The sequence below is a fragment of the Argiope bruennichi genome, chromosome 8 (genome assembly GCF_947563725.1).
Source record: "Argiope bruennichi chromosome 8, qqArgBrue1.1, whole genome shotgun sequence".
Lineage (NCBI taxonomy): Eukaryota > Metazoa > Arthropoda > Arachnida > Araneae > Araneidae > Argiope > Argiope bruennichi.
The window spans coordinates 94,985,941-95,058,029 of record NC_079158.1 but is presented as its reverse complement, the minus strand read 5'-3'; the positions used below and the strand labels follow the sequence as shown (position 1 = coordinate 95,058,029).

The window sequence follows — 72,089 nt, the reverse complement described above, 5'->3', positions numbered from 1 at the left end:
TTTGGATGCATCCGTAGTGATAATAAAATAATCTTGAAATTGTTTGCATACAGTTTCTTCAAGGAGATTTTTGATCATTTAACTAGGAAGAGCTTTATTTTGAAAACTTGTGCCTAGAAAATGAATTTCGCAGAAATTTTTTTAGGAGGCAATGGGGTCTGGCAAAGCAATGATATGATTTGTAGTAGCATTCAGGTTTGCAAATAAATTTTCAATTATAATTTCGTCTTTTTTAATTAATTTGATTCCAGGATTGGAATTATGATGATAAATATATGGGTGAGTTGTACAACTAATCTTTTAATTTTTTCTGATAGCATTTCCTGACCCGCAATTTTCATTAGGACAATATTTGGGGTCCATTTAGGCAGCCCAAGTGCTATTTTAAGAGCTATAGTTTGTATTGAGTTTCGGAGAATTTATTGGTAACTAGCCGCCTTTGGCGACCAGCCGGTTCGCCAGTATTACCGCTCGCTACAATTTTCAATTAAATATTTTAAGTAACTGGTCTCTTAATAGATTCTCAAACAAAACATTTTTAATCTTCAAATTTTGATAGTCATACCAAACTTATACTGTTGTTTAGATCTTTTCGTTCAATTTACTATATATATTTTCCTAATGTGTTGTCATTTCCGATAAAACTTCAACTTTAATTTAAAGTGGAAATGCTGAAATTGCAATTAGTATAAAGATATTTTTTAATGAAACCAAGCTTTTTATTTTATTTATCATTTTTATTGTTATTTTATTATTATTATTATTATTGAATATGAGTATTGCAAACAGAATCGCTCGGTATTTAAGTCTTATGTGAACTACAAAATATTTTTCATAATTTATGTAATATCTCAAACAATAATTCAACAAAAATTTCTCAGATTCAGCATAAAATTCAGTTTTTAGTTTTGCTTTCAAAAGGATTGAAATGAAATCAATAAAAATATTTTGTTCCGGCCTATAAATATATTTCAAAAATTATGAAGTCTAAATTTAATGCAATAAGGTATCAGATTCTGAGAAATATTCTGGACACACCAAATTTTAAATAAATGAATGAATGTTTCTATTTTCAACGATCAACTAAGACTTATTTATGAAGTTTTGAATGTTAAAAATTTAGAAAAACTCAACATTTTCATATTGTTAGGCCAATTAATCTTGAGAAACCTACGCGCTGATTGGCATATTTTCTTTGAAACGATCGATGGAAAATCTAAAATTATCCTTTTTTTATTGAATAGTGGTATTCCAATTTTCATAAATCAGTCAGTTTAAGTGATTGATTTAGTTGATTGGAAATGAACTCTTTTTATTTAAAATATTAGTGTTTCAAGAACATTTTGTTATTCGTGATTTCCACAGCAAAAGCTTTATGTAAAATCAAAAATTCGTTATTTATTAAAGAATTTATTGAATCAAGTTACATAAAATATAATCATTTTCCATTTAGACCATTTTAGCAGATCTGTGTCTTACTAAAGGTTTACAAATTAGCTGTGTGGCCCTGATTTGAATGGATTCCTGTTCATATTAAACAAAACTTACCTTAAAATAAAACTGATTTATTGGATTAATAATATAGAGAGTGTAAAAGATCATAAAATAATTTTTCTTGAAATTATTTTTTTTTAAAAATATTTCATATTTGTTTTATTTCCTACAGACACGTGCCGAAAATTATATTTTTGCAGATTTCATTTCCAAAAAGATTTAATTTATTTTTAGTTGGAGCTTTAATCAATGTGATGGCAACACTTTGAAAAAAGCTAATTTTTTCCCATGAATGCGAAACGTGCTCGTTCAGCTTAAATTTTATTTTTATTTTGTACGAAAAAAATTGTTGAAAAATATAGTTAAAATATTTATTTAAAAATTCATTAAAAATAGAAATTTAATTTTAAGGTTAAAACATTGGTATCATTTAAAAGATAAATTTTTGATCTTTAACTTCATGTAAAAATCTTTTTTGTGCGGTAATATTTTTGGAAGTTATAGCAGAAACACGCCAAAATTTCGCTTATTTTTTTAAATAAATAAAATTTTAATTAAAAATTCGAAAAAATAACCCCCAGGTGCACATTCCCGGCCTCCAAGGTATACACGTGCCAAATTTGGTAGCTGTAGGTTGAATGGTCTGGCCTGTAGAGCGCCAACACACACACACACATTGAACTTTATTATAAGTACTAGCCGCCTTTGGCGACCAGCTGGTTCGCCAATCTTAATGCTCGTTAAAATTTTAATAATTAAATATTTTATGTAATTCCTACTTTAATAGCTTCTTCATCAAATATTTTAAAGCTTCAAATTTTGATAGTCATGTAATTCACTCATAATAATATAAAGCCATAACATTTTTTTGGTTGATAAAACTCGAAAGTAATAACAAAAGGATAGCATGTGTGTTCTGCGAGTCAAAGGTGGAAAATTTTGAGCCATCTTTGACTCGCAGAACACACATGCTATCCTTTTGTTATTACTTTCGAGTTTTATCAACCGAAAATAACCCTTTGAGGAAAATATTTTTGGATCACAGCACAGACAGGCTATTCAATAACCGGTCTTCATGTATACCTCCTTTGGGACTACGAATTCGAGAATTACTTCCAGATGAATTTCAGACTCTTGATGTCAGCAATAGTGATTCATTTGTAAACCCCCCTTGGATCTGCAATAACATCACCAACCTGAATCCTTTTAAGAATCTATACAAAGCAGAGATATGTAGCTCTATTTTCAAATCTATTTTCTTTTCCCACAGACAATTATTTCATGATTATCTACCCATTTATACAGATGGCTCTAAATCTGATACAAATACTGGTTGTGCTTTTGTTTGTGAGAATGACATTATAAGTTATAAACTTCACGATTTCACCTCTGTTTTTACCTCTGAATTGACAGCATTGTATATATCACTAAAATATCTTTCTGAAAAAAGTCCAGTAAAAGCCATTATTTACTCTGACTCTTTGAGTGCTTTGGAATCCTTGAATGGTGGTAAGAGTCTTACATGGGAAATCAAGCGTTTGCAATCCCATCTGCATAGGAGAGGTTTTACAATTTTATTTTCATGGATACCAGCGCATGTCGGCATAACAGGTAATGAACAGGCAGATACTGCAGCTAAATTTGCTACTACATATCGCCCTCAACCTCTTCATTACACTGATATAAAGAGCACAATACGTAAGTGGATGCTGAAGACTTGGCAAAATGACTGGAATCAAGAAGTAAATAACAAACTCCACGAAGTGAAACCGTATATTACGACATGGACTTCAACTTTCAACAGAAAATTTGATGTAATTTTAACTAGATTGCGTATTAGTCATTCACGTATCACACACAGACATTTACTATTCGGTGAATCTCCACCTGTGTGCGGTTCGTGCAATGTTCCACTGACTACACGTCATATTTTAATTGAATGTTCGGATTTTTATAGAGAGCGCATTAACTTTTTTTCCTCTGATTTTAACTTGTCTTTCCTTATAGGAGAAAGACCCCATAAAAATTTATTTCCGTTCTTAAAGAAAATTGGAATTTTTAATGAAATTTAAATTTACTATTATAGTACTTTTACCTGCTGTTTTACCAGTTTTTTACGTTGGATCTTAAGGAACTAAATGGAAACTCGACAAATGAACTGTGTTTTCGGTGCAGCATATCCTAGAAAAGGATCTTGCGCCAGAGAATTATCACATCCATCCATCCATCAGCCATAACATAATATGTATCTCTCTAATTTTCTGTTAGTTCCGGTAGAATTTATGCTTAAAATTAAAATGGAAATGATTAAACTGCAATTAATATAATAATATTTTTTACTGAAACAAAGCATTTTTTTTAATAATATGATTACTGATAATAGAGTCACTGAGCGTTTAAACTTTATGGGCACTAAAGAATATCTTTCTTAAGTTATGTAATATCTCAAGAATTTGTCAACAAAATTTTCTCAGATTCATCATGAACAGATCGATTCATGAAAATTGTTTAATTTTAAATGCATCAAACTTTAAGAAAATAAAATGAATCGTTTAAAATAATCGGTCGAAAACAGGTTTAAAAAACGATGTACTTTAAACTATAAACATATACAAAAAATATATAACTAACATAAATACAATTTACTTACAAAAGCATGCAACTAACCTAAAAATAATTTAAATCATCCGTTGATAACGGTTGTCATGGCAACAATCAGAATGCGCATGCGTGAATTTTCTTCGCCAGCTCCGGTAACGCAAATGCTTTAATTTTTCTACGCCAGTTGGGGTAACGCTATGCAGATTATACATTTTTAATTTCCTTTATTCTGTGTTATTTTAATTCAAAAATACTTCAGAATGAATCTGAAACATGGATTAATTAACAATGTTTAATTTTAAATGCATAAAACATTAAGGGAATAAACAGAATCGTTTGAGATAATCCGCCGAAAAAAGTTAACCCTAGCCTCATTTCTGTTGGAAGAAAAAAAAAAAATGAAGCCTTACTCTTTTGGCGGTGAGGGAAAATGGAAGATTTTTTGGCGGGAAAGTTAGTTTTTAATTAATAATTAAAATTTCAAAAAAGGGACCCCAGGTGCACATTCCCGACCTCTAAGGTATACATGTACCAAATTTGATAGCTGTATGTCAAATGACCTTGCCTGTAGACATCCAACACACACACACACACATTGAGCTTTATTATAAGTATATAGATAGATAGAGCTGCTATAATAAAATAGACTTTACATATACCAAATTCCGTCCGTTTAGTTCAGATCGTTTTTGAGTTATTTTTGCCATAGACAAACAGACAGACAGACATTTTCCAAAAATGCATTTTTCGAACTCAAGGAGGTCTAAAACGTCAAAATCTGGAGTTCGAATTTTTTTTTTTTACGATTACAATACTTTGTCTATACGAGAAAGTAAAAAGAGATATTAGGATAACAGCTTGTTACTTTATCTCCTTTAATAATTATACTTTTTTGCATTCTGTTCCTTTTGGTTTGCCCCTCAGGGGCTCACCTACTATAGGTGAGTACGGGTGTCCCAATCCCGAGGTACCCAGGGATCTTTACTCCCTTTCAGTTCGCTCTCCTCTCCGCCTTCTGCTGTCTGCTATGTCTTTCCTTCCCTCGACGGCAAGTGAGGGAGCTCTCCATGAGAAGCTGTCGCCGCTCTGTTTGCTTCTTGCTTCTCATGGACAGCCAATGTCCCACGTGTTGGCCGTGCGTGGCGACCCATTTGAAAGACGGGTGGTGCACTGTGGTCCCCGGTGTATCAATCGGCTGGTACCTAGTCACCTGAGTGGCTAGGGTGCTAGGGATCAAGCAAAGGGGTTACTCCTTGGGCTTGGCGTTAAGGGTGGTCACTGTCCCCGGGGGTAACTCCGAGCGTATAGGTAACCGATTAGCACTAAGGTAAGCGCCGAGGCTGGAAATGACCGGAGCCGGTGGCTGCCTTCCCTTGTTGGGCTCCGTGGTGGGTGGTGCCGTCGGGCCCGAATCTCCCTTAATATCGCATGGCTCCTCCTAAAAAATCTCCCTTCAGTGGGCATCAAAAAACAATGAAATTAATTCCAAATGAACAAAAATTTGACATCTTCTTTATCATTAAACGAATATCAGATAAAAACGAATCATTTAACTCTGTATCTCCTTTCCTTGTACAGAAAGCTATCACAGCAACAGTTGGTGAGGTCTCCTCAATCCGCAAAATGCGTTCAGGGGACTTACTAGTAGAAGTTTGTTCTAAAAAGCAATCGCATCAAATTTTAAAATTAAAAGCATTAGCCACAATACCTGTTTCTGTTCAGCCTCATTTATCACTAAATTATTCAAAGGGTGTGATCACTTGTGGTCAATTATTTAATGTACCTCTCGAGGAAATATTGAAGGAATTGCAGGGTCAAGGAGTGACACATGTACGCCGCATAACCATTCGGCGGGATGGACAAATCCTTGACACTAAACATCTCATACTAACCTTCCATTCCCCGAAATTGCCAGAATTTATATATGCCGGGTATATGAAATTGCCAGTGAGGCACTATATACCAAATCCTCTGAGATGCTTCCAGTGTCAGAGATTCGGCCACTCAAACGCTAATTGCCGCGGGACTGTTACTTGCGCCCGCTGCGCTGAGAAAGGCCATGAGAGTCAACAATGCACCGCACAAGAAAAATGCGTGAACTGCGATGGAAATCATTCATCCTTTTCTCGGTCTTGTAAACGGTGGACTCTAGAGGAACAGGTTATAGCTTTGAAAATAAAAGAGAGCCTCTCTTATCCCGAAGCTAGACGGAGGATTTTAGCTGAAACTCCTACGCCAGGTTTGAGTTATGCCTCTGCGGTACAAAAAACATTCTACGCAAATTGTTCATGCCAAAACTGCATTAAGAATAAGCCTAAAACCAAACCACCCGAGAAAACATCCGATTCTGACACTGAAAGATCAACGGCTAGTGCTCCTGAAACTTGCAAGCCTGGAAAAAATAAACAAAAACCCAAATCTAGCAAGTCTTTGAAGCTAAAGCTTGCGAAGCGTGGTCTTAAGCAAAACGACCTGCCAATAAAATTGAAAAAATCGGTATTAAAAAATTCGGCTGCCTTGGGGTTAGCGGCACAAAGTAAAGTCCACAAGGACTTGACGTCGATTTTTGGTGGCATTACTAATAGCCCAGATATCAAATTACATCCGTCCGAGGATGAATCTGAGCTTGAAATGAGTTGCGAAGATTTAGCAACTCCAACTACTGCCTCTTCTCGCCCCTCTTCTAAACCAGTATTATAATGGGTACCTTCCTCTCTTGGAATTGTCGCGGCATTCGGTCCAAACTTAATGACATTAAATCCATTTTAAACAAATTTCATCCTATCTGTTTTGGTGTCCAAGAGACTTTTCTGACACCTAGCATTCCTCTAAAATTACGCGGCTATAACTGTGCTCGGAAAGATGCAGACATATCATCTCGTCCTTCGGGTGGTGTCTGTATTTTTACTTCAAATTCATATCCGAGCACACTTTTGCCTTTGCATACACCTTTACAGGCTGTGGCTGTACGAGTCCATGTACGGACATTGGTCACAGTTTGCTACATTTACATACCACCTCATGATGTCATTCAGTTACAAGATCTTGACAACCTCGTGGACCAGCTTCCTTCACCTTTTATTTTACTAGGTGACTTAAATGGACATAGTACTTTGTGGGGTTCGGATAGTACAAATTCTCGTGGGCAACAGATAGAACAGTTTATTTCTAATAACTGTCTCTGTTTGCTCAATAATGATGAGAAGACGTATTTCCACGAACCCACACGTAGCTTCCATACTCTTGATCTGGCCATATGTACACCTGAACTCCTGCCATTCCTCACTCTAACAGTTAGCGATAATCTTTACGGCAGTGACCACTTCCCAGTTATTGTCTCTCATGCTGATGGTGGCGGTGCGACTCCTTTTCCACCAAGGTTCTTATTCAGTCGGGCAGACTGGGATGCATTCGCACAATTGGCAGATATCACAGAGAATATGGTCAGTACTTGTGACATCACGGAAGCAATGCAACATGTCATTAACTGCATAATAAGCGCCGCGAATGCTACTATCCCTAAAACTTCCCCACGTCTAAGAAATTTTCGTAGACCGTGGTGGAATGAAGCTTGTTGCGACAGCCATAAGAAGCAAAAACGACTTTGGAATATTTTTCGAAGGTACCCGACAACGGCAAATCTTGTTGCTTTTAAGCGTGCCAAAGCCCTTGCTCGTCGAATACGCCGTCGTAGTCAGAGGGAATCTTGGATTAAATTTATATCATCGATCACATCTTCGGTTTCCAGTAAACATTTGTGGAAGAAAGTAAAGGCTGCTAATGGGATATACAGTGAAAACTCCATTCCTGTCTTAAATACGGGAAATGAGATGCATTCCTCCCCATTAGACGTAGCCAATATTCTTGGTCATACGTTCGCTGAAGTTTCTGCCATAGATTCTTATAGTCTTAAATTTCTGGCAATAAAGAATCGCGCGGAACGGTTGCCTTTACGCTTTAATGAACGAAGTACTTTCCTATATAATTGTGAATTTAGAATATTCGAACTGAAAACTGCCTTAACTCAAGCCCATGATACAAGCCCTGGACCAGATGGGATAACATATAATATGATCCGCCATTTGAATGGAACTTCTCTTTCGAATCTGTTACTATTATACAACAGAATATGGGTTGAGCAGAAGTATCCTTCACAATGGCGTGAAGCTATAGTGATCCCAATATTAAAACCTGGTAAGGCAGCATCCAACCCTCTGAACTACCGACCAATTGCTCTGACGAATTGTCTGTGCAAAACCTTTGAAAGAATGGTCAATGCACGTCTCATACACGAATTGGAGAAAAGAGAATGCATCTCCTCGTTGCAGAGTGGTTTCCGTAGAGGTCGGTCTACCTTTGACAACCTCGTATTATTGGAAACACAAATACGCAACGCATTCGTCAGGAGGAACCACCTGGTCTCCATATTCTTTGATATTGAGAAGGCTTATGACCGTGCTTGGCGCTTTGGCATACTCTCAACACTTTTTAACTTTGGTTTTAGGGGAAACCTTCCCATATTTTTACAGAACTTCTTATTAAATCGGACTTTTAGAGTTCGTGTTGGAAACGTTTATTCAACTCATTTTAATCAAGCTGAGGGAGTTCCACAAGGAAGTGTCCTCAGTGTCACACTTTTTATCGTCCATCTTAGTCAAATTTTAACTCATTTACCTTCATCTGTACATTCCAGTCTTTACGTTGACGATTTACAAATATCCTGCCACGGAAGTAGTATGAATATAATTGAACGACAGTTACAAACTGCTGTAAACAAATTAGTATCGTGGTGCGATAACAATGGGCACACTATTTCGCCGGAGAAGAGCCGATGCGTTCATTTCTGCAGAAAAAGAAATCTTCACCCTGATCCGAATATTCATATTCGGAATATTCCAATTCCAGTTGTTAATGAAATACGGTTTTTGGGAGTGATTCTTGATCGGAAGCTCACCTTCCTTCCGCATGTCTTATATTTGCGGAAAAAGTGTGAGAGGTTATTGAATATTTTAAAAGTGCTGTCTAGAACAACTTGGGGTGCCGATCAGACCTCCCTGCTCCGTATTTACCAAGCAGTCATCCTTTCCCGCATTGATTACGGTTGCATGGTGTATGGTTCTGCACGTACAACAGTTTTGCGGCGATTAGATACCATACACCATACTGCTCTAAGAATATGTTCCGGAGCCTTTCGCACTTCTCCGGTTAATAGCCTGTATGTCATTTGCCATCAACTCCCTCTTCAATTAAGGCGTCAGAATTTATCTATTTTATATTATTACCGTATAAAGTCCGTTCACAATCACCCCATTTGTCATATGTATCTTCCGGTTGGTCTTCGTAAACTATATGATGCCCGTCCCTCTCACATCCTTCCATTCAGTGAGAGAACTAAATTAATACTATGCGATTCGAATCTTAACGATGTTCATGTTAAAGTTCATGACTCTTTTAGCTTCCCACCTTGGGATATCCCTCAATTTTCTTTTTTAAATCCCTTCACTGGAACCGATAAATCATCAACTCCTCCGATAATTTTCCAACAACTCTTTCTGTATCATCACCATCAGTATTCTTCTTTTATACCAGTTTTCACGGATGGCTCAAGATCAGATGGACATGTTGGTTGTGCCATTGTAACTCCATCTGAGACAGTGAGCTATCGTCTTCACAACTACTGCTCTGTGTTTACGGCTGAGTTAGTGGCCATTTTTTATGCTCTGCAAAAAATCTCGCCTTCTACTCAGCGTAATTTTATCATTTATTCCGATAGCATGAGCGCCTTGAAAACACTTTCTAATTATCATTATCGGATGCATCCGATTGCTGTTCGTATTTTGTTTACATTTCGTTTATTACAAAACGATGGTTTTAATATAATTTTTTGTTGGGTTCCGGGTCATGTGGGCATTTTTGGTAATGAAAAGGCCGACTTGGCTGCAAAATCTGCGACGGAGTTTTTAAGAATCGGACTTCCATTTTCTGATGTTAAGACGGCTGTTTTTAATCACACATATTCTTCTTGGCAGGAGACATGGAACATTCAAGTTCAAAATAAGCTACGTTCTATCAAACCTACCATTAGTTTGTGGCCTGTTCTCCCTATACGTGAGATGGATGTCAAACTGACTCGTCTCCGTGTAGGACACACCCGCCTCACTCATAGGCATCTGATTCTAGGCGAAAAAGCAGCAACATGTCCTACTTGTCAACTGGATTTTACAGTATATCACATTTTGGTCCAGTGCCCTGCTTTTAATTCTCATCGTATTCGTTTCTTCCATTCACCGTCTTTAACTTTAGCTGACTTGGTGGGTGAGAATTACCACCCGAATATTTTTAACTTTTTAAAAGCTATTCAACTCTATATCCACATATAAATTAATTTTTGTTTAATTTTTTTATTTGTACATTTGAAATCATTGTTATGTTTGAAAATGATACATCCATTGTTGTTTTTAAAGATGTCTGGTTTTTACTGGAATCGTCTGCTTTTGAAATTTTAACCACATAATTTTTAGGATGGAATTAAACCATACGTTTGGCGCAGTATAGCCAAGATTGGCTCTTGCGCCAATAAACCCAACAACCAACAACCAACCAACAACAACCTTTTGGTTTGATTGAATTTCCTCTTTTCTCATTTTGAACATTCCACTCTGATACTAAAGAAGGGAATTATTTATTCAATTATATTTGGCAATATATGTGTATGAAATATTTGGTTTTTCTTTGGCAAAATATTTGTGAAATTCGTCATTAATTTGCCTCCCATTTACGTTCAAATTGTTATATCTCATTTTTTTTTCCAGGAAAAAATGTTTTCTACTTCTTAAAGTAGCTGAAAAAACAGTCTGAAAAGCCATTATATTTATTTTGATATCTCCATTTTTCAAGGTTTAATTTTAGACCTTAATCTTATCACATTACCGCAGAATGTAGCGGTGTGACAAAGTTGTTTGGCTCTATTGTTTGTTATCTGAAGCATATCAAATTTCTCCTTTTTATGTAACTTGGAATTGAGAAACTGAATGTGTAGTTTGTATTTATAGAGAAATCCCTTTCCTTTCTGAATTTATTACCTTGTTTAAATTATATGTAAGTTAAATCATATATTGAACAAAAGCACCATTTTTATTAATATCTTCTTAAAAATTAATTTGTCATAATGTGTGAAAGGTCGAAATCCTTCACGTAAAGCATTAACGATAAGTTATTACATAACCCTCTGGAGTCTTTCCCCTGCAATTTTTTGTGTAATTAGACAATTTAGTAATTCCTTTTCTGTTTTCTCTACATCTTCATCTACATCTCCTAAACATGCAGAAGTGCGGTGTAGTGTAGGAAGGTTATGGCAGTCCGCTAGTATGAATGACCCCCCCCCCACCTGGATTTCCGCCTGTAGTGACACAGTATAGTGCTTTTTGTGCTCAATAATTTAATAAAGAAAACTATGACTGAAATTTGGATTTTTTTTTCCTAGCGATTGATTTAAAATGCAACATAGTTCTACAATTTTGACCACAAGACAACATACCAAATTTTATTTATACTAAGCCGTTGCGTTTTCGAGATACGGCGTTCGCTTACAAGCGAATATGCATACCAACAAATGATATTCCCCTTTGACAAATCCGATTCAAAATTTAATATACATCTAAATATTTTGGCTACGAGATCGCACACCAAATGTTATTTATCTAAATCGGCGTATTTTTGAGTTATTTTGTTCACGTACACGTTCACATGTATATGGGCAGATAGAATTCTTAGTACTTAATAATTAATGGTGAACGATTTAAAACTCGCCAAATGTAGCACCAAAACATTACTCTTTTTCGCCAACGAATCGCCAATCCATCACCGTTAATTAATAAGAAAAGGGATTCTCTTTAGCAGATTTCGCCTGAATTCTGATAGAAGTTGAAAAATTTGGTATTAAGTTCAATATTCTTTTGAGTTTTCATGTTCGAACAAAGACAAATATAATTCAAAAATGAGTTTTTTCAGATTCAGGAAGATCTGAAATATAGTGATTCGTTATAATCTCTAAGTCGAATTTTTTTGGCGAATACATTTTAGTATACATCGTATATGAGAAAGGTGAGGGAAAACAAACATTACTGCTGTTCATAAATATATTCTGCAGTGTTCTCTTTTATTAAATAAAATTTATTAAATGTATAGTTTTTATTATCTGCATATGACTTAGGAATGCTATAATTACAATAAAGAAATTTTGATTCATTGACTTAAAAAAATCTCATAAACGTTTATAGCTTACCACCAACTGCTGGGCCGTAGAAATAATTTCTTTTCATTTAATCAATAACTATTAATTTTATAATAATAAATTTCCCATATGCATCAATTCAAAACCTTTTTTTCATTTATAACTGAAGATATTTTTAAAACATATTCGAAAAGACGTATGCTTGAACACAGAAGTACCAATAAAGTTGTTTTCATTGAAAGAGGGTTTGATGGTCAGTTATATTCTGCAGATTCTTCCAGTATTTCTTCTAGTTCTTTTTCCCAATCACTATTTTCAATTTTTTCTCCAGTATCATCCGAATAAATAAAAGAATTCAATTCTTCAATTTCTGTCTCTAATATATTCTCGAAGCTGTCGTCTTTTTGCGGTTTTTCTTCATTTCCTTCGAAACTGTTTTCGATTTTCATATTCATTTGTTCCATATTATCTTTATCCGAGTAGTCATGAATTTCGTCATTAGCATTTTTTACTAATTTTTTTGGATTTTCCTGTGCAAGACATCCTTTTGAGTTTGCGCTTTCAGTTTTAAGTTTAGAGTGACTCATGCTGAAAGACTTCTTAATCAAATTGATTCGATAAAAATAATTTCTCCAGAATTCATCTTCTTTAATGCATTTCGGAACGAGTTCAAATCTCAGTTTTTGAAGACGAATATCTTCTTCCAAAAGCATCTTTGCAATTGGTAAATTTTCATCTAAATTGAATTCAAACACACCTTCTGGTGGCTTTCTCAAGAACAGTTTCCGATTTTCTGACAATGATAAAATTAATTTCTTTGCCTCTTCTTCGTTAGTTGTCCCGACCCAAGGAGCTTTTACTTCTTTCTCCAGATTCACTATATTGCTGTTTTTCTTGCTGTTGATTATATAATCTAGGAAGTTATTTTTCGCAATCATTGATTTTAAAGTTTGCGCAGTTTTCGTAACAGAACGATTCGTATTGTGAACTGTAGTACTGACGTAACTGCGAATATTCTTAAGAGATTCTAGTGCTTGCATAGAGAAGTCATTCACATTTTTAGGATAATCAACAGCAACAAACTTACATCTATGCCCTGTATCTTCACCTTCATTTTTATATCTTCTAGGAGAACTTCGTATATTTTCAGAGTTTTTTAAGGTGATATTCCCAATATCTTCTACAATAGGATGGGATTCAGTTATTCCAAAGTTTTTTTCGTGTTTTTCAGAAAGCGATTCATTTTCGTCTAAATTCATTTTCTGTTTCACTTTATAAGGAAACGAAAGTCCCAGGAAATCATAAAATATTTATTGACGTTGAGAAAAATAAAATTAATAACATTAAATGCATTGAGTTGTGCCGCAGTTAAACTTATGAGCTTCTATCTAATATCACCATATTTATTCCAGAGTTTTTAAGAACTCGCACGTGGTTTAAAAGATCTTAAACCACTTTAGATCCTTTTCTTTTATCTAATTTATGGGTTTGATTATGAAATTTAAGATTGGCATCCTTATAATTTTATTACTATTATTTACTAAGCTGTCATTTTAACTGTCATGAGCGTCGCTGGCTCCAAGCAAAAAAAAAAAAAATAACTTATCTATTGCTTACAAAATGATTTTTTCTTGAGAATGGCAACATCTTTGTTGTTGAATCATTGTATCGACAAAATAACTTCTCTAATTACCAAAATTACGTGGAACATCGGAACATTCTTTTAATCCGTAAAATTGATATAGAAGTAGGTAAATTTGCTTTAGTGACAAAATAGCACTCACACTTGTAAGAAAAAAAATTAAAAAAAAAAAAAAACTAATATTTGCAAAAAAAAAAAAAAAAAAAAAAGAGTTCGGAAAAAAAATTTCTTAAAATAATCGTTTGCGTTTTTTCCAGAAACCATTAAGTTGAGTTGTTGAAATCAAATCGTGTACGTGATTTCTTAAATAGAGTTGCACGTATTAGTTTTTTTAATAAAAATAGATGGATTTGATAAATTTGCTTTTTATTTTGTGTTTTGAAATCACATCTTAAAAGTATTTTAAGTGGAGAAGCTACGGAATGAAATAAAATTCAGTCAGAGTCTCAACATTAATTATTATAAGTACAAACATGGCATCTTTACTTGTATTACAACAAACGAGTTTCTTTCAATCTGCAGCTATCACTATTATGGCGTAATTATTCATTTTCGGTAAGTAATTATTCTGGAATGCTTCGTTAAATATATGCGCTGCTTAGAATCTTTTTTTATTTAAAAGTGGTAACGTTAATATTAATTTAAAATTTTATCGAACTATCAAATGGCGATATATTAATAATTTTTTCTTTATAAATATTAACTGTAATGAATATACATATTAAATCCAATAAATAAAACTGAAACTTCTAAGTTTTTGTACGCTATAGAAATTTAAACTATCAAAAATATTTTCTTAAAAATTGTAATCACAAATGTTGTAAAGCGTACGGAAAATTTTTGGATTCTATTGTAAATTTGGCTGCCCCTTCGATTGGTGACAAATTTCTGCGATGAAGCACTACTTTTGGTTTCCATAATGTTTTATTTCCATTGACGTTACTGTTGGGTTACCGACCGAAAATCTCCTTGGCGCCGATCTTGGTGTAAAATAAAAATCACCAAAAAATCAAGGGGCACCCAATTGTTAACTTTTACCAAATTTTAATATTACGATTTTTTTTTCACTGTGCATACACAATGTTTCGCAAGTATTTCTCATTTACTAAATGTTTAAAGAGAAAGTATTTAAAAAAATTGTTTAAGAGATTTTGATCTCCCTGAATCAAAAACGAATAAATAAATTTAATTATTTATATGTCTCTGAAAAGGAGAATTCTAAAACGGATCTAGCTAGAGGAATGAAATTTACTATGTGCTTTTTACATCAAATATTGTTCAAAATGTTGATCATTCTCTGTCTATATGCATTTGAACATGATGACTCAAAATGAGAAAAAAATTCTATGTTTGAAATATGGCGTATGATTTTTAATATCTAAACTGCAGATATGTGTTAAAATTTGAAAAAAAAATATATCAATAGAATGACACGACTTTCTATTCACTTGTATATGAACACGATAACTTAAAAGTGCAGCTAGATATATGAATTTTAGTATGTGGTCTTTATACCATAATTGGAGTTTTATTTTTACAACATAGGTTAAGATGGAAAGACATTGTTTCAAAACCCCAAAACGATTTTTTTTTTTTTATACAGTATAGCTAGTATAAAAAGTCCCATGTATTGTTTGCCAACAGATTCTAAAATTCTCCACGCTTTTGCGTAAGAATTAGGATGAGTTTAATTCGGCAAAATAGGGGGAAGGGGAGAGGAAAGTTGAAAGGAGGAACATTTAACAATAAATAAATTCCAGAAATGCGCACATCCTTCTGCGTCTCACCCCTTAGAGAAAGAAGAATCGTCGTCAAAATGTGATCGTCTCAAGATATTGAACCATATAGTAATATTGTTTAGAATTTGTAGTATTGCTTCTTTGCGTAGTATGGACGATAGATTTACAGATATAGTAATGGCTGCTGAATAAATGACGAGTCAGTAACCCCGGACTTTTTTTTTGTTGTTGTCATTTGTCAATTTGATCACACTTATTTTCGAATTTAGTTCTGATCTAGTCACCTTTGGCAACAGCTGAATCACCGTGATTTCGTGTGAACAATTTCAAAAAAATCTTCTACGCATAGTTCTGTTATCTAATTTATTAAAAATTTAAAAAAAAATTAATAATTAAAACATTTTTAAATTTCAAATTTTCATAGACTTATAATTTATATTATTTAAGAAGTCTTATTTTTGTTCTATTCGTTGTGCTATGCATTGTCGATTCTTTCTATCTATCATCCCATCTAAAATTTGGCTTTAATGGAAAATGGCTCATCTTCGACTAACCCAATAATAAATATACCTTACTTTGCTAATTCAAAGTATGCTTATTAAATATGTATAGATATAAGTAAAGTAATTTAGTATCAGAAGTTTTTGTGTAGTATCGAATATATATATTTTTTAATTTTTATAACATCTTAGAATATTTTTGTTTGCTAATCCAGCTAAAAATTTAAAGCATTACAATAACAAAGCAAACTTTCAAGCTGAAAGAATAATAATATATTTTTACATATCCAATTATATTATAGAAAAAAAATTTATTGATTTGAAAATTTTGAAAATTTTTTTTTGTGCTTCCTTTCGAAGTTCAATTTCATCCATGATTAATACAAAACTTAAAAAAAAAAAAAAAAAAAAAAAAAAAAAGCAACTTTACTTTAACAAGAAACTTATTTGATAAGCAAAAGAGAAAAAGTCAAATTTTCATACTTTGGTTATCAAAAATGGAATTAAAATACTAGATAAAATCTTATCAATAACAATGGAAAACGATTTGGACTTGCAAATAGAAAATGATTAAATTCATATCATATACTGAAATTTCATCCTCCTTTGCCTGATTTTATTTTTTATTGTTATCAAAGATTGATTTCTACGTATGGCAATTTTAAAGAATAATTCACGTTTCAGTAAGAATTTAAAGGAAAAATACTACACATGCTTCAAAATTTCTTTAGTACTTCTATTTGCCTCAATCATGATGCATTTCTATTCATTAGAATCGTGATAACTGTAAGATTTCTATATTAAATCGCCTGAAATCACAAGAGAAGATAAAATATACAATTAAGTTCATTATGATTTAGATTGAATTCCGAATTAAACTCAAGGCGATAGAAATTAACAGAATCTCTCTTGAAATAAAATAAAAGTATTTTTTTTTCTTTTATTACATAGAAATAGAAATATAGTATATATGTCACATAGAAATATAGTAGGCTTCGTATAGCGTTAAAGTTCGTGCGTTTATAAATATGCATAATTAGAAATCTTGTAGAATGGGGAATTAATTTAGATAAGAGTTTGTTATAAATGCATTTTATAACAAATAGAGTTAAGAGTAATACAAATAGAGATAAAAGTTTGTTATAAATGCATTTTATTAAGAGTTTGTTATAAATGCATTTTATTAAGAGTTTGTTATAAATGCATTTTATTAAAGAGTCTGTTAACTCTATTTGTTATAAATGCATTTTATTAAGAGTTTGTTAACTCTATTTGTTATAAATGCATTTTATAACTAATAGAGTTAAGAGTAATATAAATAGAGATAAGAGTTTGTTATAAATGCATTTTATAAAGAGTTTGTTATAAATGCATTTTACTATACTGAAAGATTTCCTATAATGCTATAATGAATATAAATATTTCCCTTTCTCTCTACTTTTTTATGTGATTAACATTCCTGATGAAATCTTTACATATAGTTACTTAAGAAGGATAATTAGAGTGAAAATATTTATCATTAATTGTTTTTCAAGTTAGTTAAAAAAGTTTAAACTTTAGAAAATTATTAATATTGTTTGAAATTATAGACGTTTTCATCCATTAAAATGATTGCAAAATCACACCAAAACGCAAGCTAACGCCATTAAATTTTATGGCTGAAAAACGGGAAAAAAATCGACAGTGTGTCTCTTTAAATTTTTTTTAGAACGATACATTACAATATTTTACAATCTATTCACTTTCTTAATACGTGTGGCAAAAGCAAAAGCAAAAAAAAAAAAAAAAAAAAAAAAAAAAAAAACATATCTTTTAGTGTCTTATCGCTTCTATGTCACTTGCGCTCGATAAATTTCCCCCTTTCCGCTCAAGTGTCAAGAAAGACTACCACATTATAAACTTTATCTTTGCATGTAAGATTTGGCGATTTTACAATGTACGCCAAACTGTGCGGTCAACTGACCCATCAACCACCCCCAATAAAACGATTCACCAATAAAACTTTCCCTTACTCTCTGAAGAGGTCACTGTCTTTGTACATCACGAGAGGGGTTTGGTGGGGTTAATGAATCACCCAAACTTGTTTGGAAAAAATACTCTTTGAGTTGGATATTTTAGATTTTCTCTGCTTGCACAGAAAATCATACTGAGGCCCGCGTGAATGTTAGAAGGGCTCTTAAAACATAGAACTCATAAATGATTAATTATTGAAGCACTTCGATTTTTTGACATTTACTTGCTCTCTATAATTCTGTTAATTAACATTACCGAATTCTGTAATTTAGAAGGAGTAATTCAATGTTTATAGTATTTCGTTTGACATGATTTTATTTTTATCAATAATTGCTTTTATTAATTTTTCAATCCAGGAGAATCGGCCAACATCTATGTGCCTATGAAATTGGAAGACCTCGGATTCATCCCAAAAGAATGGCTCAATCCTTTCTCTCAATAGTTTTAGTACTAACAGCGAATTTTAATAAAATGTCCCTAATTTTTTTTCGAATTTTATAAGTAAATTATTTATTCAAAAAATATTAAATAGGTTTAATTGAGAAAGAAACGAACAAAATTAAATTGAATTTTTGTATATTTCGTTATTTCGTAATAAAGTTCTGGAATATTTCAGACTGAATATTCATCTAGGAATTGTTATAATTTTTACTTATACATAAAAAAATAATATGAAAATAATAAAAAGGTGAATTTAAAAAAAATGAATATAATTTCTAAATAATTATTTTTTTAATATGCATTCACAATATGCATAATATGGTCACTTACATTTAACAAAAATAAATAAAGAAATAAAAAAATAAACTAACTGCAAACATTTATCTCTCTGACATTCAGCATAGTCAAGACTGTTCCGCATTTCTGAAAGCTTAACAGCATTTTTTGTTCATTTGTATGTAATCAAAATTAAAAAAAAAAGTTTTGAGAGATTCATTGAATAACTTGGTAGTAATGTTGCTTTTTTCAAAATAGAAATTATGATTACTCCTATATAACCATGAATTGAAGAAAAATAGTTGCAAAATATATTGTTACACAAATGCTAATACACATTAAAAAGCATTTTTTAAAAAGTTTTTATGAAAGCAATGGCCAACTTAGTTTTATAATTCAGATTTATGGTTGCTAAAGTTTACTTAAATTGTCATTGATCGCTTACTCACAAGAGCATATTTAACTTCAAATTCTATTGGACATGTAACATTTACTATTGTTCTTAAAACCGTATACTATTCCGCTTTTTGCGCAATGCATCTTTTTTAATTTTCAGTAATCTCAACAAAAAATGGGAACTTGAAAAACGAAAGTGTTTAAATTTCAACTAATACGAAAACTTTCTCAATCAGCATTGTTTATGAGCATTACAGATAATATACTTATCTAATATTAATTCATTTCACTGACATTGACCCTTATACATACAATAATTTGTTACATTAAGGAGTAACAAGATTTAAAAATGGATACACTTTCTAAAAATTACAACGCTATAACTTCCGAAAATATTAAAACACAAAATTGATTTTTGCATCAAGATAAAGCTTTAAAAATTATATTTTTAATGATACCAATGCTTTAATCTACAAATTAAGTTTCGATTTTTAACGTGTTTTTAAAGAAACATTTTAACCATATTTTTGAACTATGTACTTCGCACAAAATAAAAATAAAATTTAATCTGCATGAGCACGTCAATGGGAAAAAAATTAGCTGTTATCCACCTGTTGCCATCACATTGAAAGAAGTTCAAATTAAAAACATAAATCAAATATTATTGTAAATTAAATACATAAAAGTGTAAATTTCAGCTAGTGTCTGTATGAAGCGAACAAATTTGAAATATATTTTCTAAAAAGTAAATGGAGGAAAAGATTTCCATGAACTTTTACAATATCTATATTATTAATTAAATCAAACAATTAAATTTAAGGTAAACAAGGTTTAATATATCTATTGGATAGTCACTGTAATCAGCGCCCATCAGTCAATTTTAATCAGGGGCACGCATCTACTAACAAAATGGTCTAAATGAACTAAACAATTACAATTTATGTTACTGGAGTCAATAAAAGCTCCGATGAATTAAGAATTTTAAATTTTTTCATAGGTCCTTTCAATTACCCTTTGTAATCCGTTTACATGTTTATCCTTTTACATTAACCTTTGAATCTTATTTAACAAATTGTTTTGAGACATGAATATATTTACACTTAGCACTTAGATCTCTCCTCTCAGGAACCATTCAAGGCAGTGCATCATTTTGGCGTTTTATTTAATTATTTTATTAAATTTTGAGTGATAAAAATATGTAGATTAATTTTCTGGGAAAATTCATATATATTAATTTTTCGGAGCAATGAACAAGGCTCTTATTATTAATAATAAGATAAATGTATGTACAAGATCTCATAAATGAAAGATCAAATAAAATTTTTACAAAAATTATCGCCATTCCATTATCACCAATAAGCCCAACCGGAAATGCAGCTATGGAAAACTAAAAACCGTCACCCGCGCCAAGTTTTCTTGCCAAAGGTCCAAATCCCAGTAAACCTATGACAGCAACAGGGGTAGGGAATGATTTACCGAGCGCAAATGTTCGGATTCCGTCTTATCATATCAAGAAAAAAATTCTTATATCGCGCGATATCTTCTCCCACTGCAATCAATTAAACACATTTTTATTCACTTTTTTTAAATCCTATTTATGAAGATGCAATTTTGTAAACTGCCCCCTCCCACTACACTAAAGAGTAAACGATTTGATCTGATATACCAGATCTGATATATATTAAATTAGACAATTATGTATCAGATTTAATATATATTGAATTAGATGAAGTTCTGTTTAACTGCATCCACTTCAATAAATTTTTTAAAATATTTTCTGAACTTAATTATCAGGTAATAAATTAATTTAATTAATTTTTCATTCCATACCAGTGGTGCCATCTGGTTGTGAATTTGAGAAAAGTTTGTTTCAAATATTATATAATAATTATGATAATGGAACTTGAAATATGTTAGAGGGTAAAAATGAAAATAATAAAAATAATAATAATAAATAATAAATGAAAATATTTAAAAAAACAAGGTATTTTTTTAAAAAAAATGAGGAAAATAATTTATTTTTTCAAAAATTTGAGAATCAAACAAAAATCGGAAAAGTATGAGGCACTAAAAAATTAAAATATAAATGTAATTAAAATACAAAATCGTATGATTCATTTCTATCATCACTTCACGGTTTATTCATCATAATTTAATGTTCATGTCCGTTATACTAAATAAAAATTGCTCTACAATATTTTACTGTGCATTAGCACCTTTTCCCTTCTGTATTACTAATTATCTGTAAGGTTTACGTCTTATAAAACAGCGAGTCTTCATCGTTAAATGTAAACATTTCCTCCTTTCATCTTTCCTCTCACCCCTATTTTGTCGAATTAAACCCATCTTAACGCATGCGCAAAAGCGCGGAGAGTTTTACAATCCATTGTCAAATAGTATTTTATCACTTCTCTTGATTGTACGATGCTACTTTGTATTCACACTCTAATCAATTTCGCCCGTTAGGGAGACATATAAACAAAAACGTATACTATTTTGCTATGTTGGCGATTTCTGAACATGTGGAGACAATTAAAAAAAATTCTAATAAATACCGAAAAAACGGTATTTAAACTTGTGAATACCGGTATTACAAAATTGTACAAATGCCTCAAAATACCGGTATTCGGTATCCCGGTATTGCAATCCCTAATTAGAATTATGTTTTCATCTACATTGTTATTATAAAACATTACAAAGTTTTTCAAACATTTTTCTAATTTATGTTTTTTTTAAAGTTTTTGTATAAGCGATTAATTTAAAATACTCTGAAATCTATCTTCTATCTGTGCAATAACAGTGTCCGTTACAGAGTTAAAAAATAAATCTAAATTCCTCAACCAGGTTTTCTACAATTTCATTTTCTGCTGTTTCGAAATATAATTTTTCTCTTTTTCGAATTCGTTCTTCAAGAAAATGTTCTGAAAGATTCAAATTACGTGCTATCGCTTTGCTTCGTCTAAATACGAGTTAAATTTTGTTCTTAAATTTTGGATTTCAGTTTTAATTTTATTGACTAAATTAAAAGCTCGATCGAAAACAATTATTTTTATTTGAAATAGTTTATTGATATCTCATTTTGGACAATATTGTGAACTATTCTATTAAACATAAAATAAATGTCATTTCTTTACTGAATCGAATAGACTTTTAGCTTCGAATACCGCTGTAATATTGTTATTTTTCTAGGGCATTACAAGTTCGTTCAAACTGTGTATACGCTGCTTTAACCGCATCTATTTTGGCTTCCCAACGAGTGTCGCATAATGGTTTCAGAGTAATGTTTAAATGCATTTGTAAATTTTCCCATCTTTTTGTAGATGTAGAAAATAAGCAATACAAACGTTGCGATAACAAACAAACAAAAAAAAAATGCAATATATACTGCTGGAAGCGGCATCACAATAAATTAAAAGAGTTATGATAGGCGAGGCACACACATAAATAGCATGAGGGTTTAGAGTAATTATTCTATATTTTACACTTTTATGTTTCCCTTTCATGTTGCTACCGTTGTCGTAGACCTGTCCGCTACAATTCATAATATCTAAATCAGGCTCACTTAATATTTCCAATTGAGTTCTTGCGAGTCCAATCACATCAATAAACCCTATAAAGGACTCATCTATACTTAATCTTTTCTCTTCAAAATTTACATACCTAATAAAGATCGAAGTTTGTTTTTGTATGGGAAATATCAGAAACAGAATTCATTTGGATACTGTAATACATGGCTGATTTACATCGTCTTTAATCGTTAAGAACTTCATTTCCTAAGGTAGGAATAATTTGTTCTTGTAATGTATGAACTAAATCATTGACAATTCTGTCTTTGGAATTTTTTATTCAGTTTATACGATCCATAGGCACAGAGTCTTATTCACTTAGTAATTCAATTACACTTAAAAAATTTCCATTATTAGGCGTTTCTATTATTTCTTGGGTACCACAAGGTGGAAGATTATTACCCGCTAAAAATAGAATCACATCTACAATTCTTTGAAATATTAATTTCAGTCGTGCGGTTTCCTTACTTATATTTAATTTTGATTTGTTTTTTCAATAGTCGAACATAAATTTAGTTGTTTTAGTAATTCTTTCCAAGCAACAAACTAATTAAAATGGCAACTAGAACGCTTATGATCTTGGATTACAGTTGACAGCTTTCTCCAGTTATTATAACCACCTATAAATCGTGTAGTTTGGTCATTTCCTCTTCCTTTGGAAAACCAGTATACAACAAAAACAAAATACGGAGTCTTGCGTTTTTGAATAAATTAACCAACTGCGAAGCTGGGTTTCACCATTTGGCATTTTCTTAAAGTGTTATGTAATGGAAAATGATCTACCTTCAGCATTTTTAGCAAAAACTATTTTGTGTTGTACAGATCCGATTTTAACACAATACATTCTAAATTTATCAGTAATAATATTTGGCCATAAACCAGGATCATTTATACACTCTTGATCATATTTTTTATAGTCATTTTCATCATTATTTTCTAATTCGGTCATATTTGTATAAACTCACAGTTCTTCAACAAATTTTACCGTTTCAACATTTTTATTACAAAACTGTGTACTTTGCGCGGAACTTTCTTTCCCACTTGAAGTTTGAATACTTCTGAAGTCGAAGCAATTTCATTGCCAGAATTACTTCGTAGCAAAGAAAACAGATCTAGTAGTGACTTCTTGAAGTTTCGGTTTCCTACTTTTTTCTTTTCTGATAATTTTCTTTTTTGACACCTAGAGAGATATTTCTTCGGCATGGATATTGTTATATCTAACAATATTAAGCGGTTTATAGAATAAATTATCAAATTACTATATACTACTATTGCCTAGTAGGTGAGGTAAGTGACTGTAAATCTACTTACCTTATATTAATAATATTTTGCACAGTTGCACGAGACTATAAAATATACTGTAAACTTCGTGTATTTCCAAATCCGGCCGCTGCTTCATTTAAACTTCTTCCTTAATTCTTTTCATTCCAGTCGTGGCCGATGAAGAAGTGATGCAGCGTGCATTACTAGGAGTTGATCGTTTAATTTATCTTTGTTTTACTTTGTTTGAACAACTTAATATTGCCTCATTGAAGAAAGACAGTCGAATCTCCATGGCCGAATGGTCATGGCACTGTTCTCATGATCAAGAGACCTGGATTCGAATCCAGCAAGAGAAAATGCGATTAATAGTATATGTAAATACTTTATTTTATGTTTTCCTTTATTTCATGTTCCAGAAGATACTGGACATTTCTTTAGTTTACCAGACAAGTGTTCTGGAATTTTCTTACTGTCCCCAGAAGAGGATTCTGGAACTTTCTCTGCTTGTATAAAAGCAGGAGATTTGTCAGTTACTGTATTTCTCAGTTCTGTGTTCAGTTAATAAATTGATTTAGCTCTACTTCGTGTGTGTATTATTGAATTCTATACTAAAGTATCTACGTGACATTCTTTGGTGGAGGCGCCGGGTACGATTCCAGTCAGCGTGGAAACGGATTTACGCAGAAGCAATCGCCTTAGAGGCCTTGACTCAAATTTGGACTTTATAACCCACCACCCAGAAAGACAAAGAAAATGCCTGTGAAGCAGGAGACTAAACCGGTCGTCCTGACATCAGCACAGCAACAATACAGGAATCCCTCTGTATTTAAAGGAGACGTGGGACAAGACCCAAACAAATGGCTGAAGGAATACGACAGAGTGTCAAAATTCAACAGATGGGATGACATGACTTGTCTAGCAAATGTGTTCTTTTTCCTGGATAGCACAGAAAAGCAATGGTTCGAAAATAATGAAGAGAAATTGACTTCCTGGGATATTTTCAAATCAATGCTAAAAGAGGCATTTGGAGAAACACAGCACTATGTAAAGAAGGCAGAAGAGGAGCTAAAGAGTAGAGATCAAAAATCTGGCGAAAGCACACAGTCGTACATCCAAAGCGTGTTAGGGTTATGCCATCAAGTCAAGCCAGGTATGTCAGAAGAAGAGAAAGTGTCTCATCTTATGAAAGGAGTCGCCGAAGATGTTTACCAGGTATTACTGAAGAAAGAAATAACTACTACCGAGGACTTTATAAAATGGTGTAGAAAGATCGAAGAGATGCAGCAAAAGAGAATCCGGAGTAGGAAATTTGAAACACTGCCAGATATGGTACCAATGACTGCAATTGACCAACAACTGGATCTGGTATCACTAGTACGTCAAATAGTGCGTGAGGAGGTCCAGCGTCTCGTATCTCCAGTAGTCGATCCCGAACTCCAAGACAAAGGCATTGAAGTCATTGTTCGAGAGGAAGTGGAAAATGCTTTGTCTCCCTTGTCACAAACGATACCAGAATGGACAAAGGTGAAATCAAGACGCCAACCTTCCTATGCTGACGTTGCCAGACGACCTACGCCCGTAACACAGCAACCACAGAGGAAGACAGATGTCTGGTGCACACCTGATAAAAGACCCGTCTGTTTCCATTGCGGCCGCCCTGGCCATGTAGTTCGATACTGCAGAGATCGCAAAGCTATTTTTGACGCATATCGGGCTAATAGGAGAGATTTCAGCCGTCCGCAGTCGAATGAGGGACGCTATGCCGACGAGTACAGCCGACCAGCAGTCCGAAGGTTGTCGCCCAGCCCATCACGAGGGCGATCGCCCGCCGCTATAGATCTCCGTCGCCATGTAGAAGATCCAGTCAATCTCCTAGCCGCAGAAATGAGGAAAACTAAACGGTGCGACCTTCCTTGAGGGTGAGGCCGCAAGTGACAAAAATCCTCCGATTGCCGCAAAGATGTCGGGTAACCACATTGAAGTAATAGTCGACAATAAGCCAGTACCTGCCCTTGTGGACTCTGGAGCCTCATTTTCTGTTATCTCGGAGAAGTATCGTCGCCTACTGAAGAAAGTTATGTTTCCAACAACTAATAATGTTCTTTTAAAAGTCGCCGATGGAAATTACGTGAAACCAGTGGGAAAATGTACGCTTCGTCTTGAAATCAATGGCCGACCTCAAGCTTTTGAATTTATTGTTTTGCCGCAATGCAGTCACGATATCATCCTTGGTTGGGACTTTTTGGGCGCTTCTCAAGCTGTTATAGATTGTGGCCGTTCGGAGCTCTAGTTTCAAGACGTCATTCAAGAATCCCTGACTCCAGCCGTTTATTCACGTTGGAAGACTATAAAGTACCTGCTCGCTCTATAAGAAAGATTACTGTCTAAGGCCGTAAGAACCATCGAGCTATCGACGTAATAGTGGAGGGAAATAGGATGCTCCTTTTAAACAAGGAAGTTGCCCTTCCGTCTACTATAGTTGTGCTCCGAAATGGTGAAGCCGAACTATGGGTTGCCAATGGACAAGGAGAACCTCAGATCATCCCTAAAGGCATGTGCATCGGGTATGCCGAACCCTTACACGAAGACTGCGTAAATACCATAGATGAAGGATCGTTTTATTCTACTACCACTTCAAAGGCAAAGTTGGGTGTCATCGACTATACTACGATGATAGCTCCAGATTTGAGGATCAACCAAAAAGAAAGAATGTTGCATCTACTCCAGAGGTTTTCAGAAATTTTTGATCAAGAAAGGACTTTTAAGAAAGGAAGTCAACTCAATGTAAAACACCGAATAAACACAGGAAACCACTTACCTATCAGTCAGAGAGCTTACAGAGTGTCCCCATCTGAACGCCGCATTATCAGCGTGGAAGTAACCAAAATGTTAGAGAGAGGCATCATTCAACCATCAGAAAGTCCATGGTCATCTCCAGTCGTCTTGGTCAGGAAAAAAGATGGAAGCTGGCGTTTTTGTGTTGATTATTGCCGACTCAACAAAATTACCAAGAAAGACTTGTATCCATTGCCGCGTTTTGACGACACCTTGGATTGCCTGAAGGGAGCAAAATATTTTTCGTCTATGGATCTCTACTCTGGTTACTGGCAAATAGAAGTTGATGAAGCTGATCGTGAGAAAACCGTTTTTATAACACCTGAGGGATTATACGAGTTTAAAGTGATGCCATTTGGCTTATACAACGCTCCTGCAACTTTCGAAAGAATGATGGATAATCTTCTGCGACATTTAAAATGGACAATGTGCCTTTGCTATTTAGATGACATTGTAGTGTTCTCAGAAACATTCGATGAGCATCTTCAGAGATTGAATACCGTCCTTCAGTGTATACAGAGCGCAGGCCTTATCCTTAATCCAAAAAAATGTCACTTTGGAGCAAAAGAGATAAAGATCTTGGGACACCTAGTATCCAGTGATGGCGTACGACCGGACCCAGAAAAAATAAAGGCCGTGAGTGACTTTCCCGTGCCTAGGAATATCCATGACATAAGAAGCTTTCTGAGACTTTGCTCTTACTATCGACGATTATAAAGGACTTTTGCCATAAAGCCGAACCTCTACAGTTGTTACTGAAGGGGGACACAAAATTCTGTTGGGGACCTAAACAATGGGAAGCTTTTAATAATTTAAAGAAAGATCTTACCTCCGATCTTGTCTTAGGCCTTTATGACGAAAATGCACCAATGGAACTTCACACTGACTCGAGTGGATACGGAATCGGCGCAGTATTAGTTCAAATACAAGATGGGAAGGAAAAAGTAATAGCTTATGCCTCGCGTACTTTGACGAAGGCTGAGAGAAACTATTCCACAACTGAAAGAGAATGCCTTGCGGCCATTTGGGCTATAACTAAGTTTCGGCCATATCTCTTTGGAAAGGCTTTCAAGATCGTCACTGACCATCATTCCCTGTGTTGGCTGACAGGACTGAAAGATCCATCTGGAAGACTCGCTAGAGGGGCGCTGCGACTCCAAGAATACGACGTATCAGTGGTGTAAAAAAGTGGAAGGAAACACAAAGATGCTGATGGTCTGTCCAGAAACCCATTAAAAGTCGATGCTTCATGGTCTGGGGACTCCATAGGTGCCTCCTTATTCACTAATCTCTCAGAAGAACAGATGAAAGATCCAGAATTGGCAAGAATAATAAGAGATCAACAAAGTACCGAAGAAAGCAGGCTGGGAAACTTTGAATTAGTCGAAGGAGTCCTCTACAAGAAGAATTTTGATCCGTCTGGAAAGAAATTTCTATCAGTGATCCCGAAGCTTTTACGGCTCAGTATTCTAGAATCTCTGCATGACGACCCTACCGCCGGTCATCTAGGATTCACTAGGACGTATGATAGAATAAGAAAGCGATTTCATTGGCCAGGCTTCTACAGAAATGTTCGAAGATATGTGATGCACTGCCGAGAATGTCAAAGGAGAAAATCTATTCCTCAGAAGCCACCAGGTCATCTCGTGCCAATTCCACCAGCTGTCGCTCCTTTCCATCGCATCGGAATCGACCTGCTAAGACGATTTCCAAAATCGGAATACGGCAACAAATGGATTGTAGTATGCACCGATTATTTGACACGGTACGCAGTCACCAGAGCTTTACCGACGGCGGAAGCTACACATATCGCCAAATTCCTACTAGAGGACATAATCCTGAAGCATGGAGCTCCACAAGTTATCATTACGGACCGTGGACAAGTTTTCCAGTCCAAGCTGGTGTCCGATATTAATCGCCTGTGCAATATCACTCATCGAATGACAACAGCCTATCATGCGCAAACAAATGGATTTACAGAGCGATTCAACAAAACGCTAACAGATATGCTTTCTATGTATGTTGATGTCGAACAAAAGAACTGGGACCAGATATTGCCGTTCGTCACATTTGCCTACAACACTGCCAAGCACGACACGACAGGTTTTACGCCCTTCTACCTACTACATGGGCGAGAAGCTGAAACGCCGTTGGATACGATGTTTCATCTCTGCTCCAACGAGTTCGGCCAGGAAGACGATTACGTGAGCCATCTGATCAATAAGGCAGAAGAATCGAGGCAATTAGCTCGTGCACGAACTCTCGAGGCTCAGCAGAAAGATCGCCGGTATTATGGCTCCAAACATCGGATGGTGACATACGAACCAGGGGATTTGGTGTGGATTTTTATTCCGGTTCGTAAAAAGAGCTTTCCGTGAAGCTCCTCAAGTGGTACTTCGGTCCTTATCAAGTCTTGAGACGGTTGTCCGACGTCACCTATGAAGTAGCCGATCTCGATCCTAATTCTAGAAGGCGGAAACCGAAGGAAGTTGTCCACGTTTTACGCATGAAGCCATACCATGACCCAGAAGAACAAGACGACCAACATTCTAATAAAATAATGGAGGTTCCGGAAAGAGACATTTCGCAAGAGACTACTCACCGTGAAGACACAACAACTTATACTGGCCCTATGACTCGATCGAGAGCTAGAGCCACGCAATGAAATGTCATTAAATTGAAACGCTGTTCTTCTAAGGAGGGAGCAATGCCGCATTGAAAAAATACAATCGAATCTCCATGACCGAATGGTCATGGCACTGTTCTCATGATCAAGAGACCTGGGTTCGAATCACGCTAGGGACAATGCTATTAATAGTATATGTAAATACTTAATTCCTTGATTTTTGTGTTTTCCTTTATTTCATGTTCCAGAAGATAATGGACATTTCTTTAGTTTACCAGACAAGTGTTCTGGACTTTTCTTACTGTCTCCAGAAGAGGATTCTGGAACTTTCTCTGCTTGTATAAAAGCAGAAGATTTGTCAGTTACTGTATTTTTCAGTTCTGTGTTCAGTTAATAAATTGGTTTAGCTATACGCCGTATATGTATTATTGAATTCTATACTAAAGTATCTACGTGACAATATAAACACACATACGCAGATGAACGTATCAAAAATATTACATTAGATATAGAAAAAAGGAGATAGCTGATGATTTACAAGTCCATTTGAACTCAGCCTCGACTTATTGGCCCCGCGCGCCGCTCTATCTTAACATGTCTGAAAGGGATTTCTTTATTCATAAATGAACTCTCCTCTTTTTTTATAGGTATCCTGCGATCGGTGCGTAATAAAGGCGTCAGTCGACGCTAAGCCAGCCACATGGAAGCAAGCTTGTAGACTTTTAGTATGTGTAATATTATTATTGTTCAGAACACTATTTTAATTCTTAATCACGGTGGGGCCCCCCTCAGTCGCGGGGTCCTAGTGCATAGCACCCTCCACATCCTCCAGATGGCCGGCCCTGTGTACAAAGTTACTATTTTATGTAAGATATGAAAAATGGACTACTTAAATATTAGATTTTTCATGTATTTATTTTTCAATGTATATTTAGGATTGAAACCAGTGAAAGTGGTTTTTCCCAAAACTTTTTAGTACACTCTCTAATAAACTTGTCATGCCAGAGAACTCCTTTCATGACATTCGTGTACAATAGTTAAGAAATATTAACATTTTGAGTGAATTTAGCATTTTTACTGAATCTCTCCTGTCCTCCTTGACGAGTTATTTGGCGATTAATCCCTGGCATGTGTTAATAGCATCCAAAAATCGAATTTGTGTTTTAAACTTTTTTTTCTCAACCGATTGAAACAAAAATTTGAAACAAAATTGCACTTGTAGTCACAAAATCACAAAGCAAATTCGATATATTAATTCATTATAATATTTAAGTCATTGTGGTTTTGAATTATCGGGTTTGCATGCTTCTGAAAGTACAGATCGATAGACAATCAATCCATATTTGAATTTGGCTCAAAATTTGACAGGTGTCTAAGCTATAGATGATAAACTTGAGTATCGAATTTCACTAGTCTAGCTCCCTTCATTTGTTAACTTACATTTATAGTGTATAGCATATAAGCCAGTTAACAACTACGCTACCAAGCAATTGCTTTTGTATCATGGTCATGTTACGGAGCTGCGAAACACAAGGTCCCAGGTTCTATCCTCGCACATCACAATCCGTCACATTGGTGACCTCGGACGATGAACCTTCAACCTTCGTACAGCTGTTGTGGCGCCATCTCCCCGTAACCAAAGTTGTCAGACTCACTTGACGCAGCAGCAGCAGCAACCACTCACCCACACACACTCGCCATAACGCTTGGCGCTATTCAAATGGGTACAGGCGCATTAAAATCAACAGCTAATACATCACCACTCAACAGCCATATCGTTCGTCTCACCTCCGACTCACTGGAGGGAGAGTCTGTAGTGACAGTTAACAACTACGCTACCGAGAAATTGCTTTTGTATCATGGTCATGGTACTGAGCTGTGAACCACAAGATCCCAGGTTCTATTCTCGCGCATCTCAATTCGTACACATTCGAACAGCTGAATAGACGAACTTCCCCTGAGCAGATTTTACACAAAATTTGGCAGAAATCAGTAAATTCGATGTAAAGACAGAATAACAAATTTCAGCCGCCTAGCTCAAAGTGTTTTTTTAGTTATCTTTGTCACAGGCGGATATTTTCCAAAAATATGTTTTTCGAACTCAGGTAGGTCAAAAATGTGGAGATTCGTCAAAATTTCGAGTTTGATTTTTTGAGGTTACTATATTTTCATTATACTATGTATACAAGAAAGTAAAAATCAATGCATTTTATTAAAAAAAAACAACAATTAGATCTCAAAAATGAAATTTCATATGTTCATTTTTAGACACTTACTCTTTTTTTTACATACTTTTTTCCTTCGAAGCTATTGCAAGCTAATTTTCTTCCCAAAACATGAATTTTATCCTCTTGGTGGCAGCCATTCGTTTTTCTTAACCCCCTTCGTATACAATGACGAGTCTGAGAATTGCGCATCGAATTATTCAATTTTTTTATTAGAAATTAAGGGAAAATATTAAATAATTTAAAATGTAAAAATCACTTGAAAACGTATCATTATCTCAAATGCCTTTATATTATTCTAGGAATTAAAATAATAATAATTGTCTCAAATGTTGTGTCATCGAATTAGGAAGTAAATTCGTATGTGAATAGGTTAATGTGTTATATATGAATATTCTATGAATTACTATTTTAATTATCATTTTATCAAGACATCTTTATCCAAAGTCTTTTGAAAATTTAGAAGTACCTAGAAATTATATAGATTTTGCTATGAATAGTAATTGAAAGAAAAAAAGAAAAAAAAAAACGACACATTCCGCGATTGCATAGTCATCATTTTAAATGCAGAAACTGAAGAATTTAGGTAGTAATTTATTTAACAAATTTACTTTGCATACTTTGATAAGCAATTTTAGTACAACTAAAAAACTACCATGCCATCCATATTTATTTTTTGACGTCAATTAAAGTCGGTAATATTTCTTTAGTGTAATAATTGCAGCCTGTAAATTAGATTGAAAAAACAGATACTTGAATGTTAAATAAACTTACTTCATAGTTATAGAATTTACTTATTCCACTAATTTATAATGAATGAACATAATTTGGCTGCAGCAAAATAACTCTTCTTAGCATGCATATTGCACAAAAGTGTCCAGAGAAAAGAGTATGTTATTAAATTTAATTTAATCATTAAATAGATTTTAGTCGGAGAAATCTCACAGTGAAATAAATAAAATAAATTTACCAATTCGTTACCGAAAAAGTTACAATTAGTTGAAAAAAATTACGATTAATTTTTGAACTATTATTCATTGAATTCTGAATCGGAAACAACTCTATCGCCCAATAGGAATAGGAAAACAAACCTGTCGTACTATTCATGTCTTCAAATATTTTACTAACTCCACTTGCAGGTAATCGAAATAATCGATGAAAACAATTTTTTTTCTCCTAACCTGTGATAACATAGCCGAAAAACAAAGAGTAGTCGGCAAAAATGCGACGTCTTATTCATTTGTCAGCTTATTTATTATTCTACTAAATATAGCGCACATTATAAGCTGAATGAACGACATTTAAATCACATGTTTAAAAATCTGCGGGCTTAACACCATCTGCATTCATCGCATTTTCTTAATCGACCGATGAAAAATGTTTGGCAAAATGCGATATCTCATTCACCTGTCGCCTTTTCGGTTATGTTACTGTTGGGATTGGAATGTTCATGTTTGGTGTTGGACTCCAATCATGATTCCTTCTTATTACAAAAATAAATTTATTTTTGTAGCATTAAAATGCAACATATTTACATCCTACGAGCTGAGCCTGACCGCGTGTCGACGATTAGTGTCGAGAGTGGAGGGAGAGTCTGTGGTAAAAGTTTATAACCCAGTTAATAGCTACGCTACCCAAGCAATTGCTTTTGTATTGTGGTCATGTTACTGGGCTGCAAACTTTCGTACAGCTGTTGTGGCGCCATCTACCCGAGCAATTGCTTTTGTATCGTGGTCATGTTACTGGGCTGCAAACCACAAGGTCCCGGGTTCTATTCTCGCTCATACCAATCCACTACATTGGCGACCTCGGACGATGAACCTTCAACCTTCATATAGCTGTTGTGGCGCCATCTACTCGCAACCAAAGTCGTCAAATTCACTTGACGCAGCAAACCAAAGTCGTCAGACTCACTTGAGGCAGCAACACAAAGTCGTCAGATTCACTTAACGCAGCAACACACATACACACACACACACACAAAGGCCGCAGCAACCCAAAGTTGTCAGACTCACTAGACGCAGCAACAGCATCGGCAACCACTCACCCACACACGATCGCCATAACGCTTAGCGCTACTCAAATGGGTAGCATTAGAATCAACAGCTAATAAATACATCACCACTCAACAGCCATGTTGTTCGTCTCACCTCCGACTCACTGGATGGAGAGTATATGGTGAAAGCTTATAAGCCAGTTAACAGCTACACTACCCAAGCAATTGCTTTTGTATTGTGGTCATGTTATTCGGCTGCAAACCACAAAGTCCCAGGCTCTATCGTCGCTCATCCCAGTCCGCCACATTACAAAACATAATACAGATTATAAACTGAATGAACGATATTTGAATCAGATGTCTAAAAGTCTGCAGACTTCCATCGCATTTAGTTCACAGTCGACCATCCAGAAATTGTCGGCAGAATGTGATGTCTTAGACAGCTTGTCGGGTATACTGCAAAAGTAATGCAAATTATTATCAGTTTGATGAACGTTATTTCAGTTAAAGGCGTAAAAATCAACGAATTTAACTTATTCGACATACCATCGCATTGCGTTCATAATCGAACTATCAAAAATTGTCCACAAAATTCGGCATCTTATTGATCTGCCACCCTATCGACTGTTTTGCCAAATATAGTCAAACTGCTTTAACTGTTACTTGGATATTCCGACTTTTACAATATATTAACTTTAAGGTAGTTTTTAAATTATTATATTTGAGAATGTGCAACTGAAGTGGTGAAGATTTTTGCCGACGGGGGGGGGGCAACTGTCCCCCTGGTAATGCCACCACTGGTCCAGATGAGTGAATTTTCAGGCTATTAAATGATCTATAGAATGTATTAAAAATCATTTCACATTGTCATTTGAATGGATGAGAAACATGAATTCCGTTGAATCAACTTACTGGAAATTAAATAATGTATATTTTGGGAAATAAAAGTGGAAATTAAAATCCTACTACGGAGTGAATGATTGACAAAAGTGCACAATTGAATGTTTTGATGAGTGAGTTTGAATTCTTGCAAAGCTTTTAAAAACATTGTTACATATAGTGTACCAAACTGAATTTAAAATATTATTAAAATTAAGAGGAAAATTTTACAGAATAGAAATGGATATCATTATAAAGGTAATTATTTTACTATTTTTGTAAGAATTGTTTTGGAAAATATGAACATCAATTTCTGTATTCAAGTTATAACTATTACCCATTTGGTGACTTTTAGCCTATTTTTGCACTTGATTACACTTTCTGTTTGAAAACTATTAATTTGTTGCTTTTATGCCTTTCCTCTGATTGAATGTGATTTTTAGGCGAAAACTCCACTGCATTTCTAATATTTTGTATCTCATTACTTACCTACACAAAACATTGAATTCAATGCTGCTCTAAAAATGTTCTGAAATTCTTATGATGGTTTATTTATATTTAACTGTTGTCATTCGTCAATAAGTAATAAGGATGATTTCTGTGCAATGAAACAATTATTATTATCCAACATAAGCGATTAATCCTTTTTGCTGTGATTGAAATATTTTATAAATATTGAAAAAGAATGAATATTAAGAATTTTGTTAAATTCGAAAAGAAATTATACTTGCCCCTTCCATCGGTAAATTTCAGCCGTCGTCTCTACACAAAAGCGAGAAAGGTTTTCGTACTTGAAAATTATTAATATTAATTATTATCGTTTTATTAATTAAAGTTATTTTACAATAAAATATAAATCTTTACTGCCACTTTTAGTTCAACAAATGGTTTGTTTAGTTTAAATTAACGTCCCGTTTTGAAGCAACACTAGGGCTATTTTGGACCGCACCTCGTAATTTTGAACCGCGGTCAGATGAGGAGGACGACACCTGAGGTGGCACCCCCTCTCGAAACTTCCACATCATACCAACGGGAGGACGTTTGGTCCCGGCGGATTTAATGTAAACCAGACCCACTTACACGGCGATTCTTCGGTGGAATCGGGTCTCGAACACGAAAACTCTCCTGTTTCAAAGCCGCGACTTTACGTCTCCGCGGCGAGTTCAACAATTGTTATTTCATCTTGTTTTTAATTTTAAATCTAGTTTTTATAGATTTTTTTTAGATAAATAGAATTTTTATTGTGACCTTATTAGTTTTAATTAACCAAACTGTAATTAAATTATTCCTTTGCAATGCTGTCGTGGCAACCAGGCCACGACAGCTCTTGAAAAGCATTTCTGTTTAACAATAATAAAAATGTTTTGAATAATTATAATGATACGATTGTCACATAGAATGTTTTTTTTTCTCTTGTTAAAATAAAGACTTCAGAAAAACAATTATAAACCCATCAATAGTTTATTGATGAACAATGTCAAAATCTTTTCCATAAAATCTCAAGGATGACTGAAAACAAATACAACTTTTTTTTTCTCTTCATAATAAGACAATATTCAACAGTGGGTTATCACACACAGACACAATATTTAGTATATACAAGCAAGGATGAGTTTTGCTCTGGAAAAGCTGATTGAATTTTCTGAAATAACAATAGCTGCCTTAAAAAATTCTGACATTTGAAGCTACACTGAATTGGCAAGAATACTGGTTGGTTTAGAATTCCTTAGTCCACAAAATACGGTCTTTCAAGCTCATTCATCATTTTGGTCTTCATATTATATACACATCCACAGCAACAGAACAAAGAAAATACTTTAGTAATTAATCTACAACCTACAAAATAGAAGCTAGTAACATGCAAGATTCCACTCGTGGAGCAGTGATGATCACAACCATAGTAGTTTTATATTTAGTTGGAAAAGGGGGAGAAAAATTGAAATAAAAGCTAATCTTAAACATTATAGAACTATATGCAATGAAGGATTTTATAATAAAAGCTGAGAATAAATGCAATAAACAGCAAAAATAAATTTAAAAAAAAACATTAGACAATGCTGAATTTCCAATTGAAAATACAATAGAGTTTTGTGAATATGAACAAAAATAACTTATTAAACATTATAGAAATGATCAAGAGGAGAAAAATTAGGTCCCTGGGTGTAAATCATTACATAAAGATTAAAAATACAAATAAATAAAAAAAAAAGATTTGCAAATTTAGTTTTTGTTTGTTAAATAATGATGCAAGTAATACCCAAAATTACAGCGACATATTATAATAACGGAACAAGCTATAAATGAAATTAAAAAGAATAATTGGTATTTGATATTTCCTTCTGACATACAATAGAGTTCTAATGATTCAAGAAAATAATAATAATAATTTTATCATTATGCAAATAAAATACATTTAAATCGATTACAACATTTTGACAAGTTTTTGTTGATTATCACACAATATCTATTTTAAGTATGATATTGATCATTGTAGTTTTAAGATTTTGTAGATTAGTTGTTCAACTACTGTTGACACTAAAATGAAATTTAATCATAGACATTCTATTCAGCTTATCAGAAACTCAAACCAAAAACGCATTAAATCATACGTGCAATAGTTTTTAGATTAGATTTATGCACACAGAATATAGGCTGACACAACAAACAATCTTGAGGGATTTATCATAAAAATAAAAAAGGAGATGTTTAAAAACTTAATGATTGGATTCTTTGTCTGCTAATGATAAAGGAATCTGGTTATGTTGAAGTGATGAATAATAAATGGGCTCATTATAAGAAATTTAGTTAGAAACATAAGTATCACAAATTCTTTTTGGTATTGGTTTTTGAACACATGTTTGAGTTTTGGCACTGACAGCTAAAAAATATGCCATTAACTTGTGAACAGCATATTCCAAGTTCCTGAACTTGAACAATGTTCAATCAAAACTCTTTTGCATTATTTTAAGAAATGTATTTTAATGAACATTATATTTTATTATTAATTCCTTTATGAAATTATTTATAATAGTAATTTTTGACAAACAAAGCATAAATTAAAAAAAAATTCATTAAAAATGGGATATTGTACCAATCGAAATTCATAAAACGAAGTATTAATACAATTTATAGATAATAAGTTTGGTATAAAGTTTTGTAAAAACATGATTGATTCAGACTCCTCATTATATATGTGCAAATGATTAATACAAATTTTCCATGTGTTTTCAATTCTTTTCCTCTTTCTTTCTAAAACTGCTTTTTACTTACGAATCACAAAAGTTGACCTTTTACAGCCCCTTAAAGCCTAATTAAGGCAACTTCAACAGTTTGACACTCAATTACCAAATCCTGTGAACATCACAGGCCTCATAGAGTGTCAAGTCAAATCTTTTTTGAAAAGTCCCTTGTTTCAAATGCCTTTAAAAGACTAGAATAACTTTGCCAATTGTCTACTACCATTTTAAACCATCACCAGTGAATTTTGCACATAACATTTTTCTCAAGTACTCATAACTGGATCAACTTTAAGTATCATTCAAGGGATTTAAACTCATTTTTCGTTATTTAAAGAAGTAAACTGAATTTTAGATCATAAATGATTGGCAACCATTTTAAGATGACTCTTGAATATTCACTTTTAGTGCTATATATGCACTGCAAAAACCAATGGAGTCAACTTTAAAACTATGTAAATATGCACAATCCAAATAAATAGGATTTGGCCACATATATATTTCACATTCACAAAACTCTACTGTATGAACCATTTCTGCTGCCTTTAAAAAATACTAGCATTTAGATCACTTAAAATATGCTTTAACAACAACATGGAAACATTTTACACTGAAATCGATCACAACAGGCATTAAAACATCCATGCATATGGAAAAAACGAGGTAGAATATTAAATGTTCTCTTTAAAAACAAAGAATATAACATTTTTAAGCTGATAAAATATTTCATTTAAAACACATATTTTACTTAGTTTATAGATTAAATTAAAAGAAGTTGATTTGCAATTTCTTATAACACTTACACACAAATTAATCCAAAAGCTTTTAAAAAGAAACTGCACATAACTTTCAAGAATGGACATGAAAAGATGTAATATTGAATTTAAAATAATTATAAAATTAAATTTTGTATAAAGAAAAAAAATGCATGTATAAATAATTACAACTGCATTTTCAGCAGATTGAAATGAAGATTTTAAAAGTTTAACATGCTTTTAAATACTGAAAATGTTGAAAAGGATATAGCCAAATATAATGGAAATTGATTTTATATAATGAAAAATGAACACAATTTTTTCTTTGAACAATAAAAAAAATTAATCATAAAAGAAATTAATGTAATTAATTCCTTACAAATATTTACAAACAAAAAAAATCTGTATTAAGTAATTAATTTGAATTAATTAAATTGAATAAGCAGCACATAAAACACAAGTGCATCCATTTAACCCTACAGCAAACGCAGAATGTACTGACTTCATATGTTGTATGGTTTATAACATTAACAGCTGTATGAAATATTCCATTTAATCAACAAATCTGGTAATATTATTTTAATTAATGTCATAAATCAGTTCCTGATAATATATATTTTTTAAATACATAGAAGTTAAGTTAGTTATTATAAGAGAAAGTGTAATATTTGTCTTCGTTTTTGAATAAATAATGAATCCTCAAAATAAATTTTATTATCTATTGTCATTTGTAAAATATTATAACAAATAACCAAATAATATCAATATAATATTTTGAATGTAGCAAATCGTACATTTTCGAGCAAACTGAATGAAATCTTTTGTGTGTGTGTGTGTGTTCATAGTAAAAATGATCTTGTGGAAGAATAATGTGTATAAAAAAAAGTAAATCCGTAGAATAGTAAGTGAAATGGTTAATGAACGCTCATATGGAAGATTTGAACCAATAATAAATGACTGTTCATTTAATGAGACATATACTGTGTAGTACACTCAGAACCCAGCCTTATAGTTAGCATGGTAGTAAAGAATGTGACAGTATTTATCCATAATTTTAGATATATGGTTCTTGCTTGATAATTGTACAAAAAAAATTCTACATCAAATCATTAAATTTCAGCAAAAAGCCACAAACACTGCATACACTCTAGGGTTAAAAATAAATAAATATATAAAATATTGCTTTAAAATTTCAAGAATGACATACATATTTTAATACATCATACATACATCATTTAAATACTGACGTATAAGTCATCACAAAATATTTAATTAAGAATTTAACCAGAAGAAATTACTGAAGAACAATATAATGAATAAAATTTAGATATTTTGAAAATTTACAAGTCTTGCACCACCATGTCTCTATTTTTGTTGCTCCAATATTAACATTTTACATATATCAGAATACAGCAAAAACAAAACACAGCTATTCTCCCGGGGAAGAAGAATTTTTAAAAACTTGTACATATACAGAGTTCAATTTTGAAATTCAGGCAAAAATTTTTATATGCTGAGAACATTTTGGTGCAGTGAAAGGGCTAAAATATGAAAAGCATTTCATTTCTAGGATATAAATAACTTTTTTTTAAATATATCCGAAAGAAACCATAACAATGAAATGCAATAATTTACAACTGCAAAATGCCATTAAGAAACAAACATACTTCCAATATTCACAATCAAAACAACCTCAGCATATCATTTACAACACCAGCTCATGACATTAGCAGAAGTGAACACCTATATACTCAAATAGAAGGATACATTTCATCTGAAATAACTCTTTGCCACTTTATAAGGCACAAATTTAATAGTTATGATAAAATGTTTGTTCCAAGAAGTATAGCATGAAATAGGTATCAATCGTTATTTGAGCAAATAGCCCTTTCTTCTAATTAGATCTAATGAAGATAAATTTCACAAACATATATGGAAAGCACAATGATTTTTAAAAAAAGAAAGCATGAAAACAAATTATCAATTTTAAAATGTAAAAGAAAGACAAGATTCAAATTTGCAACATTTGGATCACTGATAACTTTTATGTCAGCATAATAAAATAACATCTGTATACATAATAACTCTATAAACAGTAATAAGATTACATTCATCACAATCAATGAAATGATAAAAAGCATTAATAAATGCAGAGGAAAAAAAAATTCTCTAAAATATGCTCTGAAAAAAAAAATGAAAATTAATATAGATCTTAAAAACAATGTATACACATCAATTAATATTTTTTTTTTTTTTGAACTGAAACATTTAACAGACAACAGGGAACAGCTCTGAAGGAATATCTATACAGGGTAACAAAAATTATATTACATTGGTGGGTGTCATACTGTAAATTGGGGCCATCCAAGAAACTGGCCTTCAAACAGATCATGTCTGCAACACTTTGGCAAAAAAGATGAGTGAATCCCACAATGAAAAAAATCTGAGATTCCAGGCAGTGTGTATATGTACCCGAGTAGGACTTAGTTGCCAATAAGCAGGTGGGATCTAACACCCACTCAGGTTGATGACTCAGGTTGATGTTTACCTCCACAGTAACCACAACTGGCTCCACATCGGTGACAGGCACGAAGAGGCAGGTAGCACCAGAGGCAGGGAACAAATATTGAAAGCAAGGCAAGGCCAGTCCAACGTCTGCGGCAGCGACCGTCAGAAACAGGATCACACGTACACGGTTGGTCATGAAACTCTCCTTCAGAATTTGACATGCAGTGATAGAGCATGCCATGAGCGCATGAATAGCAAGTTACTTGGTTGATGCAATTCAACGTCCTGTCTGGTCCGAAACGACAACTCCCTGGAGGGTTAGTGTCATTGGTGTACTCATCAAGACAGAGGGCGCATTTCAACTGTGCTGGAGCTGCTTGCTGTCTTCGAGATTCTTTCCTCGAGCTCTTACTGGGAAGCAAAGGTGGTTCACTGCTAACTGTTGAAATGGGTTTCTTTAAGTCCCCAGCTGAGTAGTCTTCCCTGGTCATCTTCATACTCTCAATGGCTGGATAGCAATACTCATGCTCTGCACGACTAGCTGCCCTGTCCTTCGAGAAATGAACATAGGAATCGCTTCCCAAAATAGAAAGTTCAATTTTTTCTGGATCATTTGGATTGGAGTCTTTGAGGTGTGTCCTTTCTTTGACCCAAACTTCTTCACTCTGAGCCTTTAGCAGCTCTCCGCCTCCCACACTGATCGATGAAGTAAGGCCGCTGGTGCCGCTGCTGCTGACACCGGGCATGGTGCGTGAGGGTTTCATGGTGCGTGACTGAATGTGTTGAAGCTTCTGGTGCTGATTAGAATGGGAATGAGAATAAGGAGATGAAGTGACTGAAAATGTATCACCCGGGATGCTGGACGTAGCAGAAGTGGGCCTGCATGTATTCACACCATTGGCACTTTCACTACTGGATCCTGTGGAGGATCGTGATTCCATTGGTAGTTCCAATGCCTAAAAATATAAACATGAGATTGATATATTTTAAGAATACAATATCAAAGCTTTAGAATACAATTTCATTTTTCAAGCTACTCCTTCTTCAGTGCTATGATTTAAGAAATTTGAGAAAAATTCAAATAATCCAGAAAAACCATTTCACAATTTTTAATAAAGCTCTACAGTTTAAATTTGTTAACATATAAAAATCGTTGCTTAATAACATTAAAAACTGAGAAAGCTAATTATATAATAGTACAAATGAAATGAAAATTATTTGTTCTACTTTTGAGCATTAACAAATTATTTACATTATAAATTTAAACCACCATTTCTATTTATTACAAATGTACATCAAAATAGAAATAATGCTTGGATATGAATAATGTAAGGTTTTAATGTGGAAATATTTTATAAAATGTATAAATCAAAATTGATTCTGAGAAACAATTTTTGTTGGTAATGAATATAATCAGATTACATATATGTTGCATTTGATAGTTGGAGGAAGAAAAGATGGGCATATTCACATTCATTCAATATTTTCAACTAAAAATTTTTTTTTCTCTGCTTTGAATGCACCAAACACGCACACGCACGCACACACACACACACACACACACACACACACACACACACACACACACACACACACACACACACACACACACACACACACACACACTATATTATTGGCAAATACATTTGTTTGGACAATTATAACATATATAATTAATAAATTATACATATTATAGCTCACATAGGAACTATATGCATTATCTTCGACTTTAAGGCCTTTTGAAGTCCATATAACTCATACTGTACTGTTTGTTTCAGTATTCTGAGACAATTACTTTTCAAAGATTTTATCACATTAAGGGGAGAGACGCGGAGGGATGAGCACATTTCTGGAATTCTTCATTCTTTGACCTTGATTTTTGCCCTATTAGATACTTTTTTGTTCAATTTTTTTTATGTGTATGTGAATATCGTATTGTTTCTGAACTGCGTATTTCTCAAAACTGCAGAAGGTTTTAGAATCTGTTATTGAACAATATATCTAAACATCATATAAAGAAAATAGAATGATTCTGAATAATATGGGTGGTTTGATTTAAAATAAACCGAAAATATTGCATTACCTAAACACATAACTGATTTTTGGCTTGTCTTTTTCTTTTTGAAGTAGATTTTTTTTTATAATGTTTAAAGAGTGTTGTCAGAAATTACTTAATGACAATAGTAATTTTCATTCCAAATGTGAGTAAACAACATTATCATTCACTGGAGTAACAAAATAAAATGGAATCGTAATTTTTCAAAATATTTCATCTTAATGCAACATGCTTATTTAAAAAAAAAAAAAAAAATGCAACATATGAAAAACAAATATATGACTCTTAGATTTATAAGAATAAGAAAAAAACATTAACCGAATTATTTTGGATAACTATTCATTAATGTATTATTTTCAGATGTAACTTAGGGAATTAAAAATAAAATAACTTAATTATGCAACTACATAAAGTAATCATCAATTATCAATTAAGAAAAAGCTAAATAATAATAACAAACCATGAAAACATCATCATCTGCATCTTCTCCTCCACGGGTTCTTTGACTGCAGCCAACTCCTGAAAAAACTTAGAATAGTAGAAAATTAGAATAAATGAATTTCTATACGTATTACAATGTACAGAAATGTAATTACCTAATTTAACTAATGGTGATTTAGATAATATATTTGACCTCAGGAAAAGATAATCAAAAATAATACAAGATAATAATGAAAAAGCATCTGCAATCTGAATGTAAACAAATATAGTTATAATCAATGTATATTTATAAGAATAAATGAAGAATACACATTGTAAGATTTTCATAAATGAATAATCTAGATTTCTTTTACATCATTATCAGAATTTCTTTAATATTTGATACACATAACTTATAAGGATAAAAAGGCTTTAAGAGTGTTTAGATATAGGAATATAGAAGTTAATAGAACATATTGTCAATTATTAATTTCAAAATTTTTTAATAAGAAACAAAATTTAATTATTTATGTGAAATCACTATAAAAACTATATAAATTTAGCCAATGGAAGGAAAAAAAAATCTTTCTAGATATTCCTTTAAATTATTTTCAAAGATAAAAGGAAAGAGTATATACATATAGGCTGCTAATATTTTCAAAATTTTGAATGATTTTTGTGTAATAACTAATTAATGTTTATATTTCATGAAAATCAGTTATAGTGTCCTGAACATGAGAAGTGGCAGCACATGTAGACCAAGTATAAAATGTTATACTATTGTTTTTTCTCTTTACCATTCTTTTATAAAGTAAAGTATATAAGGTATTTGGCATTTATTATCACTTGTCATAGTGGTAATAAATGAAATCACGTAGCATATTGTAAAATAACAATTATTTAATCAATCAACATAAAAGGAAATCTATAGAACTGCAGTTAACACAAGCAAATAATAGACTGCTTCTTTTTGTACCCACATTTTACAAATTAAACACCGAATCTATTCTTCATCAGAATTGCAGCCCACTGTGGTCTGTCTGTAATGTTTTTAGATTCAGAGTGTTTCTGGTTCAAAATCTGATTTTGCTAGAGAACTGCCATGTAAGTGAACATTATATATGTTAAATCTGTACAGTCTGAACACCTTTCCTCCTGTATGGAACATTGAAGAGGGGTGTTAGATCAGTGCCAATCCTATCATCTGGCAAATGTTTAAAATTTATGTGGTCTTTTTCAAAATTAACACTGCTTCATAATGGGCTGTTAACATACCATTGATATCACCATATACTATACCAGGTATGGCGAACAAATGGCACACAACACAATATTTTGGGCACATCACCGATCAGAATGGTTTCAAAATAAAATGTTCACTATGAAGTAATTTGAACAAACACGAGTGATCGGTCACTGTGTGCTGGGTGCATATTTCCATTCCCTGAAAGTGCAACAAAAGATAGAAATAAAAAATCGACGTCTATGATTAAATAAGTTAGCAAAAATTGTCATATGAGCGCAACAAGTTACTTGGCTGCAAATGTCATTGATCGGCCTAGTAAGCCTTTTCAAGAGGTAGAGTTTTTGAAGGAAGCCTGGTAAGCATTTGTATCCTCACTTTTTGAGGATTTTGATAATAAAGGTAAGATAATTCAGTGCATCAAAGATATTCCTCTATCAACAAACATAATAAAAGAAAGAATCTTAAAACTGGTCGGAAATATAACAGATGACACTAACTCCGCTCCTTTCATATCGCCATGTCTTGATGAAAGTACTGATATCACTAAATATACACGTTTAGCAATTTTTGCTCAATATTTTGTAGGAAACATCATTAAGGAAGAATTAATTGCAATAACAATCGTTGCTAGCAACTACAAAGCAGACAGATATTTGCAAGGATTTTAAAAAATAGCATGCTGAGAAAGATATTGATTTCAAAAGAATTGTTTCAGTAACAACTAATGGTGCTCCAAATATGATGGGGAAGAGGAATGGTTTCATTAATTTATTTCAAACAGATGTAAGGCATTCAATTATGAAATTCCACTGCATTATTCACTAACAAACCTTGTGTGCTAACAGTAGTTTAACATTTTTTGATAATGTAATGGTGATAGTCACAAAAATAGTCAACCTCATATTGTCGCAGGCTTTAAATAAGAAAGTTTGATGCTTTGTTGGATGAAGTCAACTCGGTGTATAATGGCTTACTAATGTATAATAATGTTTGCGGGAATGTACTTCAAAGGTTTGTTGACTGCTTGAAAGAAATCTTACTGTTTCTGCAAAATGAGGGGGAAATTGAACAATACCTACAATTGTTGGATATTATGTGGCTTACAAAATTGTTTTTTACGGACATATGCCAACATTTCAATCAATTGAACTTAAAACTTCAAGGCACAAATAAAAAAAATTACCACCATAATGGATCTTATTCAGATTTTTGTCACTAAACTGCGTGTTTTCAGAAATAATATTACAAGAAACTACAAACTTGGGGGGGGGGGACCTTCCCAATCTTGAAAAAAATATCAATATTGTATAATAAAATTTAGATGTATATGAGAAACCAGACGAAGAAAATATTGAAGAATTTATTTCCGTAATTGATTGTTCAATTACGGAATTTTCAGCGAAATTTTCTCAGTTCAAAGAATTATCGGAAGTTTATCATGTACCCTGATGTGATTTCATTTGATAATTGAATTTGTCCCAATTCGATTGGTCGGAAATTGAAGAATTTGAAATGCATCTGATTGATTTCCAGTCTTGTTCAATATGGATTTAAAAATTTATTGAAAGGGGAGAAAAGCTAGAATTGATTGAAACAGAAAGATTAACAAGCAATATAAGTAAAAATGACAGTAATAAAATTTTGGAAACATGGAATTCGATTCCAGACACATTTAACTGTTTGAAGAAGCTGGCTCATGCTACTTTAATCATATTTTCATCTACTTATACCTATGAGTCATTATTTACAGAGATGAATAACATTAAAGACTCGCTTAGAAACCATTTCGCAGATAACTCCCAATTTGTCATGCATTCTGCTAAAAGTAACACCTTACAATCCTAATATAAGATATTTGTCATCTAATCTGTAACAACAGAAGTCACACTAATGTTACTTTAATTTGAATTTCCACATAACTAAAACATCTACTACTATATAGTGCAAAATGTATTTTTTCGTAGTAAAGAAAGAGTTTTGAGTTGTTAGTATTTAATTTTATTATCTTCTTAATAAGCACAAGCCAAAATTATTTGATGACATGTCTATACCTCATCGAACATTTCTTTAGAAAAAATGGCACATTGATCAATAAAGGTTCGCCATCCCTGTACTATACTATAATACAATACATTATCACTGATAAAAAAAATAATTCTTTGTTCCTTTTAAAAAATTTTTCCTTAAACAATGTCCCTTTCATCCTTTTTATTTAAATTTCTCATTAATCATATCATATGCTTTTTTCTCATTGCTTCTTAAACAAGTGGGGATTTATCTTCAATTTTTTTTTAAATTTTAATTAAGTAAGCCTCTGTAATTTTTTCAAAGGTTAATTCTTTTGATGAGATATGATCTTTGAAAGTGCATGCTAATATTTACAGCAGAAAATCTAACTACATGGATCAAACGCAAATTAAAATAAATCTTTCAAGCTGTAACATATTACAACTTGTTCCATCACACAGTTTTGGAAATTTTTGTTAATTTATAAAAAATAATAATAATGAGACTAGCAAATGAATTAAAGTAGCTTTGTAAAACTTAACACATGAGCATATTACATAAATAAAAACAGTTTCAAAAAGATCAAACAACATATCTTAAATCAGAATTCATGAAATATATTTTTTTCAATTTACTAGCTAAAATGGTATGTGCACTTACAATTTTGCACTACCATTTTTGTTGCGCATGTAATGTGGATTGAGCTGGTGCAATAGGACACATCATACAAATCATGTTTATGAAAAATTCTGATTAAAAATTTAAAAAACTACTGCATGATGAATGTGTTACAAATTAGTCCTTTTAAAACTAATCTCTGACTCTCCCACTAAATTGAAAAAGTACATCATTCTCTCCTTTGGGTGTAAATATAAAATAAAAATATATATCAGACAATGATAAATTTTAATTTAAATAAAATTAACTCATTCATCAAGTTCCAAGAAAAAAAATAATAACTTCACATTCATAATACATTTTTTAAAATCCTTTTTGTCTTTTAGTAAGTCAATAAAAAATAATAAAATCAAGAAATAATTATGAAAATTTTAATTTTAAAAAAGCCAAAAACTGTTCAGAAACCAGATGAGATCTAAAATTCAGAAACTTTTGTAGAAAATTTATTAACAATAAGTGTAGAACAAAAATAAGATTCATGCGAGCTATTGATAATGTATATAAGAAATTTGTATTTTTTTAAACTACATATTATATTCTTAAAAATTAGATTTCTTTCACACTCTTTGCAATTAATCAACAATTATGCTAAATATGATCAGAATTTTAAAAAAAAATAATTCAAATCAATCTAATATACAACCATAAATATTTCAGAAAAAAATAGCTTTTAACAGGTAAAATCTGATTAATAAGACATACATACCTTCCAAAAGATCTTCTACTGCCGTGCGAACACCTTTATCGAATGCTCTGGCATCAGCAGCAGTTTGGAAAGTAAGACCAAACTTTTTGTCACCAGTTCTCCAATGGTGAAATGTAGGCATGACTTTGTTGTATTGAAAGTCTCTTTTTATAGTACAACTGAGAACAACCTAATCAAAATTAAATTAACAAAAAATTATAATTAAATTATTACAAAATTAAAATGAAGCTCACAATTTTCAATCAGTGCACAGGTATTGAAATCAAATAAAACTTATTTATTTCAATTGTGGTTCAAAAATTACAATTAAGTAAATAACTAAATAGAAATTCAGAGTGTATAATACTTTGATGACTTTAAATTATGACAGTGTAAAATATCTTTTAACTTATAATGTTCTTTTCAAGTAATTTTTTAAATATTCTTTTCAAATTATTTTTTTTATATACATAAATTACTTAAAAAATACATGATTTCGTTTCTAAACTGCTTCTAATATGTAAAGTTCTGCCACATTTTTGTTTTATATCATTAAATATCTCTCTCACTCTCTCTTTTTTTAATAAGTCTTCAAAAACTTCATAAAACTTGATAAAAATATTAATACAATTAAATTACTGATTTATAAATCCTATCAAAACAGGTATTTGCATTTTACACCACACTAAACAATGTTTCTAAAATTATAGGCATTTTTTTCAGATGAGGAATGTTCATTAATCACATTTTTTAATAATATGAAGAAATATTATTTAAGGGGAAAAAAAAAAGGACAATCTAAAATATTTTATAAAATTTTGTTACATACTAATTTTTTTTTGTTGAATTTCCATTTATTTATTCTAATTATAAGATGATCAACATAAGTTTTTCTTCTATGTTAAAACTGTAACTGAAAATTTAGTGCATAAACAGGATTACGAGCAAAGCACTGAAGATATTTTGTTAAAGCAACGTAATCTTAAAAATGAATAATCATTTATGTAGAATACCAACTTTAAAAATAATTTTCTACAGAGAAATATTTTAGAAAAACAAAAAAAAAAAAAATATTCTAGGAAGGAATTCAATGCGAGATCAATATAGAAAAACTAAAAATAACTGAGGCTCACCTCAGTGCTTATTTAGAACTCTTAAATCATTGTAATTACCTAATCTTTCACAAATATCATTGAAAATGGAAAAGAAAATGAGTATTTCAAAGGCACTTGATTTGCGAGTATGTCTAAATATATATTTTCTTAGCAGAAATTACACGTCAAAATATTTTCAGAGATTATAAACTTTCGAATGCAATATTCTTATAAATACAATTTTATATTTAGCAATCAAGTTTATCCAGGAAAGCATTTAAATAAAATATGAAAAATGTAAATACAGCACATTTACATATACAATGATACATAAAATATTTAATAAAAGCTGGATAAATCCTAAGACAACTAATCTTTCTAATGCTACAATTCATGAAGGTTAAAACATTTAACAGCAGAATTCAAGAAAAAAATAAAACATAACTTAAAAAAATATTAATGACATGAAAAGACTAAAATTTTTTAAATATAAATAAAATTTAGCAAATATAACTTTCATCAATATAAATTCTTAAATATAGGGGGTGAGGAAAAAACTATTTGCATGTTTCAGGTACCAAAATCATTAATTATCTGCACTCTAAAAGAAAAATAGACCTGGGCTAAATTTATTCAAATAGAGGAAGTTTGCAAATTTTTTTTGGCAGTGGGCAAGCATTTGTTATCAGGAAGTACAATATGGCTATAAAATGTCAGAGACTTTTATTTCTTCTATTAGGTGAAAATCTCTCTCCGCAACAAAACAAAAATACCTCAATGTTTGTGTAGCTACTAAAGAAAAAGTATAATATTTTTTTCAAATCCAATGTTGAGAGAAAATAAATTTTTTATAGTTTGGTGTGACCAACTTATTATTTTACAGTTTATTATTACAGATGTTATCTTACAGTTTGGTCTGATATTCTTTTCCCACAAATGATGTATTCGGGTTTGTTTTCATCCTCAGAGATGATTCTTTTTCTCACTGAGACATTGCTCAAGCCACCTCCACCCATTGGCACCCATCCTCCTGTAGAATCATCTCTGGTCATGACCTGGGCTCGGACACGAACCAGAAAGTTCCCACTAAAAGAAAAATAATTTATTTAAATATCAGGCAGATAAGCTACTAAAAATCAGTAAAAAATCATGTATAGTCTATGTTATATTTTAAATTTAATAACTAACTAGATAACTGGATAATAAATAGATCTTCTTTCGCTTACATTTGCATCTAGGGTTTAGAAAACACCAATATCCCACATCAATAAGAGGGGATCCAAAGAGTAATGCATAAACCATTTAACTTTAATTATAAATGCATGTAAAATTTCATAAATTATAAGAAGGATTAAGAAAGTATTTGTTTTGAAGAAAAATAGGCAATACAGAATGTAATCTGCATATGTGGTAAGCAAAATCTACATACTCCGATAAAAATGTTACACAGAAGAGAACTATTTCAATGGCTTCATAAAATTAAGAAATCTGTCTGATACTTCTATGACCCCCTTCCCATCCAAAAAAAAAACATTTCTTCAAAGCATGTTCACAAATATTTTTTATGCCTAGCATTGTAATTAGATTACATTTTCTTAATTAAAATTTATTGTAATTGGAAATTTATAATCTTTCAAATAAACTATATTTCATTTACTTTTTTGATGAATTTGATTTAGTGAATATTGACTTGGGCAGTTATAATTGTTTATTAATATTCCTGTAAACCTCGAATCTTTACTCTGTAATGTCAGATTTTTTCCTTGCAAGACCAAAAGCTCAATGATGACAACCAATCAACTTTCTTACCAAATTGAAAATTTCATTAATCAGTGACAGGATTGCCAATTTCTAGTATTAAATGGGCAACTTGAGAGCATGCATTTTAAAATTTGCTGTTAATTCTAAATTTTGCACTTTTATCATCTTCTAAAATGAAAAATTTCCAAACTGATATGAGTAAATAAAGAACTGTATAATTTCAAATTCAGATGGATCAAATTATTATAACTACATACTTTTGGAACTGTGGAAAGGTAACAACAAATAAGTTTATGGAGTTCTGCTAAATTACAATATTCTTATAAGTCTTCAAATTAAATTTCAGTAATTAAATTGAATTTAAATACAAATTGGAAAGATTATATTAAAGAAAGTAAAAACATTATTTGATACCTGTTATGAAGGACTTTTCAGTATCTGTGTATTAACCCCATGCTATTGGTGTACATTAATTACAAAGGGACTACTACTATGTGAGCTTCAGTAAAGTTTTTTGGTGATAATGCTGGTTTGTAGTTAATACAAAAGTACCAATTTTTCATTAAATTAGGATTTTAAGTAATTTTTTTTTTAAATCTAAGCCAATAGAAAATACTAACACTAGAAAATTTCAGCTTAAAAATTTGAAAGCATTCTCTATTAATATTTAAGATTATTATTATTTGATTTTTGAAATCTGATTTATCACTATCCAAAGAATCTGTTCAGGAGCATACGCTGGAAAACAAACCTCATTCCTTCCTATCACTATCCATGCTTTTAGATATAACACTTATAGCAAATACAAATTTCTTATTGGAATGGATTAATTCCATTTTTAAAAAAAATAAAAATAAAAATCATCTGTTTATAGAGTTTTGCAATTAGATTATTTGCCTTTGAAAAGAATTAAATCTAAGATTAATAAAAGAAAATAATAGAAATGAAAATTTGTAATGCACCTTTATCTAAGGCAACAATCCCCGATCTAAACTGCCCAAGAAACCTTTCCTGTACAATAGCTAGGCTATGTACTGGACATTTCAAAGGTATGAAGATCTCATGGGCCAATATAAAATCCTATCCCATCTGCAAGTACTGTCCGCATTCACAACTAACTCCAGATCATGTTTTTGACAGCCAGGCCATTATTGGTTCCCTCTTTCAACTTGGAGCACCCCCAATAGAAATCCTCCATAGCCATCAGGGCTCCAGAACTTACAGATCTTGTCACCAAGGCTTTTGGAGGACTCTAATCTTTTGCACTAGCACTGTATGCATAGACACGACAACAACAACATAAGAATAATAATCCGAAAATTATCATGTTATTCTATTATTATTGATTTTTAAGCATCGCCTTTGGATTACAATATATTAGAATTTGTAAATAATGTTTTAAAATACTCCTGAAGATAAGGAATAACACAGATCACAAATTTTAGAAACATTTTCATTAGTAAAAAAAAAAAAAAAAGCTCCAATAATAAGCTATGAAAAAATAAAACATCAATTTTCAATAATTATTCTTGCATAAACATGAACTTACTTCTGTAAAAATAAAATATATATTTTTTTTAAAAAAAGTCTAAATGCCACACAGCATTTTTCTTGCAAAAATTTATTTAAGGTTCATTAATCATTTAACAGATTCTTTCATTAAATTTCAATAAAACACATTCAACTTCATACATACTATTATTACCTATTAAAAATAAAGATATGACTATGTACAATTAGATTTGGCTGTTGACTGAGACTAAGATCATGCTGGAGGTATAGTATCCATTAAACTAAAAAGAATTACACTATATCTGCTCTTAGTACTGTTTATGAATTTAATGATAAAATTTCAAGAGAACATAATACCTATACAAAAGAAAATTTTGTACAATTTAGACTTTTTTGCAGCTCAGCATAAATAAATTTAAAAAAAAAAAATCTGAACCATGCATACATTGCTATAGAGTCACTTAATACATGGAAATTTTTGGCATAGCTGTCATTTATGACAATATCAAGCAACAATAAATAATTCAATTCAGAGTGAATATTAAAATATGCAATACAAAACTTTTACACATAATAATAATAAAAATATGCTTAAAACTATCGTTATAAAAATAATTTTTTTCCTCTACCAAGTTATAATTTCAAAATTAATAAATATGCAAACAACTTAGACTCAAGTGAAATAAATTTAAATATACAACCTCGAAAGATTTTTTAAACAAAATAATTAAAATTCACTTGATAATAAAAACTCAAAATAATTAAAATTCAAAAAATTTTTATTCTGTCAAAAATTCTTGGTTTATTTACATTCAGTTTACAAATATAAAACTAAATACTGAAACAAATTTATTATCAATTGAATAAGATAAAAGAAAATCACGTCTCCTTTTATTTGTTTACATGATTAAAAGTTTGATTGCTATAGCAAAACAACTTTCTGTGGATAAAATTACGCCATAGTGAAATTCATTCATGAGATTTTCATTTTTATTTTCCATCACACAATCACAAAACCACAAATATAATAACTTTCTTATGAATTCATTAAAAGATTAAAAATGAATACAGTATAGCATAAAATTAAATATCTTCAGCACTGAATTAGTTTCAATTTTATTCAGAAAGTTTTAGGTGAATGATTTTAAAAGTAATGAATGAATATTTTCCAAACATTACACTTAAATTTTACGAGGCTAGCTAACGCTAAGCCTACCAAAGTATCAATGAATTTTACTATACGAAAATTATCTTGTTTAAATAAATACTTACTCATCTAAGCTACCTTCGACCATATTCTTTGCAGACAATTCCCATGTTTGTTTTGGATTTACACCCCGGGAAACTATTATCAGCTATAAGCTGCTGTCCCCCCCGCCACCAAACTTAACGATTCACAACATCTCTAAACACAACACAACAATTCCGACTTTTGCCGCGGAGCGGACAGGAAGTGAGCTGCAGAACATCTTCGGCGGAAGAATATAAAACCGCTCGATTAAAATAGTTCCTGTCAGCTTTTTGCAGCTGCTATATTATGTTCCTATAAGAAATTCCATACCGTTTATCTACCTCTTTCTCTTAAATAAAGAATGAAAAGAGAAAGGTATTGCAAGCATCAAACAAATCGACCTTCAAATATAAATGAATATTCAGTTTTAAGTCTTGAAATCAAACAAACCATTTTTGGAATTCTTTCTGTTTTTACATGAATCTGATACTAAAAACGAAACGAAGTACATTGATTGAATTCGGTATTTTCATTTTTACACAAAAATTGAAGATCTGAATCAATTTCAGAACAGAATATATTAAAGAAAAAAAATACTTTTTCTACATTTCATCTTATTCTGTAGGGTATGAATTAAGGTATCCGAATACGTTGAAATGGCTATTTTTTTCAAAAAATCGTATTTTTAGTTTTTGGTTTTATTGAATAAAGCAGTTATTTAGCTTTACAAAACAGCTTGTACTTTGTTTCTACGTCAATTACAAGCCGAGATATTAGCAAATTAGTAAAGCTCGGTAAACCGGAAGTGGGTGTTCAAGTAACCGGAAGTAAGCATTTAAATGCCCATAAAACTGTCAAATTTGATTGAAATTCCGCGATTTTTTTAAAAAATAATTTTAGTATATTATTAATTTAATATTTAAAATAATTCTGCACCTTAAGGATATGTGGCAACGTAAAATTTAAGGAAATCTGGCAACATTAGTTTGTTTACATTTGTAGCGTGCGTTGCGATTTTGTTGTGATCTTCTTGTTTAGTTTTTACAAAAATAATAGTAATCTGCATTAATTTGATAGATTATTAGTGAAATTTTAGAAAGTGTTAGTGTTTTTAACAGTGCTAGTAATGGGTAATAATAAAAACAAGTGTTACTCTCGCAAACGGAAATTCGGAGGGAACAGATACTCCAGTAAAGCTACAAAAAGTAGTAAGTTAGATGCTTCACTGTTAACAGTCAGTGAAACAAAATTAAAACAATCTTCGAAACCTTCAGATATTCCTATAAACAACGAAAAGAATGTGCTTATTAATTTCCAAATCCTCAATGACATTATTTCATCATTATGTTGTCCTGTGTGTTTTAAAAGTGGAGTTAGCATTATCCAGGAGTCTGTATTTGGCTTAGCGATGAATATGACATTAAAGTGTAAAAATTGTGACTATTCAATATCTTTCTGCACCTCTCAAAAGGTAAATAAAATGCATACCATAAATCTTGCATTTGTTTTTGGTATGAGAGTTATTGGCAGGGGACATTCTGCAGCGAAAAAACTGTGTTCTGCGATGAATGTGAATGTGCCTTCGAAAAAGTCATTTGGCTATCTCGAAAAAAAACTGGAAGCTGCTGCTAGTAACGTGGCATCCAAAACAATTAAGGAAGCTGCATTAGAAATTAGAGGTGACTCAGTAACTGAAGAAATAGCTCAGTGCGGTGTGTCAGTTGATGGCACATGGCAACGAAGAGGGTATTCATCTCTGAATGGATGTGTCACGGTCATTTCAATAGACACTGGAAAGGTGTTAGACATTGAAGTGATGTCGAAAGTGTGTAGAATTTGTGACAAAAAAAACAGCGAAGCAATAAACTCTAGTCATACCTGTACAAAACATACAGGTTCGTCTGGTGCTATGGAACCTCTTGGTGCTTATCGTATTTTTGAAAGGTCTGCTGACATGAGGAAACTACAATATATAAAATTCTATGGCGACGGGGATTCAAAAGGATATGATGCTGTGAAAGATGTTTATGGGAAGGATAGCGTTACAAAATATGAGTGTATTGGACATATACAGAAGCGTGTTGGCACAAGGCTAAGAAAATTAAAATCGAAGCAAAAAGGTCTTGGAGGTCGAGGAAAACTTACAGACACCTTCATCGATAAATTGCAAAATTACTACGGAATTGCTATCCGTAGTAATGTGAATGATTTGGAAGGCATGCAAAAGGCAGTAATTGCAGCATTTTTTCACTGCTGTTCCAGTGCAAAACAACCAATGCATGGTCAATGTCCAGTTGGGCCCGAGAGCTGGTGTAGATATCAGCAAGCCATATCGAACGGAAAAAAATACAAGGAAAAATCAAAAGGGCTTCCAAAAAATGTCCTCAATAGCATCAAGCCTGTATACATGCAATTATGTGACAAAAATTTGCTACAAAAATGCTTGCATGGGAAAACCCAAAATGCAAATGAATCGTTCAATGGAATTCTTTGGAAATTTATTCCAAAAGAAATTTTCGTTGAGTTGTCAACATTGCGGTTGGGTGCATACATGGCAGTGATTCAATTTAATAAAGGATTTGAAGGACTGCTAGATATTTTAAGGCATTTTGGTGTAAGTTTGGGGGTGTTTACCCTCAAAGGTTTTGCTGAACTCGACGAAGTGCGAGTTAACGAATCCAAGCGACATTCTTTGCCCGGAGTTAAAGTTGCCAGAAAAAAAAATCGGGCAGCTAAAAAGAAAAAATTAGTTAAAAATGAGCAAGCAGAAGGTTTAACTTATAAATCTGGGACATTTTAGGTTAGTAGTCACATGTATATAGCATATATGTGGTAAGTTGTAATAAAAATGCATTTTTCTCAAAATCACTTTTTTTGCATATTTTGCCAGCGATAAAAATGATAACTTGAATTATTCTAAAGCAATTGCTTTGAAACTTGGTATAATCTTTCCTTATAATGTTTTCTAGAGCGTGACCTAAAAGAATGTTCATAATAGGAATATTTTTTAAATTATGGTATGTTATTTGAATAATGGTGTTATAAAATATGCAAAATACCCTGTGATGGTTCTTCGACTAGCTCTAGAAGTTTTATTTATTGGGGTAGCCTTAAAATTTTAGGTCATTCCCTAGGTAATTGCATAAGGATTATTTAAATACTAAATTTATTGAATTTGGTTAAATAGAATTTCGTGTACCATTTTTGAAGTTTTCCTAAAATTTCTTCAAAATTCACCATATATCTACCAATTTTCTAAAACTAAAAAAAATTATTGCAAATTTTAACTTATAATAGCTTATGTACACATAAACTGAAGTCAAAAAACATGTTAATTTGTTTCTATATGATAATTTTCAAAAAAAGTGCTCCGAACGTATTCGGATACCTTAAACAAAATATCTTTATATTTATAAAGACCATTTTTAATTCTCTCTTCTGTGAAAATATACAAAAAAAAATCGAACCCCCCTCCCTCCTGCTTTCCATATATTCAGTGTTGTATTCAGAAATTTTGCCATCACATTAAGAGAACCCAATTTTATTAAATTGTTCGGTTCAGTTTCACATTTCAACACAGCTTCAACAACAAATTCATGATTTATATTGGTTTAATTTCCTATTTTGGTAACTCCTGAAAGTGAACAATTTCATTTATTTTATTTTATAATTTGTTATGATTCATAACAGCCGGGATTCATTTTGTACACAAGACAGGTTAAACAATCGTTTGGTATTTATAAATTAAGTATATAATAAATTAAGAGAGCGTGTTGGAATTGGTGGGAATCTGACCAATAGGACTGATTATATTTTTTTCACAAGAAAATTCATCATAAAGTGTGAATAAGTGCGACATGAAATTTGCGTGTGCTGTTCTGCAAGTCTGTTTCTAGCTCAACTGTATATAACTATATCTAATTTTCAATTCATTTTTCATCGAAAAAAAAAATTACTTCGCTAATAACTTCTGCAATAATTTTTACAGTCTTAAGAAAAAATGATTAAATTTTGAATGATTCAATAATAATAATATAATTTTGTCTTAATTTTTATAATTTTTTTTAAAAAAAAAATTGGTTTTAAATATAATTTGTAACAGTGCCTTCTATTGATGCAAAATTCAACTAAATTTTATTATTTCATCAAATGCATCACGCACTTATTTTGACCATTACTTCCAGGATAGAATATTTATTTTTGCATTTATTTCATAGTATGCACACTTTTAATTTACAAGAACAGCAATCTACTGACTTAAATTTAATGACCATGCATTGCTTCATTTCTTTTTTACGCAATTTTAATAACCCCTATTAGGGTATTATTTCATTTAAAGATAACCACCTCCATTCCTTTTGAAGGGAAAATTCTTCAGGTGAACAGAACCAAACAGTACTCGATATTTTTTCAATCAGACTCACACATGTACAAAAAAGAAGAGAATTGTTTTACTGGTCATTTCAATAAAAAATAATCACATGAAGAAACTTCTGTTACCACCTTAACAATGATGTAGCAATCTCAAAGATTGCTGGTAAGGAGTTTAGAGAAGACGGTTTATTGTTGGCCACAGGATCAGACAATAAGAGAAAGAGACAGACAAATCTATATTTAACAAATTGCAGCAAAAAAAATTGTTTTAAGAAGTTGAAATTGTTGTAAATGCTCAAATTTGAAAATATTTTTATCCTAAGCAATGTCTCTACAGGAACTTTCTAAAAAATAGGGATGAAAAGCTTCCGACATTGTGAGTGGAACCCTGGTCAGTAAAGTAATGGCAGGGGGGCAAGCAACTCTACTACGATGACGGGTAGTAGTGATAACTCTACTACGATGATCCCTATTGCGGGATCTGGATTCCATATATCTAGCTGACAGCATTTCTCAGTTATCTTATTCACACGCACATGAGAAGACAGACAAAGAGACAGATTTTTAAAAAAAAGCAACAGATTTTTACCCAAAATTGGATAGAAGTATACAAATTTGGCAATGGTTTAAAGACCAAATTTCATCTAACAACCTCAATACATTTTAGATACACCATACATCATATTCAGAGATTGACAGATATCCATAATTAAAAAAAAAGTGTTTTTTGTGCCCAGGCAAATTTATGTGTATGTGTGTAAAGGAAGACAAATTTTGAATAAGCTTCAATTTATTTTGGCATGAGAGGCCAAGAATTGTTCGTAGGGACGAAATTGGAACGCGTTCCTTCGCACTAGAAGACAAGAACAAAATGACCGAAATATTTCCCTTTAGTGATTTTACTAAGTGATTCCGAGAAGGATTTCTTTGACACGTGATGATTTATGAAAGAGAATCATAGGTATCTTTGGAAGGAATGCGCGGATGCTAGGGATTTTTATTCCTTCTCTCGTGGTGTGGAAAACAAAAGGATCAGTAATTTTTTAGAGCGCGTGTTAGAAAAAATTCAATAAAAAGTGGATCAGAGAAGCGAAAATTCTAAAATAAAGTAATTTGGACTAATTCAAGATAAAAATAGGAAATTAATTAGGATTTAAATTAAATTCAGAGACATCATTACATGGGTATATATACATACATACATTCAAAAACATATAAACAAATAATGAAAAATAATTTGGAGATATTATATTTAATAATAAGATATAAAACGTAATGAAAATTGAATGATTTAGCTTTCTAATGATCCTTTAAGTATTATCTACTGTCCATATATTAGGTACCAGCTCAATCACCTGGGTTTGCTGAGGATGTAGATAATGTTCACATTTGTTTTGAATTAAAAAAAAAAGCTGTGATGAGACTTTTACTCTAACTATTCAATTAGCTATAACGCAACATGAACAGATTTATGCCAAGAAAAACTTAACAGCTATCATGTATTTAATCAGTATTTGATGGCTACGTTATATACTAGTATGTAAAAATATATTTCAGGTTAGTCGTATTTGGCGACAAGTTGATTTGCCAGCGTGTTTGATTCAATCAAATCTTTATGTATGGTTTGATGCTCAAGTTCTCTCAACAAAGTATTTATAAATTTCGAACTGTGATAGACATCAAAATCATGTTACTGTAATACATCTTACATTTGTTATGTATCTTATGTAAATAAACCTTCCTAATGAAGTCAAGTTCAAAGACATTATAATGTCATTAAAATTCTATTAATTTATCTTCAAACTGCAATTTGCCTTTTGCGGTTATATAATTTCTCTTTCCAATTCCTGACTTACTCTATTCAAATATTAAATAGAATCTTTCTTTTTTGACTTTCAAGAACGGAAGAAAATCGCGCGAATTAAATATTTAAAGAAACAATGCACGGAGTTTAATCTCATCACAACAATGAAAGTTATTGCTGAAAATCACATTAAAAAATGTTTTTAAAAGTTTGTCAAAATTCAATGAAAAAAGACAGTTCTTCAAAATGTCGTAAAAATAAGTTTTGCGCAATAATAATTTTGGGAATTGTAGCAAAGAAACGCCAAAATCTCGTTTAATTTTTAATCAATGAAAATTTAAAAAATATTTTTTTTCGAGTGCACCTATCTACCTTCTAAAGTATAATTGTATCAAATTTAGTTTTTCTAATTCAAACGGTCTGCCCTGTTAAGACCTAACACACCATAAACGCGCATGTATACATACAGTTCGATTCTTGTCTAAGGTTAAAGTATTTTATAAGAATATCAGGCTGATCGAAAAAGGAAAAATGCGCTACCATAGGTGATTAATGAATGATGAATACTTCAAAAAGTATAAAATATTAAAAATAAAAAACATTTTAAAATGCATTCCAGTAGCACAGAAAGGACTTTTTTTTTTTTTTAATCAAACGTGCTTTGTATATTTTTAACAATGCTTCCATGGTTTGGTTATATTAACGTCCCGTTTGAAGCAACATCAAGGCTATTTTGGGACGGACCTCGTAATCTTGAACCGCGGTCAGATGACGAGGACGGCACCTGAGCTGGCCCCCCCATCACCACACCAGCGGGAGGACGTTTGGTTCATGACGGATTTAACGTGCAACAGACTCCCTTACACGACGGTTCTTCGGTGGAATTGGGTCACGAACCTGAAACCCTCCGGTTCCGAAGCCGAGACCTTACCACCAGGCCACCACGGCCCAACAATGCTTCCATTTTTATGTTTGGCTGCTTTTGTGAACCTTACACCTCTATCTTTCCTATTATCTCGTACCGGTAGACGCACCCTAGAAAAACCCATAATATTCAAAAATTCATCGACAAAATTTAAGTGTAGATCAGGCTGACAGAAAAATAAACCACTTTCTTATATATGATGTATTCGAAAAGAAAAGAATTATAATCATCAAACAATTCGACTCGAGGAACCATCTCTGTCTTTCTGTCTATCTGTAAACAGGATAACACAAAAGCACCTTCAGCTAGACCGATAAAATTTGGTATGTGATTTTTATACCAAATTTGTATACTTTTATCATATTCTCAACACAATCTATTTACAGGAACTCTGGCTGTCCGAAGACAATTGGACACGATATTAATATAATTTATTTATAATCTTAACAAACTAAGTTTAAATAACATTTTTTAAGAATAATAATCATGCTTTGACATTTTAAAATTTCGTATATTAGTTCTTTATAGTGCAGGTGATAGAAAATTATAAAGAATTAATTTTCCTTTTCCAACAACAAGTTTCGATTTCGCCAATTTCTATTTTATTGGATGGCTGATAAAATCTAGGCACATCATCAGTAACTGCCCGTTTCCCCATTGCCAGTCCATACGTGAAATAAATTTCAAAATCACTATTTCACTGTACTTCTGTGTTGCATCAAAACGAAATGGCGTTATAACTGAACTGAACTGATCTAAACTTAAAATCATTGTACATTCTCACTAGGGTAAATCTATGATACAGTTGCCCGTCTTCTAACCACTAATTCGATTTCGCCAATTTTCATTCTTTATGAAAGCTTTTTACTCTTATACAGTCATTAACCGTCACCTTCCCCACCTCTATTTTCGCAATATATATAGCAAAATAAAACTTTGTACAGCCACAAGTTCAAAGAATTAGATCGATTTCACCAATTATTTCCAGTCCGCTTTGTACATAGCCAACCAATTAGAATGCTCTAAGTACACTAAGAAAATATAATTTAAAGTAGTAGGAAATGTTGCTCAATCCATACCCCTCAAAGAAAATCCCAAATTAATCAGGAATCTGTAAATTAAAAAAATGTCTTTTTATTCTAAAAACTTTAATAAAGAACATTCCTGTTTATTTTAAGACTAACCGCCCATGGCGACCAACCGGTTCAAGGAGAATAGTTGTTGCATTTGAATTCCTTTAAATATCTCCTCGTCAACAATTTATTTTTAAACATCAAATTGCCTTACATAAGCTCGGTTCATTAAGTGTGTAATTCTTTCCGATAGAAACCAGCTCTTGACATCGTAGAGCTATAAATAAAGTAATTGTCCTTTCCCGGTACTATAGCATCCCTTTTTTTGTGCCATTTTTAAATACAGAGATGTTACATAGAATCTTTTTTTCTCTTAGTTTTCAAAGATTTTATATATATATATATATATATATATATATATATATATATATATATATATATATATATATATATATATATATATATATATATATATATTACAACATGATTCACATAAAACATGATTCACAATGTGATAAATACCTGTGTGCTCACAGAGATTATGTTAAAAAATAAACATGTTAGTATATAACCTTTAGTAATTTATTCCTTTCATTCTCTGCTTTTTATCTTTTTATTTTCTCGTCTACGATGTATACTTAGGAAAAGAATTGTAATCATAAAAAAAACTCGATCTCAGAATTTGACGATTCTCTTTGTTTCAGGTTTCTCTGTATCCAAAAAACGCATTTTTTAAAAAAATTATGCTTGTTTTTTGCTCTATATGTGAGCATGATAGCTCAAAAACGTTTTGAATTTGACGGATAAAATTTGGTACATGGTCTCCACACCAAATTTGTAGATTTTTATCAAATTTCGAGCGAAACCCATTCAGAGAAAGTCTGTCCGTCTGGATGTCTAAATATAAGTTAAAACGATAACTACTAGACGAAGAGAGCTCGATGGATAAAATGTGGCGTATCTAAAGTGTAGATATATTTACATTTTTTGAAAAAAACCAAGTGTTGAAACCAAGCTCATCACGGGGTTGACTGTCTATTGGCTTGTATTTTCACAAGCATGTAAACTAAAAAACGCAATGACATATATATGAAATTTGGTATATAATTTTTTGGCTACAATTGCAGTTTTGTGTCAAATTTTGGCTTCAGTTGGTCGGAAAAAATGCTTCTGCAGCACAATTGGATTTTCGAGTATTATTAATCGCATATCAGGAATTAATCGCCAAAAAATAGCCAAAGATCACTTGATAAATTCAGGAACAAAGCTAAATTCACGCCAAAGCTCACTATTTTGTAACTATTGTTCGCCAATATCATGGAAACCATTGTGGTATTAAAGAAGCTCTATAGTTTTTTTGCCATGGTTGGGGGATAACACATTTATTAGAGTGTATGTAAAAAAATTGGGGGTGTCCATTCCCGTTAGTTGAATTTTACAAAGCCTTTAAGGTTCACTATTAAACTTCTTTACATTTCAAAGTATTCAGCTACAGTTCCTTATTTATTTAAAATGCATTTCATTTATGAAAGCAATTTATTAATGTGAAAGTCAATGCCTTTCCATTTTGTAAACATTTTGAAAGCAGTAACTTATGAAATGATTCATTTGATGGATGTTTTCGAACAAAATCCCAGTCGTGTTAAAACAGTAGTAATATTTATAGAAAAAAAATATCAGTATCTACTCTTTCCTGAGAAAATTTAAAGAAAAAATTTAAATTCCAATAAGTAATTTTTGAAGGCTTTTTTTTTTAATATCTGATTTTAATGAATATCGTTTTTTTAAACCTTTACATACATAAATAATCAAGATTATGTAAGGGTTTATTTTGAAATTTAAGCAAGTAATTCAAAATTGTAAACAGAGCAAGATTTTCATTTTAATAAAGATTTGATGAAAAATGTTTATCATTTCCTTTTAAAGTAAATAACTTTCTATATTGCTTTTAATAAATGGGTGTGTTGATTAAAAGTTTGTAAATACTTTCTCGTAACAGAAATTTGTTTAACAAAAGTATAGGGTGATTTAAAATGACAGTCCTGAATAGAAATGGCTCTAATTTCGTTTTATATAACAAATAAAAGAAAAGTGATATCAGATTTTCTTTCGGAAAGTAAGCAAGGAAAATTGTTTCTAAACCACTAATTTATTCATTTCTTCATAATAAGGCAGAATGTTTTTTTTTTTTAATTTTAGAAATTTTAAATAAATAACTGTCAATTTACGGTGAGGATTAGAGTCCCTCATTAATCACTGCGAGATAGAAGAGGGCAAAGAGAACCGTTGGAAGTGGCCAGAGGTTTATACAAACATAATTTCTGAACGCTTTGGTATTTCATTATAAAAAAATCATCTGCTCATGGGCTGTATGATGCAAAAGTCCAACAGGGTGTGTAACAAATTATAACACTTTATTCTAAATGGCAAAACACAGACGAAACGCATACAAGATCAGCATTTGCAGTAAACAACAGCGCAGAAGCAACAAATCGATAATCAGTTATTGCAATAGCACAAAGCATTTAGAGAGAACTCGCTGGAAACTTCATTCAACTACTCGCCTGAGCTCAATTCCACTGTCTTTCAGATTTTTATAGTTTTCATCCGAAGACATCGAAAGTTTTAAAAAAATGCTGAAATTCAAATCCTAATGAGCTATATCAAAGATTCTTGAATACCTTGGGTCCTTTGTTGCCAAAATCGTCAAATTAATCACTAAATGATCGCCAAGGTCGGGTCTCATTAACTTGACATCAATTCAGCAGCCATTACAATATCACTTAAACTATGTTCCTTACAAGACGGCTTACTACTCAGAGAAGTAATATTATAAACTCGTAGCATTACGTTCTAGAATGAGATTTAAGACAAATTTATTGATTGAGTATGTATTGTAGCCGCTTGATTTTCACATGATGTTCAAGCTTTTTTTTTTTTTTTAAGTTTTATGTTCAATTGCATTGCTTCCCACCCCTTTGTTTGCTTTGAAGACATCCCTTGTTTATATGGTCAACATCTACGTCATTTCTCTGCAATGAAGTCACTATAAATAATATCGAAAGATTTAAGTGACTACATACGGAATAATGTAATTTGAACCTTGTACGGATTTCAGTTTTACTGGCCATCTTATAAATGCTAATTCTCACTTTCTAGGTAACTATTTCAGAATTCAGATCTCCAAAGCATAGTCATGTGAATACCTGGAAGAAGAGGGAAAACTCGAGTTCATCCTTGTCATCTACCTACTGCTCAGAATACGAAGTCCGTCCCAAAATAGCCTTCGTGTTGTTTCAGAATGAGGGCGAAATATAATTCAGCAAAATTAAACTAAGTTCATCAATTTCAAGATGTTGGTTTCAAATGCGGGATTTACATACAAAATATATTCATACGGATTATTAATTCTCTTAGTTTTCTCGAATAAGGGGGCTATGTTTACAAATCACAGAGACCTTATTTCTTTTGTCAGTAAATAATCATTACAAGAAGGTATTAAAACTTCGTACTCTTTTAGAAATAGTATGATAAACAGAAACGAAAATGCGAAGAGAAAAATAATATTCATTTGGAACCAGGGTTAGAAATATACTTTTCAAATACAAAGAAAAGAGAAATAGATTGAAAGAAAAAATGTATAAAGTTTCAGAAATGGCTTTAAAGAAAAAATTCAATGTAGACATTCCTTGCCAATCAGTTTTTATATTCTATCATACAAAGTATACAAAAAAAAAAAAAAATACTGTAATTATTTCCAGCAATGCATGAAACGCCGGCATTCTGTCGAATGTCTACATATTTTATAGAATTCCATTTTTTTCAGGTAAAGTATATAGAATATAAAAATTTGGAATACAATTTAATTGCAGACTTTTTTGCGCGTATCTAATCTCGGATCCTTATCGTATCTAATCTGCGCATATCTAATCTGGGATCCTCCTTTTATCCACTTGTGAGATAAAAATAGAAGAGAAGTCTCCGTATAAATAAACAGGTTCTCTCTTCTCCAGTGAGTATTGTAATGGTGTTGGAAAGAGTTGCGTTCAAATCAGTGTCGGTCGCAGTCCTTTTGATGGTGGCGAGCATACGTATTAGCTGAACCATAATGAGGGCCATCTCGCGTCATTCCGACATTCATATTACCCCGGGCACATAGGCATGGTGGGGATAACTCATTTCGTAGTTATGTTTCATTTGAACTTTAAAAAATGATCCTTGTATTTTGTATTTTATTATATTATGTCGTATTATATAAAATTCTCATTCTTTTGAAACGCTGAAATTTTTTGTTATTATATCTTAATTAGCATCCTTGAGATGAAGAAAACGGCCAAGGAAAAAAAGTGGGGAAAACAACAATAGATTTTTTTTCACTTACTCGTATGGTGAATAACTTTTTGATAGTTGGGAGTGTAATCCGTTATATAAATGAAAATCGATGATATATATTTATATATATACACAATTAGTAATAAAAACCAGGTTAATAAAAAATAAAATCAAAATTAAACCAAATAAAATAAGAATCCGGCCTGAAGACTTTCTCAAGGGTCACCTTCAAGCAGGGTTTCAAACTAAGGTATTTTTTTCTGTGAGACTCCAGACTTTTGTTCAACAGTATTGACCCCTCGTGACCCGAAAATCCCCTGAAATTAAGACCTAAGAGATACACCATTTTTACAGAACACGCACACACACACGCACACACACACACACACACACACACACACACACACACACACACACACACACACACACACACACACACACACACACACACACACACACACACACACACACACACACACACATCATTTATAAAAAACAAAAATGCTTTTAGTTTTTTAAATATATATTAATGATAATATTTCTAAACATCCTTTCATTTTAAAAATCAGTTTTTGCTATCAGGCAATTCGCTTATAGTTGTAGTATATAAAAATTGTAAAAGTAATATATAATATATTTATATTACTGATGTAGTTTGAATTCCACAAGTGTTTTGTAGAATGGCAAGACTTTTTTAGAAAAAAAAAAAAATTACAGACCAATAATTTAGTTATTTCTCAGGCATTCTATGCAATACCAAATGTGAAGTTGGAAAAAAAAAAAAAAAAAATTCGCCGATTCGCTTTAAAAAATTAATTTTTTTAATAATCGGCATAAATAGCATTTGCCATTTATAGAGATACTGAAATATTGCAGAAATTAAGAAGCAGCAAATAATTTTATTAAATGATAATTTTAATAAAAATTGTTAATAATTTTTATGCAAGAATGATTTTAATAAATAAATAGATTATTCGAATAAACAAAGAATATTTAGAATACAATAATTGCGCTATGAAACTTAAAGAGGAAGAGCGAAAATTTATATCTAGCATGCTTAAAATTTTTTTTTCCAAGTCAAAATCTTTCTTTTTTTAAAAAAAAAAATTCTGAAAAAGCATTTATGTTAATCAGGATATGAAAAATTATTCATTTACTGTTGTCGATGAAATAAATTGCAGATTACTTAATCTTCAAAAAGCCCTTATTTCCCTAATAACGGTATATTAAATTTTATTGGGGGGGGATGAAAGTGGTTTAAGAAAAATGACTTCTTAAGCTTATCGGATAAAATTATATTGATTTTTCGATTAATTTAGTTGATTAGTAATCAATTAGCAAATTAAGGCATTCCTTATTGTGTGAGATTGAAGTATTTACAGTTTTTGCTTCAGCGGAAAAGTTGAAGAGAATCTATGTCACCGTCCATAATTTCATACAAAAATAGATCAATTTCATGGTAAGTATTCTTTCTATGGCCTTAGACAAGGTTAATTAACACAAATATTTTAAAAAGAATTTATTATTATTTTGACAATTTACTAATTTTGATTTAGAATCAACGAAATAAAATCTACTTGTCTATGATATCTTAACATTTTATCTACCAGAAGTTCGTAGAATTTGAAAAACAATTGGCGTATTCGAATATCATTAAATAAAATATTTGGTGTATTTTATAATAACATCCGCTTGATTCTGAAATGAAACATTATTTCTTCATAGATTATCTTATATTACATATAAAAACCTCTTAGCTGGATTAAAGTTATAAATTCAGTATATACTTTCATTAACAATCACAATTTGCCCTGAAGATTTATAGAAAAATGCCGATAGTCGCTAAGCCTACTTTGATTTCGCAATGCATACGAAAATTCCGGAGAGCTTCCGCTCCGAACTGGCGAAAGAGAGAGAGGGGCGGGGTTTACGAAGGGAGGCGGAAGAGATAGAAAGAAAAACTTTGTATCCTTCCGCGAACTCAAGTTCCGATCGATAAGTTGAAAAGGCGGCAAAATCTGCCGGCAAAACGTTCTTCTCACAGCGCATGGAGATTTTAAATGCGCTCACAGGAATTTCTCCATTGTTATTGTTTATATTAATCTTAAAGGCAGATTCTTCCTGGGTAATCAATATTCTTTTTAAACGGAAGGAAATTATAAACCTGATAAAAAGATCGCTTAATTTTGTTATTAACATAATTCAATCTAAAATGCATTTTATTGTATACTTCTTAAATATATTTTTTTAAGCAGGGAAATTTTGTTAGAAATCTATAAAAAAATTATTCCCGAATATTATTTTTTTTTATTGAAATATTTAACACCACATAGATAAAATGATTAGAAAAAAAAATCCGACTAGAACAAACAAACAAACAAAAAAAAAGAAAAAAGAATGAAATAAAATATGATCTATAATATAAATATGATTTAAAAATTATTAAAGAATTACTTTGATACAATACATTTCATTATCAAATAATAAAAATACATTTTATTATAAAAAATATTTTTATTAATTTCAACAAATTCTTAAGAATTCTTAATTCTTCAGAATTTGTTGAATTCAAATTCTTAATTACAAATATTCTACATAAAAATCATACACATACTACATACATAAAATACATAAAAATCATACTACATAATCTCTTCACAATTAAGCCATAGAAACAAGCTATTATTGATTTAGAGCTATGACAGATTTAGGTTTTGCGATCCTAGGAAGTGTGCATTATGAGACCTTCCTTTTAACCCTTTGCACACGGCAAAATCATCCGATACATAATTTTTTGCCTAATACAAACACTTATTTATGGTTCGGAAAATAAACATATGTAATTGTTTTAAATTGAATTTCTCCAAAAAAATAATCTACAACTTTTTATCACTGTTGGTATCTTTAACAATCAGAATTCAAAAATAAATTAATAAAACGTCAAAATAACGCACCGCCTTGAATGTGCCTGACAGGAGATATTCATGTACAAAGTATTTATAAACCGATCAATTTAGTTTCCTATTTCAACACTTACCGTGTTAATGTTTTGTTTAATTTATTTTATTAACTATTTATTTTAATTTTATTAACTTATTTTATTAACTATTTAATTTTATTTATCTATTATCATTCTAGATTGTCCTTCAATCCCATTTGTAGAGAAAATTATTGAAGTCGGTAATGAGGTAGTGAATCGGTAAATATTAGATAAGTAATATTGAATAACTAATAATATTTTATTACTAAATGAATGTAATGTGGCATGTATGAACCGAGCAATTACACTTGATAAAGTTTTAATATCATATTAATATTTCATAATTCATAGAATTTATATTTTTTATAAATTAGTTTATTTAACAAGTAGGAAAATAAATTTCTTTAATTTATGAACTTGAGTTCCCTTCTCACCCTAGCGGCTCTAGGTAGTTGCTTAGTCGGAAACCTGCCGCTGATGGGGAGATATTTAAAACAATATTAAATACAAACGCAACTTTTACACAAATAAAATGTCCAATTATTGCATGTACTTCATCTACTGGGCGACAATAATAGCTCTAATACAAAAAACCTTCAAATTCGCCAAGACGAAATCATTGGGTAAGTCGTAGCAGTTCCTTGGTTTATAAAAGATTCATTTATAATCAAAGATCTACGCTACAACAAAATTGGTAATACGCTAAACAACAAATACGCTACAACAAAATTGCAACTCATGTGAAATTTCCAATTAAATAATCAATTTCCAATTAATAATCCAATTAAATCCAATTAATATCCAATTAAATAATAATCCAATTAAATAATCAGGCATACACAGGATCATGCTCAAAAGTAGCAAATTCTTAATCACAGAAAGAAAGCTCGATGGAGATTAACATTTCAAAGAAAGAATTCACACGACTGGCTCTCGCGTGTCTCTTCCGTTTTTATAGTTCCCATGACGAAGAATCCCTATCTTAGAGATACCACTAAAATTTCTGGATAATCGAGAACCTTCTTTATTGTCGACAAATTTGTCACCACAGTACTCATTCCGCTTAAGCAGCATCCTTTAGAGACATCATTAAACATTTCTTCCTCTCTATGAAATTATCCGTACACGAAAACAAAATCGTAAAATTCGCAAGAATATCGTCAGAACAGGAAATGCATAATGACTCCATTTATGATGATTGATACAGTTAAGCAGTTTATGCAGTGGCAGATTTTCGACTAGGTAAAACCTAGGCTGTTGGAACTGAGACAGGCCACAGGTATGTCACATCGGAGTTATCGTAGCTCACATGTCGGATTGAACTATATCAATCTGTGTTGAGCTCCTGTTTGAAGAGAATCTTTATTTCTACATGCAAGAATTTTTGGATGGATAACGTTGTTGAATCCGACTCTGACAAAATCGAGTAAGTGTCAATCGGAGGGTTAATCGACGAGATTGTATCTATGGCCAAGATAATGAGGCTAGATGGGAATAGCAACATCATCTATGAGCTGAGGGGAAAATATAGCTAGAACTACCAAAGAATTATAGAATTGTAGTCTGTGTCACAGCAAAAAGCTGCGGAGGAGATTTGGTCAGATGAGAAGGAAATAATAGCCTTAAGAGAGCAAAATTCTCCCAGTGAAATAAGGGGGATTCTCAAACCATGTGATATTATTGCATCGTACAGAAATCAATCAATGCAGAAAAAACAAATTTGTATAAACTAAGTAAAGGGTGTCGTTTGAATTTGCCACCATTCTTGCACTGAAATGTTAACTATTAAAAACTAAATTTAATGGCTGATAGTTTAGGGTAAGTAAAAATGGAACCTTACACGATAGAATAACATGTTAACGCAAGATTTGAATGAAATAAAAAACACAGTTCTTTCCCTTTACATATTTATATTTTTATTGAATCTTAAAGTAAACAGAATAGGGTTATACATGGAATGAACACATAGGGCTAATGGCTCCACGGCTTTGCTGACACTTACGCACTTTTTTGTCCAAATTTTCCATAACCATTTTCATAAATATGGCTGAAATTCGTTGATGCAGCGTTGAATTTCCTCCTTCAATGGATTCGTACTTGTTGGCATACACCCTTCACTTCAAAAAACCCCATAAAAAGAAATCCAATAGTGTTAAATCACACGATCTACGGCGCCAAATCAAAATTTTCGAACTATGATCTTTAGACTTTCATTATTTTTGAAATATTGCTCAACACTTTGTTCTATCGTGTAACGTGTTGTTCTATCGTGAAATCACGTTGTTCTATCGTATAACGTTCCATTTTTACTAACCCTGAACTATTATCTGTCAAAAGGTTTTTTTTTTTTTTTTAAACAGAGTTTATTTTTAATAGGGTTGCCAACACTTTACTGCATGAATGGTGGCAAATTCAAATCTTGGGTTAATTCTTGGATACCCATTATTTCCATAGCTATTTATATGATAAAAGAAATTGCAAATATTATCAATCTTTCATCTATAAGCTAATTGCTACGAAAAATTATACACCGACGCTTAGATTTTATAACAAATTCCAATTTATATTTTAGTTTTGCAGCAGCCACAATTCATAGTGTACATATGTAGTGAAGAAATAAATTTTCTGCATTCACATAGTTTAAATATTTAATAATGTTTTTTATTTCTCATCGTTCACGCCTCGCT

At 31.9% G+C, this 72,089-nt stretch overlaps 2 protein-coding genes across 3 annotated transcripts; both read right to left on the bottom strand.

Moving 5' to 3' along the window:
* Positions 1 to 12,582: 12,582 nt before the first annotated feature.
* LOC129980694 (synapse-associated protein 1-like) lies at positions 12,583 to 13,587 on the bottom strand. Its single transcript, XM_056091076.1, has one exon. It carries the CDS (start codon positions 13,585 to 13,587, stop codon positions 12,583 to 12,585), a length of 1,005 nt encoding a protein of 334 aa, XP_055947051.1.
* Positions 13,588 to 36,167: 22,580 nt separating this feature from the next.
* On the bottom strand, positions 36,168 to 54,114 carry LOC129980918 (sprouty-related, EVH1 domain-containing protein 2-like). 2 transcript variants are annotated; one of them, XM_056091405.1, is made up of 5 exons: positions 53,956 to 54,114; positions 50,319 to 50,496; positions 48,338 to 48,506; positions 43,741 to 43,808; positions 36,168 to 42,180 (listed from the first exon to the last, which is right to left on the bottom strand). In XM_056091405.1, exons 1-5 carry the CDS (start codon positions 53,976 to 53,978, stop codon positions 41,236 to 41,238), a joined length of 1,383 nt encoding a protein of 460 aa, XP_055947380.1. In that variant the 5' UTR covers positions 53,979 to 54,114; the 3' UTR covers positions 36,168 to 41,235. The 2 variants fall into 2 exon arrangements, with proteins under 2 accessions (XP_055947380.1, XP_055947381.1); XM_056091406.1 differs by having other exon boundaries at positions 43,741 to 43,799.
* Positions 54,115 to 72,089: the final 17,975 nt, after the last annotated feature.

Excerpts from the sequence above, each read along its gene's own strand:
- LOC129980694 (XM_056091076.1), bottom strand. The coding sequence starts at position 13,587 with ATGAATTTAGACGAAAATGAATCGCTTTCTGAAAAACACGAAAAAAAC.
- LOC129980918 (XM_056091405.1), bottom strand. The coding sequence starts at position 53,978 with ATGGTCGAAGGTAGCTTAGATGA. Across the intron at positions 50,497-53,955 it reads GTCGAAGGTAGCTTAGATGA|TGGGAACTTTCTGGTTCGTG; the intron begins GTAAGTATTTAT and ends TTTTTCTTTTAG. Across the intron at positions 43,809-48,337 it reads AGTAGAAGATCTTTTGGAAG|TTTTTTCAGGAGTTGGCTGC; the intron begins GTATGTATGTCT and ends TACTATTCTAAG.